Source organism: Bos javanicus, chromosome X, assembly GCF_032452875.1.
Source record: "Bos javanicus breed banteng chromosome X, ARS-OSU_banteng_1.0, whole genome shotgun sequence".
NCBI classification, from domain to species: domain Eukaryota; kingdom Metazoa; phylum Chordata; class Mammalia; order Artiodactyla; family Bovidae; genus Bos; species Bos javanicus.
In genome coordinates, this window is record NC_083897.1 from 43,446,579 (window position 1) to 43,518,667 (window position 72,089).

At 37.7% G+C, this 72,089-nt stretch overlaps 2 protein-coding genes across 5 annotated transcripts; one reads left to right on the forward strand and one right to left on the reverse strand.

Moving 5' to 3' along the window:
* Positions 1–1,596: 1,596 nt before the first annotated feature.
* On the reverse strand, positions 1,597–3,641 carry NAP1L3 (nucleosome assembly protein 1 like 3). Its single transcript, XM_061408754.1, is given in 4 exon segments — positions 1,597–2,303; positions 2,513–2,783; positions 2,786–2,825; positions 2,827–3,641. Coding segments are annotated over 4 exon segments (1,494 nt in total). The 5' UTR covers positions 3,303–3,641.
* Positions 3,038–53,252, forward strand: FAM133A (family with sequence similarity 133 member A). 4 transcript variants are annotated; one of them, XM_061409111.1, is made up of 4 exons: positions 3,038–3,124; positions 4,663–4,732; positions 29,904–29,990; positions 50,281–53,252. In XM_061409111.1, exon 4 carries the CDS (start codon positions 50,384–50,386, stop codon positions 51,134–51,136), a length of 753 nt encoding a protein of 250 aa, XP_061265095.1. In that variant the 5' UTR covers positions 3,038–3,124; positions 4,663–4,732; positions 29,904–29,990; positions 50,281–50,383; the 3' UTR covers positions 51,137–53,252. The 4 variants fall into 4 exon arrangements, with proteins under 4 accessions (XP_061265095.1, XP_061265092.1, XP_061265094.1 ...); XM_061409108.1 differs by lacking the exon at positions 3,038–3,124 and adding an exon at positions 3,773–4,259; XM_061409110.1 differs by lacking the exon at positions 3,038–3,124 and adding an exon at positions 3,773–4,034.
* The last annotated feature ends 18,837 nt before the right edge of the window (positions 53,253–72,089 follow it).

The window sequence follows — 72,089 nt, forward strand, 5'->3', positions numbered from 1 at the left end:
AATTCAAACCTAAATCTTAGGATCATGCATAATATTACTTAAAAGGAAAAATAAACCACACAAGGGAGGGAGACCTTCTCCCAAGTCACAGTGGAAGATGGGCTTGGGTCATTTCAGATCCTACTCTGGGAAGTGAAAACTTTTATTGATGTCCTTTCTGGGTGAGGCACTCCTGCCAATCTCCCCCCTTCCCCATCCCCACTTCTTCCCATTCTTTCCACTCCCTACCCTCCTCCCTTCCCTTCTCCCCTCTCATTTCCCATCCTTCTCTCTTCCACTCTGTTCTCCTTCCACCCTCTCCTCACCCTCCCTCTCCCTCCCCACTTTCTCTACTTCAACCCTCTTCCCCTTCTCTTCCTCTCCCCCTTATTTTAGTCCTTCTCCCCTGTCCCATTTTTCTACAATCATTTGAATGTATATCCTCTAAAAAAGACCTAAGATTTAGCAAATGCATCAAAATGTTAATTATAATCATATATTTAAAAATATCCCTTTTCCTAAGGATTCCCTACTTTTTCTATAGTAAGCAACACGTTTTTTATAATGAGGCAAATATTGTAGATTTTTATAGCATGATACACTTTATTTGACATTTCTTTATTTTAGGTTGCAGTAGAACATGAAAAATAAATATCAAATGATATAAAATGATCATTTTCAATGAAAGGCAAAGTAGAACATATTACAAAGAAAATGTGGTTAGTACCTTTAGTTCACAGTTATACAGGATAAGATTAGCAGATTAAAAAAAAAATACTATGTTATATTAACACCTCAGTAGTAAACAGTAGGAGAAGGCAATGGCACCCCACTCCAGTACTCTTGCCTGGAAAATCCCATGGATGGAGGAGCCTGGTAGGCTGCAGTCCATGGGGTCGCTAAGAGTAGGACATGATGGAGCAACTTCACTTTCACTTTTCACTTTCATGCATTGGAGAAGGAAATGACAACCCACTCCAGTGTTCTTGCCTGGAGAATCCCAGGGATGGGGCAGCCTGGTGGGCTCCCCTCTATGGGGTCGCACAGAGTCGGACACGACTGAAGCGACTTAGCAGCAGCAGTAAACAGTAACTTCATTATACTTAAATTTATAAATCACTATGTCACATTAACATGCTCAGTCATATCATACATGATTCGATGGACATTATTAAATATATGCTAATCTTTTTTCAAGCAGTCAAATTCCACAATGTGCTGTTCAAGAGTATAATATTGTATTTCTGTAGCAAATGAAGGAACAGCTAGTACAAAGCAGGTTTAAAGCCTTAGTCTTCCGGTCTGGAAAAAAAACACTTGCATTGATATTTCAGGAACTTTGTTTTATTTCAAGAAAATATTGTCTTAGTTAATAATTCTAATAGTTTTCACAGCTATATTGTAATAGGAACACAACAAAAAATTTCACAAAAATTAAAACTTTGTAGCACCAAACAACATGCTTTAGATAACTGACAGCAAGTTACATGTTTTGAAGAATATTACACAACAACAGGCTAGATAGAATAAACTGAGATTTAAGACAATTTAAGACAATATTTTAGGCTACCAAGAAAGTACAAAAACTCAAGACTATGAGGAATACTAGTGTTGAGATTACAGGGAAGGTTTTTTCAAGGCTATATAAACCTGTTTCACTTCTGCTTGAAATTTGAGATTCCTGAAAATTCTTTCATGCAGCCTCTTATATTTTTGTTATTTCCTGTTTCCATAATCTTTACCAAAATCATAGGCACCGTTGACTTCTCCTGTATAGTAATAGATTGATTTCAGGATGACGTTATCATGTAAAGTTTGACCAATTTCAAAATCTTCATCAAGGATTGCATCTTCTCGTGGTTCAAGCTTTCCGATAGTAGGAATCTCAGGAGGGCTAAAGATATTGAAGAATTCTGCATTAGGAACCACTCTTGGCTGGGTTTCAACTTGTCCAGTAGCTGCTGTGTGACTTTGGGTGGTTGTCACTGTGACATCCTTTCCTCTTCTCCAATCTATCTTACAGCCTTTGCCATCTTGGATTTCCCAGCCCCAAGAGAAGAAGGGATCATTGCTATCTGGCTTTGACTTTATTATATATCTCTTGGTTAGCACCTCAGTCTTGAAGTATGGATTGGGTAGAAAGCAAAATTCAAATGTGTAACTTACAGGCCTGCTGGGTTTTGAAAACGTCAGGCTAACATCGGACAGGAAGTTCAGAATGGGCTCATCATACTTCTGAATCATGGGCCCCAGCTTGTCAACATTCTTGAACACAGTCAGTCAGTAGTCGGGAATGCCTTTAGGATCTTCTCTTTTAGGCTTTCCTTTGCAAGCCCTTTTTTTTTTTTTAATTAATTTTATTTTATTTTTAAACTTTACATAATTGTATTAGTTTTGCCAAATATCAAAATGAATCCACCACAGGTATACATGTGTTCCCCATCCTGAACCCTCCTCCCTCCTCCCTCCCCATACCATCCCTCTGGGTCGTCCCAGTGCACTAGCCCCAAGCATCCAGTACCCTGCATTGAACCTGGACAAGCCCTTTTAAGAGCTCTTTCTTTAGGCGTGACCTCAGGAACTCTTTTTGGTGCCTCTTTTCCTGGAGTCCTCGTCTTAGCCTCTGCTGCTTTAGTCTGCCCTTTATCTTCTGCCTTTGTCTGGAGGGCTTCTTTTGGATCTTCTTTTACTTCAGGACTGGCCTCAAGAGCATCTTTGGATTCTGCATTTTCTTCAGTCTTTGCTTCGGAATTTTCTTTTGGTGTTACATATTCTTCACCCTTGACCTCAGTTTTGCTTCCAGGTCATCCTCTTCTTCCTCACCCTCTAAAGCAGGCATCTCACTAGTCTTCCTGCATTTCTTCATCGCCGCTGAATACCTCATCCTCCGAATTCCATTCACATTCTTCTTCCGTGGGCTCATATTCTGCGTTGATGATTTGAAATCGCCGGTTGTACAGAGGCCTATTGAGTTCGGCATATTTTCGTTCGAGATCGTGAATTGCCTCTAAGAATAGGGCGTCTACCTTGTCACATTCGTCTTGAATATTTCTGAGAGCCTGCACACGATTTCTAACTACCCGAGGCAGCTGATCCACGAAACTTCTACCTGACGGAGCCCGCCACACACTTCTGGAGGGCCCAGGTACACTTATACTTCTATAGAAGGGGCTGCGGCCACTGCTGCTTCTGCAACTACTGCTGCTGCTAGAACTGCTGCTGTCAGATTCGTCCCCAGAATCGCTAGACGAGATAGCTACCATCTCTCCATCCACCCCCTGGGCGGCAGGTTCTGAGACCCTGTTAGGATCCGCTTCTGCCATTCTGCAAGTCTGCAAACCTCTTAGGGTGGTCACTACCGCGTGCCCAGAGATGGGTAGAAAATGACTCACGGATGCTTGGGTGGTGGCGGCGGAAGCCGGGGCTGAGGAGGTGGCAGCGGTGAAGGCAGCAGGAGCGCTGGGCGGGGCGCGGCTGGGCCGAGGTGATTACACCAGAGGTGGCAGCGGCAGCGGAGGCCTGGGCGAAAGTGGTGGAGGCAAGGAAGGCCTCTCTGAGCTGCAGCTGCGGCTGAGGTGTGACGCAGCTGAATGTCGCATTGCGAGAGCCCGAGATCTCTTCGCTGCTTACATCTTGAGCCCCCTCCCCTCTCAGTCAGACCTCCAGTTCATTTAGTTCCCAGTGTGCCTTTAGCTCGCACCTCATTTGCTGGGCAAACTTGATTGACCTTGATTGACAATGCCTCAGCCCAATAAGTGCGCAAGCACACCACCGCCTCTAGGCTCCGCCTTCCTTTCCAGCCGCTCCTTGGTTGCTGAGGCAGACACCAGTGAAGACGTTTTTTTCCCCTTAAAGTTCTATCGATTTATAATTTCAAAAAAAAAAAAAAAAGCTTAGATATGAGGTAAAAATACTAGTCATGGTTCCTAACAAAGGAAGAGGAGTATCCTCCCATCCGCTTATCCTTAATTCCCGTTTGGTTTGTCAGGGGCCTCGTGACAAAAAGCTGTTTTTAAAAAATTGGAAGAAAATGCTCCAAATGGCATCATTGGATAGTATGATTATGGATTTTTTTTTTAAATTCTCTTTCTTTTATCTGAATGTCTTAAGAGCATGTAGTTTTACACTGGGGAAAAAGTGGGAGTCGTTTATTGGCGAAGGGGGGAGGGGCTAGAAAGCAGGCATATTGAATTCCACGTAGCAGCTTTAATAAGTGCTGTCTGTGATGTTTGGCAAGCCTGGTTTATATCCGTCTACAATGTTTGCGAACCCATGTTACCGTGAGTCAGTTACACCATTTTTACTGTATTTCTCTTTTTAAGCTGACATATAATAGACCCCATCCTTGCTGGTGATTTGCCACGTAGTCCTTCTCCATGCTTTTAACAACCTTGTAGTCGGGCATTCAAATGTTAGGTAGTATTATTTAAAAGCAGATGATTTGTTCTATACTTTCGTGCAGCAGCTTTTAATTTCACGAATAGCAGGATAGGAGGGGGAATCTGTGCTGATGAAACTGCATCCTCTGTCAGGGTGTACTTTACAATGTCATCTGCCACCAGTTTCCTTCTAACATTGTAAAATTCTAGCCATACTGAAGTATGATTTACAGGTCCAGTAATAGATGAATAAATTTTTGCAAAATGAAATTTAAAAACAGGTATATGTTATTCTTATTTACAGGATTCTTTTCTGCAACAGAACGACTCCCTTGGTACAACCAAAAAGACCAGTGTTTACTTTTCATTGAAAGGTAAGGAACATATTTAGCCCATTTTTATGAATGACAAGAATTACCTATCTATATTTGAATAAAAATTCACAAGATGTAGTCTTTTAATTGGAAGATATATTGTTAGTTCCATGGAAGCAGAAAAATCCACAGAGGTGATTTGGAATACTAATGTAGAAAATAACCTAATTAATCACATTCACTTTTCTATACTTGCTCATAGACTACAAGTAACAAATTAAAATATAAAATATGATGAATTATTCATTTCAAATGAGGAAAAGTATTAAAGTTAGATTAATCCTTATCTTTCCTTTTTATTACAGAATTTGTGCTTATTTAGTTGTATTTTTTTTAAATTAGGAAACACTTTTATTTCTATTTTGTAAATGAATTTACTTTTATTATTTATTCCTGATTGTCAAAGTATGTAAGCATTGTAAGGAAAAATACAGCATAGAGAATTTCAATGATAATACAAACACAATCTTAATCAAATGATAACCACTGTTAGAATTTTGATACATTTTCTTCCAGAATTTTCTTTGTAAATATATACAAATGTGTTTACATATGATGTTTTATCTATGTGACATCATATTGTGTTTTGTAATCTGCTCATTTATCAATTAATTGTGACTATACTTTCACAGTAAATGGTTGAACATCTCATTTTTAAATAGATGCATATTCCATGGAAATATTTCCCTTAATTTAACCAGATTCCTATTGTACTGCAGCTACTTATACTACCTCTCTACTTGTACACATATTTTTCCTGTTACAAAATAGTTATCTCGGAAACCTACGCTATGCACTTTTAAAAATTAGCCATATGATGAATTCCTAGAAATGAGAGTCCTGAAATAAACTGCCTGTTCATTTTACTCTTTGATACATAGTGCAAAACTTCTCTCCAGAAAAAATTATCACAATTTGCAATTACACCAACAATCCATCAGTTCATTTATTTAGTCATTCAACTATTATATTTCTGTGCCTGCCATTTGCTAGGCACATGTGGTAGAGGATGATGATATAATGCTGACTAAAACTTACTGTGTGCATATCCTTTCATTTTTATAATTTTAATTAAAATATATACTATGGAAACAATGATGTAAATCAATGAAGCTATGCTGTAAATATTGTTCTACAAATTATTATTTTCCCTTAAAATGATGGACATATTTTGTTAATGAAGGAACTTATATTTTATAGTACTTTAATGGTTTAATATACATGTTAAGTTTTGTACCAACAAGAATTAGTATTTTGAAGTGAGCAATGAGTTTGGGATTCAGACTTTTTAATGTATTTTTATTAGCTAGTTAATATTTTGAGTATCACTTATTTGATAATCTTTCTATCTCACACTTATTTGAAGTGCCACCTTCACTATATTAACTAAATCATTTGGTTCTATTTCTGAATTCTGTTTTCTGATCCATTCTCCATAAAGTTAGTTAAAGTGTTAGGTGCTCAGTCACGTCTGACTCTTTGTGACCCCATGGACTGTAGTGTGCCAGGGTCTCCTGTCCATGGAATTCTCCAGGCAAGAAATACTGGAGTGGGTAGCCATTACCTTCTCCAGAGGATCTTCCCCACCCAGGGATCAAACCTAGGTCTCCTGCACTGTAGGCAGATTCTTTACTATCTGAGCCACCAGGAAAGCCTGATCCAATCTCCATAATTTATCTGTAAATAACTAAGGAGGCAGTTTTTAAAATAACTTTATATTTTCTAGAAATAATATGGATTGAAGAAAGTCAGTATGTTGAATTCCAAAAAATAAATTTAAAATAACTCAAAACATGCTGATAGTCACCATTCACATTTTAATAAACATCTCTAAGTTAATTTCTTATTATTATGCATTTGTATTTCTTTGATTAGTGGTAAAATTGAATATCTTTTCATATGTTTATCGTCCACTTGGGAATTGCTTATTCATTTCCTTTGTTTTTATGCTGAATTGAGAAAAAACTAATCAGTGGTTGAAATCCTAATGGTGAAATAATTTTGGCCTTGATTTAAGACAACTGTGACTCTTTTAGAAAATACCTCTCTTCTAATTTATGATATTGGACAAATAAGGCTCAACCACAGCTGTCATTCTAAAATTACCTACTTAGAGCATTGTTTACATGCTTTTCAAGCATTAGTTTCTTAATCACTCATGCCAATACAGAAAAATTTGGAATGGAACAGGGAGAGTAAAAAGAGAAAAAATACTTGTGAAAAAAACCTCATACAAAGATAATATATTAATGAGCTATGCTGGTTTATGATTGGAAGTACCCCCACACACACCAAGCCATAGATTTTAGGTGCCTTTTTCTAACAATGGTCTATTTTTGATGTGCATGCACTACTTTAGGTATCTCAAGACACACTTACTTCTGTAGCTTATTTTCGTCTATTAGTTAATTTTATAATGGCAGGTCCCTAAAAGAAAATAAATATTGTATTCATATAATGAATTTAATGTATGTATAATACCATATTTTTTTCTATTTTAAGTATTAGTGCTAATATATAGTATGCTATTTTTCTTCATAAGGCTATCTGTAAATTCAATTCAGTTCAGTCCAGTCGCTCAGTCGTGTCCAACTCTTTGCGACCCCATGAATTGTAGCACGCCAGGCCTCCCTGTCCATCACCAACTCCCTGAGTTCACTCAAACTCATGTCCATTGAGTTGGTGAAACCATCCAGCCATCTAATCCTCTGTCATCCGCTTCTCCTCCTGGCCCCAATCCCTGCCAGCATCAGAGTCTTTTCCAATGAGTCAACTCTTCACATGAGGTGGCCAAAGTACTGGAGTTTCAGCTTCAGCATCAGTCCTTCCAAAGAAAACCCAGGACTGATCTCCTTTAGGATGGACTGATTGGATCTCCTTGCAGTCCAAAGGACTCTCAAGAGTCTTCTCCAACACCACAGTTCAAAAACATCAATTCTTTGGCACTCAGCTTTCTTCACAGTCCAACTCTCACATCCATAAAAGACCACTGGATAAACCGTAGCCTTGACTAGACGGACCTTTGTTGCCAAAGTAATAGCTCTGCTTTTCAATATGCTATCTAGGTTGGTCATAACTTTCCTTTGAAGGAGCAAGTGTCTTTTAATTTCATGGCGGCAGTCACCATCTGCAGTGATTTTGGAGCCCAGAAAAATAAAGTCTGACACTGTTTCCACTGTTTCCCCATCTATTTCCCATGAAGTGATGGGACCAGATGCCATGATCTTTGTTTTCTGAATGTTGAGCTTTAAGCCAATTTTTTCACTCTCCTCTTTCAGTTTCATCAAGAGGCTTTTTTAGTTCCTCTTCACTTTCTGCCATAAGCGTGGTGTCATCTGCATATATGAGGTTTTTGATATTTCTCCCGGCAATCTTGATTCCAGCTTGTGCTTCTTCCAGCCTAGCGTTTCTCATGATGTACTCTGCATATAAGTTAAATAAGCAGGGTGACAATATACAGCCTTAACGTACTCCTTTTCCTTTTTGGAACTAGTCTGTTATTCCATGTCCAGTTCTAACTGTTGCTTCCTGACCTGCATATAGGTTTCTCAAGAGGCAGATCAGGTGGTCTGGTATTCCCATCTCTTGAAGAATTTTCCAGTTTATTGTGATCCACACAGTCAAAGGCTTTGGCATAGTCAATAAAACAGAAATAGTTGTTACTTGTATAGTAATATGATCTCTGTTCCATTGTTATATGATATTCTTTTGCTGGGTTAAATGTTCATAGTTCTACATGAGATGGTTAACACAGAATCTACCTCAGGTTGAACATGACTCTTGGACATCTGTTTATACCTTCCCTGTTATGATAATATACACAATTCTACCACCACCCCTGCCATACAAACACAATACACAATAAAAACTGCTCTAGCATTATCTTTTGTTGTAGATGTTTAAGAAGCCAAACATTGCAAATTCATTTATTTTTGGACTTACTGGTTTTTTTTTTTTAGTTCTTCTAGACAGATTTTTTCTGAGTAAAAAAATTAGTTCTTTTTAAAACAATTTTACTGAAGTACAGTTGACCCTGCAACAACAGTTTTGAGCTGCATGGACCCATGCATATTTTTCAATAAATATCACAGTACTACACAAGCCACAGTTAGTTGAATCCCAGGATGCAAAGCTGTGGATACTATGGCACACACTAAAGCTATACACAAGATTTTTGACTGCACAGAGGATCAGCACCCCTATCCTCAGAGTTGTTCAAGGAACTATAAAAGATATACAGTCATACATAAAGTGTTCATTTGCTAATTTTTAAAATTTATTTATTTTAATTGGAGGCTAATTACTTTACTATATTGTAGTTGTTTTGTCATACATTGACATGAATCAACCATGGGTGTACATGTATTTCCATCATGTAGCCCCCTCCCGTATCCCTCCCCATCCCATCCCTCTGGGTCATCCCAGTGCACCAGCCCTGAGCACCATGTCTCCTGCATTGAACCTGGACTGGCGATCTGTTTCATATATGATAATATACATGTTTCAGTGCTATTCTCTCAAATCATCCCACCCTCACCTTCTCCCACAGAGTCCAAAACACTGTTCTATACATCTGTGTCTCTTTTGCTGTCTCACATCTAGGGTTATTGTTAGCATTTTTCTAAATTCCATATATATGCGTTAGTATACTGTATTGGTATTTTTCTTTCTGGCTTACTTCACTCTGTATAATAGGCTCCAGTTTCATGCACCTCATTAGAACTGATTCAAATGTATTATTTTTAATGGCTGAGTAATATTCCATTGTCTATATGTACCACAGCTTTTTTATCCATTCTTCTGCTGATGGATATCTAGGTTGCTTCCATGTCCTGGCTACTATAAATAGTGCTGCAATGAACATTGGGGTACATGTGTCTCTTTCAATTCTGGTTTGCTCGGTGTGTATGCCCAGCAGTGGGTTTGCTGGGTCATATGGCAGTTCTATTTCAAGTTTTTTAAGGAATCTCCACACTGTTCTCCATATTGGCTTTACTAGTGTGCGTTCCCACCAACAGTGTAAGAGGGTTCCCTTTTCTCCACACCCTCTCCAGCATTTATCACTTGTAGACTTTTGGATCGCAGCCATTCTGACTGGGGTAAGATGGTACCTCATTGTGGTTTTGATTGCTATTTCTCTAATAATGAATGATGTTGAGCATCTTTTCATGTGTTTACTAGCCATCTGTACGTCTTCTTTGGAGGAATGTCTGTTTATTTCTTTGGCCCATTTTTTAATTGGGTCGATTATTTTTCAGGAATTGAGGTGCAGGTGTTGCTTGTATATTTTTGAGATTAATTATTTGTCCTTTGCTTCATTTGCTATTATTTTCTCCCATTCTGAAGGCTGTTTTTTCACCTTGTTTATACTTTCCCTCGTTGTGAAAAAGTTTTTAAGTTTAATTAGGTCCCATGTGTTTATTTTTGCTTTTATTTCCACTACTCTGAGAGGTGGGTCATAGAGGATCCTGCTCTGATTTATGTCAGAGAGTGTTTTGCCTGTGTTTTCCTCTAGGAGTTTTATGGACTCTGATCTTACGTTTAGATCTTTAATCGATTTTGAGTTTGTTTTTGTGTATGGTGTTAGAGAATGTTCTAGTTTCATTCGTTCACAAGTGGTTGACCAGTTTTCCCAGCACCACTTGTTATGATATTGTCTTTTCTCCATTTTGAACATGATATATTTCTCCATCTATTTGTGTCCTCTATGGTTTCTTTCATCAGTGTTTTATAGTTTTCTGTATACAGGTATTTTGTTTCTTTAGGTAGATATATTCCTAAGTGTTTTATTCTTTTCATTGCAATGGTGAATGAAATTGTTTCCTTAATTTCTCTTTCTGTTTTCTCATTTTTAGTGTATAGGAATACAAAGGATTTCTGCATGTTAATTTTATATCCTGAAACTTTACTATATTCATTGATTAGCTCTAGTAATTTTCTGGTGAAGTCTTTAGGGTTTTATATGTAGAGGATCATGTCGTCTGCAAACAGTGAGGGTTATACTTCTTTTCAAATCTGTATTCCTTTTATTTCTTTTTCTGCTCTGATTGCTATGGCCACAACTTCCAAAACTATGTTGAATAGTAATGGTGAGAGTGAGAACCCTTGTCTTGTTCCTGACTTTAGGGGAAATGCTTTCAATTTTTCACCATTGAGGATAATGTTTGCTGTGGGATTGTCACATATAGCTTTTATTATGTTGAGGTATGTTCCTTCTTGAATTTAAACAATGAGCACATATTATTTTTATAACTAAAAAGAAAAAAAAATTGCAGTGACAATGAATAACATTGTTTAAATGAAATTTGCATTGTATTTTATTAGTCAAACAAGGTTTATACAAAGAGCTTGAGTACTGTCCCAATTATTGCTTTTGCAAAATAAGAAGTAGCTTTTGCTTGAGCCACACTCATATAGCCTGATCTGTATACATTTCTTTCATTCAAATCGTTTCCATTCCACTTATTTCAAAACTCATATCCTATTGACCTGTACAGCTGTTTTTTTAGTTTATTTTTTTATTGAAGAATAATTGCTTTACAGAATTTTGTTGTTTTCTGTCAAACTTCAACATGATTCAGCCATAGGTATACATATATCCCCTCCCTTTTGAACTTCCCTCCCATCTCCCTACCCATCCCACCCCTCTAGGTTGAAACAGAGCCCCTGTTTGAGTTTCATGAGCTATAGAACAAATTCCTGTTGGTTATCTATTTTATATATTGTAATGTAAGTTTCCATGTTACTCTTCTCATACATTTCACGCTCTCCTCTCTTCTCCCCATGTACAGCTATTTTTAATGCAGAAAAGGATTCTTGCTTCTAGAGGCTCAGGTTGCCTGGAAAGTGAAGACCATGAGTAGACTAACCATTCTTCTGAGCCATTTATTTTTAACTTTGTGGGGAAAACTTAGGCCAACCCTTACAAATAACTTTGGATTTTGTGACATCCTTTCCTTCCTGTGGCTTTCTGATGATTTGAAAGAATTTAAAGCCATAAAATATTGCTTGATCATAAAATTACTAGACAAAGTGCATTTTTTTTCTACAAGTGATGTATATATAGTTTAACTACAAATGATATGAATTTGCTTCTAAGTTTATAATATGCTTACTATGAGATTCTGTTTAATTCAGTAAAAAGACATATGCTTACTGTATTGAAATTTAAAACCACAGAACCAAAGTCATTATACAATAGTATAAACTGATAGGATGCACATTTTAGAGATATAGCTATGACAACTGATAAAGTATTCTATTTACTATTCCCTTCTGTACTCTCATGCATTCTGTGATTTCATTGTTTCAGACCACTGTTATTTTCCATCTGAGTCATTTACCTCATCCTTGTCATCTATCTCCCTACCTCAAGCTCTCTTCCTTCCCTTCTAGCCTATATTCTATTGTGAAGCTAACCCTTCTAAAATGCCGTTTTCATCATATTCTACCCTTCTTGAAACTCTGCAGTGAATCTTCATTGAAAGGCAGAGTGGTAAAGGGAAAAAAAGAAACAGCAGTTTTGAAGTCAGACAAACTTGGGTTTGAGTCTTGGTAAATAATTTTTTAGAATTAGATTAGAGTCAATCATACACATATTTACCAGTTGCTAGTATGGCCTTGGAATGTTACTTAATCTCACCAACCCACATTCTCTTTATCAATGAAAAGTGGAAAATAATACATAACTAATTCGTAACAGTGAATTAAAATGTTAGTTGCTCAGTCATGTTCAACTCTTTGGAACCCCATGGACGGTAGCTCGCCAGACTCCCCTGTCCATGGAATGCTCCAGGCAAGGATACTAGAGTGGAGATCCATTCCCTTCTCCAGGGAATCTTCCTGACCCAGGGATCGAGCCCAGGTCTCCTGTTTGGCAGGCGGATTCTTCACCATCTGAGCCATGAGGAAAGCCCAACTAATTCCTAATAATAATATGTCACTTAGGACTTTTCAGTTACAAGCAATATAAAACAACTCTGGCTGTTTGACTCAAAATTTAATTCATTGGAAAATAACGAGGTCTCACAGAATCTGTTGAAGACTGGTGAGTCAGGTCTGGAAACAGGCAGGAACTGAAGTATCTCTGGATACCTAGGAAGGCAAAAACACAGGACCTCATAACCAAAGTAGTCTAATCATGGTTTAGGATAATATAAACTGAAACTTCAGTCACTTTCAATTTAATTGTTTGCCCTTTCACTACAATAGGGTAAGGCTTCTAGTTATAGTCCCATTAGATTCTTCTCAAGAGAAAATCAGAGTATTAGGAGAATGAGGAAATGGATGCCCAGTATCCAACATGCAACAATTGCCAGCTATGTATGTATGTATGTATGTAAACCACCAGTCACATATTAAGTGCTCAGTAAATGGCTATTTTAAAAGAATTATGTCTGGAAAACTAAATTAGACCTTCATGGCTGTTCAATTTCTGACCTTAATCAACTTTTTAAACTTAATTTTCTCCCCAATCCTCTACATAAACCTTGAATTCTCATTTCTTTCCTTCTCACTTAGTCCATTTTTACTGCCTGAAATATTCTCAACCTCTCTATGTTTTAAATAAAAAGAAACATTTTATCTCTTTAAAGACCCAGTTTAGCTCTTTTTCTGATCCCAGAATCACTGATTTTGTTTCCTCATTTCTCTTAATCATGCATTGCTTCTTGACATCTTTTCTGAATGGTAGTCTTGTATCGCTAAATCTTCACGTGCACAGCTGGATTATACATGCCTTCATAAGAGAGATTATGTATCATATATTTATTTGCTTCCTTGATGACAGTGAACCAAGTGCCTTACACATAGTAGGTGCTCATAAACTTAGGATAAATGAATGCAAGAATGTGAATTATTAATTTAAATTGAAACATCCATTTAATGATCACCTTCTCTATACTTAGCACTGTGATGATTGTTTTGAGAATGTAGGGGGAAAAAAAAAAACATTGAAAGTTGCCTTTGTAGGTCACAGTTTAATTTACTAGCAAAAAAATAAAAGCATGAATTATCAAAAGTGCAATTATATTAATAAGTAAAACATATCATAATGAGATGTTATATATTGGTACTAAGGGTATGAGAAGATACAAAAAGCAGTAATAACATAGTTATGGAAAATTTGAGAAGGAAGTCTTATTGAGGTAGAGAAGTGGAGTTAGCAGAAAGTTTTTGTTATTCAGTTGCTCAGTCATGTCCGACTCTGCGACTCCATAGGCTGTAGTACACCAGGCTTCCCTGTCCTTCACCATGTCTTGGAGCTTGCTCAGACTCCTGTCCATTGAGTCAGTGATGCCATCCAACCATCCCAACCTCTGTCATCCCCTTCTCCTCCTGCCTTCAATCTTTCCCAGGATCAGAATATTTTCCAATGATTGACTCCACATCAGGTGGCCAAAGTATTGGAGTTTCAGCCTCAGCATCAGTCCTTCCAATGAATATTCAGGACTGATTTCCTTTAGGATGGATTGGTTGGATCTCCTTGCTGTCCAAGGGACTCTCAAGAGTCTTCTCTGGCACCACAGTTCAAAAGCATCAATTCTTCAGCACTTAGCCCTCTTTATGGTCCAACTCAAGCATCCATACATGACTATTGGACTACTGGAAAAACTATACCTTTGACTATACGGATCTTTGTCAGCAAAGTGATGTATTAGATTTTTCATATGCTGTCTAGGTTTGTCATAGCTTTTCTCCCAAGGAGCAAGCATCTTTTAATTTCATTGCTGTAGTCATCATCTACAGTGATTTTGGAGCCCAAGAAAATAAAGTCTGTCACTATTTTCATTGTTTCCCCATACTGGCCATGAAGTGGTGGGACTAGATACCATGATCTTAGCTTTTTGAATGTTGAATTTTAAGCCAGCTTTTTTATTCTCATATTTCACTTTCATCAAGAGGCTCTTTAGTTGCTCTCTGCTTTCTGCCATAAGGGTGGTGTCGTCTGCATAACAGGTTTTTGATGTTTCTCCCTGCATTCTTGATTCTAGCTTGTGCTTCATCCAGCTCAATATTTTGCATGATGTACACTTCATATAAATTAAATAAGCAGGGTGATAATACACAACCTTGACATATTCTTTCCCAATTTTGAACAGCCCATTGTTCCATGTCCAGTTCTAACTGTTGCTTCTTGACCTGCATGTAGGTTTCTCAGGAGGCAGGTATGGTGGTCTGGTATTCCCATCTCTTTAAGAGTTTTCCAGTTTGTTGTGATTCACACAATCAAAAGCTTTAGTGTAGTCAGTGAAGCAGAAGTAGATGTTTTTTCTGGAGTTTTCTTGCATTTTCTATGATCCAGTGGATGTTGGCAATTTTATCTCTTGTTCTTCTGCCTTTTCTAGATCCAGCTTGAACATCTGGAGTTCAGTTTGTGTACTGTTGAAGCCTTACTTTGAGAATTTTGAGCATTACTTTTCTAGTGTGTGAAATGAGTGCATTTTTGCATTAGTTTGTACATTGTTCAGCATTGCCTTTCTTCCTAGCAGGAAGTAGTCAGAAACATAACTGGATATATGAAACCAGAACTGGGAAAAGTATTAGCAATTGGGGCTGGAGATACAGGCTTGTGATTCATTTTTTTGTAAGTAGTGTTAGTGTAAATGGAGAAATTATGAAAATTAGTACATAGAGTTAAGCCTAACAAAAGTCATGTAGGTTCCATAAAGGAAATCCACCAAGTTCTTCCATTTAAAACATCCCTGTGTTTTTTAAAACAGATTTTTTTGAATTTAGTATGAAAAAGTGAAAAAGTGGAAATGTTAGTCATTCAGTCATGTCTGACTCTTTGCGACCCCATGAACTGTAGCCTGCCAGGCTCCTCTGTCCATGGAATTCTCTAGGCAAAAATACTTTCACTTTTTCATACTACATTTCAATACATACTATAAAATTTATTCTTTTCAGTGTATAATTCAATGATTTTAGTAGATTAATAGAATTGTGCAACAATCATCACAATTCAGTTTTAAAATTTTTCCATCATCCAGAAATTCTGTGAAACCCATTAGCAGTAAATCTCTTCTCCCATCCTCAGGCTTAAGCAAATACTCTTCTGTTTTCTTTCTGTGTAAATTTGCCTTTTCTGTACATTTAATATAAATGGAATACTATAATACATGGTCCATTGTGCCTAGCTTCTTACACTGAGCATACTTTTAAGGTGTATTCATGTTGTAGCATGTATCAACTTGTTCCTTTTAAGTGATGAATAGTATTCCATTGTGTAAATGTAGCACATTTTTTTCATTCATTTACTGCTGCTGCTGCTGCCAAGTCGCTTCGGTCATGTCTGACTCTGTGCAACCCCATGGACTGCAGCCTACCAGGCTTCTCCGTCCATGGGATTCTCCAGGCAAGAACACTGGAGTGGGTTGCCATTTCCTTCTCCAATGCATGAAAGTGGAAAGTGAAAGTGAAGTCACTCAGTCGTGTCTGACTCTTAGCGACCCCATGGACCACAGCCTACCAGGCTCCTCCATCCATGGGATTTTCCAGGCAACAGTACTGGAGTGGGGTGCCATTGCCTTCTCCCATTCATTTACTTGGTGCTGGACATTTACATTTTTTCCATTTATTTTCTTTTTATGGGTAATGCTTCTATGAATAGTGACAACATGCCTCTGTGTGGACATATATTTTTATTTATTCTCATTAGAGGCCATAAAGTAAAATGGCTATTATGTGGGAAAATTTTGTTTGACTTATTAAAAAACTGTCAAAATGTTTTCCAAAGTGTCTGTACCATGTTATATTCCCACCAACAGTGCATAGTTGGTCTGCTTTCTCTACATCCTCAAACCTTGATACCGTTTGTCTTTTTTATTTTAGCCATTCTAGTAGATATGTTGGAGAAGGTGATGGCACCCTATTCCAGTACTCTTGCCTGGAAAATCCCATGGACGGAGGAGCCTAGTAGGCTGCAGGCCATGGGGTCGCAAAGAGTCAGACACGACTGAGCGACTTCACTTTAACTTTTCACTTTCATGCATTGGAGAAAGAAATGACAACCTATTCCAGTGTTCTTGCCTGGAGAATCCCAGGGATGGGGGAGGCTGGTGAGCTGCCGTCTATGGGGTTGCATAGAGTCAAATACGACTGAAGCAACTTAGCAAGCAGCAGTAGTAGCAGCAGTGGATATGTAGCAGTTTCTAATTGGTATTTTGATTTACATTTCCCTAATGATTGATGATGCAAAGAGTCAGACACGACTTGGCGAGTAAATTAACTTAATGATTAATGATGTTGCATATCTTTTCATATCCTTTTAATCCATTCATATCTTCTTTCACAAAATGTTGAATCAAATTATTTGCCTATTTTTAATTTGTTTTTTCTTCCTAATAATTATTGAGTCATAAGTGTTATTCAAATACTCTGTATACAAGCTTATTTTATTATTTTTTTAATATGCCTTTCTCTTTTAATCCCCTACCTCCTCAAATTCTCAAAAAAAAAAAAAAATACCCAGAAATTAAACATACAGAAGCTCAAAGAACCAAACAACCCAGCCTGAATAGCGGACTCCTTCCCACAGAGGCCAAAGTTCTGGGTGCTGGGGTCTCCATTCAGAGCCTAGTAGTTAAAGCTGGTGCAGAATAAGGTGCTCCAAAAGCTACCAGTAACCCTGACCAGAGGGACTTTCTGCACAGGAGCATCCCTTCCAGGGCTAGTCCATGTAAAAAGTGGTGTTTGTTGGTCTTGTGAAAGAGCTCCTTCCTGTGGGAATCCAGAAACTAGCTGTATGAGCCCTGTAGGAGGCCAAGCCTAAGGCCCCCCACCCCCTACCACTATAGACAAGGCACTCAGGCAGCAGAAAGTAGCCCCTGGACCAGCCGTGGCTGTGTATCTACAAGCTGTTTATTAGATCTGTGATTTGCAAATACTTTCTACTAGTCTGTCGCTTTTAAGTTTATTTTCTTATTGGTGACTTTTGAGGAGCAGAAGTTGATAAATTCAAATTGATCAAGTTTGTCTTCTATGGGTCACACCCTCAGTATTGTATCTCTGCCCTGCTCAAGGTCATGAAAATTTTATTTTTTTTCCTCTATAAGTTACTTATTTTAGCTCTTAAATTTGGGTCTGTGATCCATTTTGAGTTAAGTTTTTATATATGGCTTGGCATGAAGCAAGGGTCTAATTTCTTTCCCTATTTTTTTTTTCTTTGAATGCACTACCTGGCTTGCAGGATCTTAGTTCCCCAGCCAGAGAAAGCACCAAGTCCTAACCGCTGCTGCTGCTGTTGCTGCTAAGTTGCTTCAGTCATGTCCGACTCTGTGTGACCCCATAGATGGCAGCCCACCAGGCTCCCCCATCCCTGGGATTCTCCAGGCAAGAATACTGGAGTGGGTTGTCATTTCCTTCTCCAATGCATGAAAGTGAAAAGTGGAAGTGAAGTCACTTACTCGTGTCTGACCCTCAGCAACCCCATGGACTGCAGCCTTCCAGGCTCTTCCATCCATGGGATTTTCCAGGCAAGAATACTGGAGTGGGGTGCCATTGCCTTCTCCACCTAACCACTGGAACATCAGGAAATCGCCCCTCTATTTTTATTCAAATATGGATATCCAGTTGTCCTACTCTGTTTGTTGAAAAGACTACACTGTCCCCCATTGAATTGTCTTGGTACCTTTGTGGGAAATCAGCTGACTGTAAATTTTAGAATTTATTTCTGAACTTTGAATTCTGTTCCACTTATCCATGTACCTATCTTTGGGTCAATACCATATTGTCTGATTAACTGTGGCTTTTATCTTAAGTTTTGAAATTAGCAAGTCTGAGTCCTCCAATTTTGTTCCACATTTTCAGGTTTGTTTTGGCTATTCTGGTCCCTTGTGTTTCCAGTTGAAATTTACAATCAGCTTGTCAATGTCAGTTTCTGCAAGGAAGCCAGTTGGGACGTTCATAGGGGTTGTATTTAGTCTATCCATCAATTTAGGATGAATTACTATCTTGGTAATATTGAATCTTCCTATCTAAGGGCATGAAATATCTATTTATTTAAATATTCTTTAATTTTTCTCAGCAGTGTTTTGTGGTTTTTAGTGTATAAGTCCTGGAAGAATCTCTGTGCTGAATGAACTGAGGGGTGGAAGGTATGGGAGCAGCTCCAGGTCCTAATGCCACAGATTCCCATTCTTTGTACCCCAAGGTCAGAGATGTTTGGAATAAACACTCCTCAGATGGGTATATAGTTTTGGTCAGTTTTCAGAGTGCTGAAATGGTTATTTTGTTAATTTTGTCCAGGTTTATAATGCTTTAGGGAAAGATTTCCTGACCATTTAGCCATACCTGGAAGTTCCAACATGTGTGTGTGTTTTATGAGAATTTGTGTTCCAAATACTTCTAACTCCAAAATCCCAGTGATAGAATATCTACTGAGCAATGCTAATTCGTTAAAAAAATATATCAAACTGCCACTTGTCTTGTAAAGACAAAACATTTAACTTACTGGTAACTTTTTGTGTAGCATTGACTATGTGTTAGAGTTGTGATGAAAGTGACTAAAATTGACTGCATAATTTAGTTCAAATAAGCAGATCTATCAAGCACTTCTTATGTGTTTGGTACACATAATACACAGGATTTGATAGATGAATAAATCATTAGTGTTACCCTAAAGAAATTTTCCATGTTGTGTCAGAGTCTTTAAGTATACTTCACGTCTACAAGTCTTCAGAGTCTGAAGTATAAGTAGACAGCCAAGTGTAAATCCCTTTGGAGCCCCAAACTCATATAATTAACTGCCTATTCAAAATCTCTATTTGGATGTCTAATGGGCATCTCAAAATTAACATGCACAAAAATGAATTTGCTCACCCACCTTTTAAAACTAATCTTCTTTAGTGACCCCATCTCAATAAGTGGTACTTCTCTCTGCCAAGTTTCAGATACTTAATAGTTATCCTTGATTTGTTTTTGTCCTCCCTTACCCCCTATCCAATCAGTCAACAAGTCCTATTGCTTCTACCTCCAAAATAGTATCTCATATATATCTGCTCAATTGTCTCCTACTCTAATGTCAACATCCTAGTCCAAACCATGTCCATTTACTGCCACCACCCCCTCCAAGCTATCATACCTGGACTACTGCCTAGTGTATCACCCTGCATTCCTTCCTAGACAGCTAATATCAATTCTTCACATGTGGGGCAAAGTAATGCCAGGCAAGTGTAATCTCCTCAGTTCTGTCTCATCTCAACAAAATTTGAAGTGACACTCATTAAAGCCCTCGGTGTGTCACAGCTCTTGAACAGACTGTGTTGTAGCTCTCAGGTCTTGAACAGCCCGTGTTATAGCTCTTAGACAGATCAGTGTTACAGCTCCATGTTACAGCTCAGTTTTATTTAGAAAATAGCAGGAAAATACATCCTCGAGGCGTGAAGGCATGCAGATCCAAACACGCGAAGAGAAAAGACAGCCCTGGCCCCTTGGCTCCTCTTTTTATGTTTTTTCCTCCTCCCGCCCTGCCCCCCCACCCCCACCCTCCCCGCACCGCCCCGGCCTGCCCTATGTAAATTGGGCTAGCCAAGAGTGCTGTTTGTTCTACGTGAGGTCCTCATTCACATCCTTGGACCTTCCTTTGACCTTCCTTTGTTCTATTTTCACAGGCTTTTCCCTTCCTTGTCTTTTAGCCACTGCCATTTTGGACTCTTGTTTCCTATTCTAACTACCTAACAGTAATCTTTGAAAAATGGAAATCTGATCATGTCACTTCCCTGCATAAAATTTTCAGTGGTTACTCAATTGATATACAATGTGGTGCCCAGTTAAGTATATTATTCAAGAGCTATGGCAATTTAGCCCCAACCTAGTCCAACTAACCTAGATCTCCCACCTAGATTAACATTCCTTCTGTTTGAAGAGGAAAAGGTAAAATTTTACATAACCTCCTTCTCTTCTGCCTCTGTAACTCAGCTTGCCCCTTGCAAGGTCTAGATCACATAGGTCACGTAGTCTCAGAAAGTGGAGACTTGCAATACTAGGAACTGAAGTTTATCTCACTCACCCTTGTCCTGCTCTTTCCAGTCACCCAGCCCCTGCAAACCTGCTTAACCATACCTCTCCAGGTCAGGCATCATTCTCCCCATCTTGACCACTGTTCCCATGCACACAAAACCCCTTAGTTTAAGCCAGCCTATTACCAGCTAGTGTTGCCCACTACAGTCTGTCTATAAAAACTCTGTAATCACTTTGTTTGGGGCTCAGAGCTTGGAGTGTTAACTCCACTGGGCCCACTGGAGTAATAAACCTGAGATCTGCAACTTTCCGAGTATGCTGCTTAGTTTCTCAAGAACTGGTTCCTTCAACATGTTTACAGTCTTACCTTTTTTTTTTAATTTTATTTTTAAACTTTATAATATTGTATTAGTTTTGCCAAATATCGAGATGGATCCGACACAGGTATTCTATTTTCAACATAGTGGAGAAATAGAAAACATATTTTTCTAAAATACAAATATGAGCAGGTCTCTTTTCTCCTTTATTCAGAAATCTTCCCATAAGTTTTATGCCAAAGTTCATCTCTAATATTGCCTATAAGGTTCTTCAAGATCAGTTCAGTTCAGTCGATCAGTCGTATCTGACTATTTGTGACCCCATGAACCGCAGCACGCCAGGCCTCCCTGTTCATCACCAACTCCTGGAGTTCATCCAAACCCATGTCCATCGAGTCGGTGATGCCATCTAACCATCTCCTCTGTCATCCCCTTCACCTCCTGCACTAAATCTTTCCCAGCATCAGGGTTTTTTCAAATGAGTCAACTCTTCACATCAGGTGGCCAAAGTATTGGAGTTTCAGCTTCAACATTAGTCCTTCCAATGAACACCCAGGACTGATCTCCTTTAGGATGGACTGGTTGGATCTCCTTGCAGTCTAAGGGACTTTCAAGAGTCTTCTCCAACACCACAGTTCAAAAACATCAATTTTTCGCTGCTCAGCTTTCTTTATAGTCCAACTCTCACATACATGACCACTGGAAAAACCATAGCCTTGACTAGATGGACCTTTGTTGGCAAAGTAATGTCTCTGCTTTTTAATATGCTGTCCAAGTTGGTCATAAGTTTCCTTCCAAGGAGTAAGCGTCTTTTAATTTCATGGCTGCAGTCACCATCTGCAGTGATTTTGGAGTCCAGAAAAATAAAGTCTGACACTGTTTCCACTGTTTCCCCATCTATTTGCCATGAAGTGATGGGACCAGATGCCATGATCTTCGTTTTCTGAATGTTGAGCTTTAAGCCAACTTTTTCACTCTCCTCTTTCACTTTCATCAAGAGGCTCTTTAGTTCCTCTTCACTTTCTGCCATAAGGGTGGTGTCATCTGCATATCTGAGGTTATTGATATTTCTCCCAGAAGTCTTGATTACAGCTTGTGCTTCCTCCAGCCCAGTGTTTCTCATGATTCACACTGCATAGAAGTTAAATAAGGAGGGTGACAATGTACAGCCTTGATGTACTCCTTTTCCTATTTGGAACCCGTCTGTTGTTCCATGTCCAGTTCTAACTGTTGCTTCCTGACCTGCATACAGGTTTCTCAAGAGGCAGGTCAGGTGCTCTGGTATTCCCATCTCTTTCAGAATTTTCCAGTTTATTGTGATCCACACAGTCAAAGGCTTTGGCATAGTCAGTAAAGGAGAAATAGATGTTTTTCTGGAACTCTCTTGCTTTTTTGATGATCCAGCAGATGTTGGCAATTTGATCACTGGTTCCTCTGCCTTTTCTAAAACCAGCTTGAACATCTGGAAGTTCACTGTTCATGTATTGCTGAAGTCTGGCTTGGAGAATTTTAAGCATTAGTTTACTAGTGTGTGAGATGAGTGCAATTGTGCCGTGGTTTGAGCATTCTTTGGCATTCCCTTTCTTTGGGATTGCAATGAAAACTGACCTTTTCCAGTCCTGTGGCCCCTGCTGAGTTTTCCAAATTTGCTGGGAGCATATTGAGTGCAGCACTTTCACAGCATCATCTTTCAGGATTTGAAATAGCTCAACTGGTATTCCATCACCTCCACTAGCTTCATGATCATGCTCCTGCCCATTTCCTCAGCATCATCGCATGGCACCATCACTGTTAATCATTACTTTCCAGTCATATTGGCCTATTGTTTCTTAAAAGAACCAAGCTCATTTGTGCCTCAGTACCTTCATATATTTTTTCCTTCTGCCTTGAATTAATAATCCTCATCCTCTTTATCTGATTAATGACTATTCTTCTTTCAGGTCTTATTTTAATTCCCACTTTCAGAGAGAGAGATCTTCCTGATCCCATTGACTAAGTACTAGTTATGTGCTGTTATAAAACCCTTTCTATTTTCTTTATAGCACTCTAACAGTTATAAATATATAGTTTTGCTGTGCTTCATCACTCAGTCATGTCCAACTCTTTGTCACCTCATGGACTGCAGCCTGCCAGGCTCCTCTATCCTAGGTGGTTCTCCAGGCAAGAATACTGGAGTGGGTTTCCATGCCCTCCTCCTAGGGATCTTTCTAACCCAGGGATCAAATCCAGGTCTCTTGCATTGCAGGTGGATTCTTTACCAGTTGAGCCACCAGGAAAGCCCTTGTACATAGGTGTGTGTGTGTGTGTGTGTGTGTGTGTGTATACGTATGTGTATGTGTAGTTAGTTTGTTATAACTACTTGTTATATGTAACTATATAATTATATAGTTATTTGTAGGTTATTTATTTAAAATGAACATTCCTAAAATCTGTGAGGGACCATGGCTATATTATAATGTCACCAGCATTTTTTAGCACAGTGCTGGGTGCATAGTAAACACTCAATAAATATTGGCTGAAGTAACTAGTGAACATGCCATAGTAACATAGGGATAAAGAACTTGTTTCCCACTAGGAGGATCTGGAAAGTTGGAGGTTAAAGCAAAAGTATTCTAGGCAAAGGAAACAAAATGTTTGTACAAAGAATTAGGAAATATATTTGAGAAGTAGTAAGGTATTTTCTGTTGCTGAAGCATAGGCATTTCAGTGACACATGGAAGAAAAAGAGAAAATAAGAGGAAGAGTTAAGGAGAGATGAGTTTGGAGAAGCAGGTCAGGATCAGGGTCATTCTGCCAAACTAAGGAATTCAAGTTCAATTAAATAAATTTTAGGGAGTGACCACATCAGATTTTCTTTAAAGAAAGGTAACTAGAATTGGGCAGGGTAGAAGAGGGACAGGACAGAAAAAAAAGAGTAAAGAATAATATGTATGCAAGTGGGGTATATGTGATGCACAATATTTGCATAGCAGTCTGTATTTTTTATAGCACCCTCCTAAAACTTTACCATTGTGTGCTTGTTTGTGTATGTGCATGAGGAAGAGAGAGAGAGATGTCATTCAGATATACCTGAATTTCAAAATTTGTCACAGGGCCTCCATTTATGTCCTCATGATATCATGATAATTCTTAATACTAACAACTCTAAAAATATTAAATTATTTCAGCCTGTAACATTTAACTGTTTGAAGTATGTTCACTTATAAGACTATATTTGATTTTCACCCAAAGCCATACAATAGAGACAACTTTTTTTTTTTTTTTTTAGAGACAACTTTTTTTATTTACCAATGTGAAGACTGGATTCACAGAGGCTAAAAGACTAGCCTACAGTTATATAACTAGTAAAGCTAAGATTTAGCATTGCAACCCTTTTCTAAGTCCAAGATCCTTCTCAATTTAGTACACATCCTTTCATTTTACTACTAATTTTACTGTTCTGCCTTTTACAACTCATGCTTTTAAAATAAAAGTTTCATACTGAGTTTTCATAACTTTGAAATAACAACAAGGTTAGCTTCCCTCAAGTTGCTCTTTTGAAACATTTTCACAATCTATAAGGCCTGAACAAAGAATTTCGTAGATAAATGATCATAGATTACAATCTTAACAAAAAAATATGTGTTAATTATTAGCTTGTAAAAAAATACATTTAAAAAATATTTAATTAAAAAAAAAAAAACATCTGTGGGTAAGAATGAGCACTCATAGAAGAACTGCATTGTATTGGCAGAACAGGAATCATCCCATTTTCTTAGAAAGTGAAGATAAGATTAAAAAAAAAAGATTAAAGATGCTAAAAGATGGAAATACTAGTATAACTGAACATTTTTTGAGAAAGATGGTATGGCATACTTATCATTTATAGTAATTTCATTTGGAATGTGTTTTTTTAGAGAACATTGTTTTTTATTTTTTAATATAAATTTATTTATTTTAATTGGAGGTTAATTACTTTACAATATTGTATTGGTTTTGCCATACATCGACATTAAGACTTTATTTTTTAGAGAAGTTTTAGGTTTACAATAAAATTGAGAGAAAGGTACAGAGATTTCCTTGCACTCTGCCCTCCACATGCTCATGTGTGTGTGTGCTCAGTCACTCAGTTGTGTCTGACTTTTTGCAACCCCAAGGGCTGTAGCTGCCAGGCTCCTATGTCCATGGAATTTTCTAGGCAAGAATACTGGAGTGGGTTGCCATTTCCTTCTCCAAGGGTATCTTCCCATCCCAGGAAAAGACCCAGGTTGTATGTTCTTCGTTTGTTTTTACCAAAAATGAACCTACACTGATACATTATAATCACCCAAAGTCTACCTTAGGGTAGACTCTTGGCATTGCAGATACTATGGGTTTGGACACAGGCATGGTGATGTATATGGGCTTCCCTAGTGGCTCAATTGTAAAATAATCTTCTTGCCAATGTAGGAGGTGTGGGTTCAATCCCTGGGTCAGGAAGATTCCCTGGAGAAGGAAATAGCAACCCACTCCAGTATCCTTGCCTGGGAAATCCCATGGAGAGAGAAACCTGGCAGGCTATAGTCCATGGGATTGCAAAATAGTTGGATATGACAGTGACTAACAACAGAACAACAGTGGTGACATGTATATACCATTATAGTATCATACATAGTATTTTCACTGCTCTACATATCCTCTGTGCTCTGCCTATTCATCTCCTTCTCCCACAGCCCCATCCCTGGAAACCACTGATTTTTTTTTTAATTGTCTAAATAGTTTTGCCTTTTTCAGTATAATGGTGTCAAAAATTCAAGGTGAAGTTGAGAAAAATTAGAAGCCACAGTAAGATAAGCCACCTGCAAAAGTAACCCAAAGGACTGCTTCTAGTAGATAATTTAATTTGGACACCTAAAAGTTTTGGTTGAGTTCCGGGGAGGCATGAATAGAATGTGAACATAAATTGAAAAGGTAAAATCTAATCAATTAATGGAAGACTGAATTATCAGAAAGAAAAAAAAATGCATTAGGGAAAATCAGAGAACTAGCTGCATGTTTCCAGCAATGTCTAGGAAAGAGAGTGCCCTGATTATCAGATTGGAATACTTTAGTTGCCCACCTAATGGTGGATATTGGTTCAGTTCAGTTCAGTTCAGTCGCTCAATCGTGTCCGACTCTTTGTGACCCCATGAACTGCAGCACACCAGGTCTCCCTGTCCATCACCAACTCCCGGAGGCCACCAAAACCCATGTCCATAAACTCAGTGATGCCATCCAACCATCTCATCCTCTGTCATTCCTTCTCCTCCTGCCCTCAATCTTTCCCAGCATCAGGGTCTTCTCAAATGAGTCAGCTCTTCACATCAGGTGGCCAAAGTATTGGAGTTTCAGCTTCAACATCAGTCCTTCCAACGAACACCCAGGACTGATCTCCTTTAGTATGGACTGGGTGGATCTCCTTGCAGTCCAAGGGACTCTCAGGAGTCTTCTCCAACACCAAAGTCCAAAAGCACCAATTCTTCGGTGCTCAGCTTTCTTTATAGTCCAGCTCTCACATCCATACATGACTACTGGAAAAACTAGCCTTGACTAGACAGACCTTTGTTGACAAAGTAATGTCTCTGCTTTTTTATATGGTTTCTAGGTTGGTCATAACTTTCCTTCCCAGGAGTAAGCATCTTTTAATTTCATGGCTGCAGTCACCATCTACAGTGATTTTGGAGCCCAGAAAAATAAAATCAGCCACTATTTCCAATGTTTCCCCATCTATTTGCCATGAAATGATGGGACTGGATGCCATGACCTTAGTTTTCTGAATGTTGAGCTTTAAGCCAACTTTTTACTCTCCTCTTTCACTTTCATCAAGAGGCTCTTTAGTTCTTCTTCACTTTCTGCCATAAGGGTGGTGTCATCTGCATATCTGAGGTTAGTGATATTTCTCCCGGCAATCTTGATTACAGCTTGTGCTTCCTTCAGCCCAGTGTTTTTCAGGATGTATTCTGCATATAAGTTAAATAAGAAGGGTGACAATATACCGCCTTGACCTACTCCTTTTCCTATTTGGAACTAGTCTGTTGTTCCATGTCTAGGTAGATCAAATTAAATCTTGAGGCAGTAATCATTAAGAATATCTACTGAGTCATTTTTTAATGATTTTCAGGTTCATATGTACTTTGAATTTTGTACTTTGTACATGTTTTATCTAATGGATTCAGGATTCTGGTTATCAAACTGAGCAACCCTGTGTTTACAACGTTTCCAGTTATAAACTAATGCATGAGCATCTGATTTATACATTGATATCATGGACTTTAGTTAGTGTGAATTAGCCTCCCTCATCCAGGTACAACTGGCACACTGATAAAATAGTATAAAGTTTTACATAAATTGAAGCAAATATTATGACTGTATGGAAAAGCATGTGGGTAACATCATTTATCTATTTGCAATCAACAAAGGAACTAAGTTGTTATACAAAATACACTTATGTTTCTCTTATTTTTATTGTTGAAATTTCCTCATGGAATGGTTTTTGGACTTTTTACCATAATAACCTGAGGAAATTATTAAAATTACACGTTTGTGGGACTTAGAGACTCTGATAACACTTAGCCTGGGATGAAGCCTAGGACTCTGCATTAAAAAAAAAAAAAAACAGCCTATATGATTCTGAGCTTGAGCATTAGTGGACTTTATCTTGAATTGCACTGTTTTCCAAAAAAAAAAATTTGCTATATTTAAATAAGCCTGGGGTTCTTAAAGCGATTTTTCACAGCTGGGCAAAATTCATGATTTCTGTTGGGTTTCTGTTATAATGACATCATAATCAGTTTCAGACCTCTAGTCAGAACTGTGTATTCAAATCACAGCAAGGATTGAGGAAGTGGATGGAAGGTTTGTTAGGATAACAGACGGGCAGCGCCAAGGGAAGACAAAATGGCTGCCATCTTCACTGTACTGTGTGCCCCAAAGTGAGGAAAAGAAAGTAGAATCCTTTGAAGTCTTCCCTGTTCAAGAGCAGAAGCAAATAGGTAAGTGTTGATGCCAAGGCACAGCCTAGGCAGTATAACCCCCTTCCAAATTCTTATCATCTCCACATCTCCAAGTGAGACAATCTTAAGTAGAAGCAATGTGCTTCCTATGAAAATGCAACTTTTAAGTCCCTAACTTTTTCTGATGAGAAGAGCTGACTCACTGGAAAATACCTTGATGTTGGGAAAGATTGAGGGCAGGAAGAGAAGGGGATGATAGAGGATGAGATGATTGGATGGCATCACTGCCTCAATGGACATGAGTTTGAGCAAACTCCAGGAGATGGTGGGAAACCTGGTGTGCTGCAGTTCATGGGGTTGCAAAGAGTTGGACACAACTTTGTGACTGAACAACAACAACAGCAACTTTCACTCAGAGCCAGATTGCTGCCCCTAAATACCTCTTGCATACAAATTTTCCATCTTACTCTGGAAATGAGGAAGTATTTAATTGATGATGTGCAATTGGAGGAGGGTTCAAGAGATGGGAGTGAGGGGAAAGTAAGAGTAAGAAATTGGTTGGCAGAAAGTGGTATAGGTTAGGATGACAAACAAGAAGTAGCAGAACTAGAGTTTGAATCCATCAGACTCCAAAGTCGATATACCTCTTTATTAAATTTTTCTAACATTAATGTACTTAATAATTACCTGAGGGTCATGTTAAAAATACGTTCATGACCCCAGAAGTTATGATTTAGTAGGACTTATATGGAGTCCAGAAACCTATATTATTATCAAGTATCACAGATATTAATAATTCTGATGCAGATAATCAGTGGACATATTTTGAGAAAAGTTTCCTAGAGGAATAGTTCTCAAACCGTTTGGTTTAAGGATCCCCTTACACTATTAGAAATTACTGAGAACCCCAAGGAGCATTTGTTTATGTGGTAAAGAATATCTGATAAATAATAGCTATTGATACATATGGTATTAAAAACTAAACAGAAATTTTAAAATATTAATCCATTTGAAAATGCCAATAATAAGACCATTAAATTTTAACTAGATAACATTGTGTGAAAAATAATTATATCTTCAAAATTAAAAACATCTAATGAACAGAGTTGTATTAGTTTAACATTTTTCAAATCTCTTTTATGCTGACTTAGTAATTCTCATATATATGTCTACATTCAATTTTTTGTGATGCAATGTTTTGGTTGAAGTATATGAAAAAAAAAAAAAAAAAACTCAAGCCTCACACAACATATTTGCAGACAACGTGAAAAGATCCTGGAGACTCCCATGGATACAGGCATCACACTAACTTAGCGTCTTAAAATAATAGCTATTATTGCTATCAGAAATGGTTATGTTCTTCAGTCTGTATTGGTCATCAAAGTTTAGGGACACTAAAGAAGGTAGAAAAATTAATTTGTTCCTTAGACTGTTTGGAGTTGTTAAATTATTTCATAAAATGTATCCCAATATTTCTCTTTTATTAATTTGCTTTATACTTTTCAAAGCACTATAGAAATATAAAATAGGAGTCCAGGTGTTTGGGCAGAATTTTGTTTAAAGAAATTGGGATTAAGAACAAAGATTTCCTTCAGGGTAGAGGAATATCAATAGGCAATGAGGAAGGAATACATTAGGTGAACATAGGAATACATAGGTAGGAAAAGTATAAAAGCAGCAAATAATCTGGAGTTGTTTATAGTGGATATTTGCAATTGAATAAATAACTATAATGGTGAGAAAGTGCTAATCATAACCTTTTAATGAGAGTTATTACTTTGCCTGAATAAAAGAACCCTTTCTTCTGGTCAGCACACCTCTTCAAATTTGGTTACTTTTTGTTGTTGTTGTTACTTTAAGTTTTAGTTCTATAACCTAAAACTTGCTGCCAAATTATGCAAAGACTTTAACAAATATTATCTCATTTCTTATCTTTGGTCAAAGTGGAAGCACCTGAAAAGGAGATTGGAAAAAGGCAGCTGGGAAAGTGAGAGAAAAATTGAATGTTTGTAGTCTTGGAAGCCATTTGAGGTAAGTGTTTCAAGGAGGAGGGAGGGAGTAATCCAATGTGTCAGTTGATGCTGATTGATGAAGTTAAGATAGAAAATGAAAATTGTTCCCATGGAGTGGTTGAGGTGAAAAAGCCTCAAGGTGGTTTTCATTGGTTTAAGTGATACAATAGCATGTTTCTATACTAATGTGTTTTTCAAGAGCTTCAGTAGTGAACACAGTACATACAAATCTTTTCCTTATAGAACCTATAATCCAGTAATTCAAGCTGATGAAAGGCAAGTTTTCTTCCTTTTCAGCATGCTGTACACATATAGCATGCCCAGGTAGCTCGGTGGTACCACTGCCTGCCAATGCAGGAGCCGCAGGAAACTCGGGTTTGATCCCTGGGTTGGGAAGATTCCCTGGAGGAGGCAATGGCAACCCACTCCAGTATTCCTGCCTGGAAAATCTCATGGACAGAGGAGCTTAGTGGGCTACAGTCCATGGAGTCGCAAAGAGCCAGACATGACTGAGCACTCTCAGGCAGATACACGTTTTAGATGTTTCTCTAATTTTTAGGATATCAAATTTATTTTCAAGATGAGAAATTTCATGCTAAAACAATTTGGAGTAGATCAGCCAAATAGATTACAAAATTTTGATAGGCCTGCTTATCAGAAGAGTTAAAGGATTACATAAGTAATCTGTGTTCTCACATTCAGTGCTGTTCAGCAATTTGGGGTTAGAATTGACTTGTTCAATAGAGAAAAACAGTTATCTAGAGTTACTGAGTCTGAAGTAAATCAAGAAAATGTACTGAGATCTTCAAGTTCTTGATTCAGACAATGATATAGGCAGATTATTTCAGTGTCTGTCAAAGGGTGAAAAAGATTCAGGGGAGTCTAGGTAAAAACAGCTGACTTCCTAGTGTGGAAATTTCCGATATTCTTGACTACTGCATGATAACTGTTGCTGGCAATGATATGACAAATAGGTAAAAATAACTGATATGACATGTTAAATATCAGGTTAGCAAATTCTTTGACTCAGAATATCTGTGAAAGTAGTGGATAGAGAGCATGCTAATCTGGGCCGTACTACAGTCTTTACTCTTTAGGAATCTGCAATCCAGTGAGGGAAAAGGAAATTACAAGTGACATTCTACATATACATGGCAGGAACATAAATAGCTATGCAAAGGGACAGAGACAGGTAATAAGTAATCTGGACTGTGCACTTCTCTGGTGACTCAGCTGGTAATGAATCTGCCTGCAATGCAGGAGACCAGGGTTCGATCCCTGGGTTGGGAAGATCCCCTGGAGAAAGGAACAGCTACCCACTCCAGTATTCTGGCCTGGAGAATTCATATAGTTCATGGGATCTCAAAGAGTGACATGACTGAGCGACTTTCACACACAATCTGGACTGTAAAGGGAAGAAACTCTTAGTAATTTATAGATTATCCAGGCTGATTTGAATAGTTTCCATTTGCTTTTTGCTGATTATAATTAACACTGTTCCTTAAGCATCCCCATACTTGCAGATGTGAAGAGAGATGGGAAAACTTAAATCAGTCCATTTTAGGAACTCTGTTAACCAGGTTGGGTAAAGAAAGAAATGAAAATAGTGAGTGAAATGGTGTTTTTGAGTTTTCTATACATTTCTAGTTTCCCAAGTTACTTCATTATCATTAAAGTTAATTGTATCCACCACATGGTTATGCATAAAAACACATTGACTAGTTTAAGCTATTCTCCAACATCCAAGAAAGATTTATGCTTCATGTATCTGAAAATTCTAGATTAATATGGCAATTAATAGAACATCTGCTACAGGTTGTCCCAATTTGTAGAAACTGATATTATCAACCAATTTAAATTTTGTTAACATTAGACACTTTCCTGCTCTTTCAAGGGAGCATTTGTCCTATGACCTTCTGAACTTAAGGGATAGATGTATAGCTACAAATAATCATCATATTTTCATTAGAGTCCTCAGCTAGAATTTGCAGCCATTTTTCATCATATTAATATAACATTCTTTAATAATTCAGGCTTTAAATCAGGCTTCCAGGGGTCCAATATTGGCTCTACTACTATCAGACATTGGAAAAATTATTTAACCTTCCTGAGACTGACTTTGCTCATCTGTCAGATGGGAAAATAATAGCATCTACTTCATGAAGTAGTGAGAATTCAATGAGATAATCCATGTAGACCACTTGGAACAACACCCATTCGTGGTGAATACTGAATAATTGTAATCATTATTACATGATTGGTGGAAGTAGTCATAGGAATATCAAGTCTACATTTATATAGACTTTAATACTTTTCAGACTATGGCCAAAAAATATTTCATTTGAACCTGGGAACAGGTGACAGGATTGAAAACTGAGACACAGAGAGGTTATGTAATTTGTCTGAGAGCACTCAGTAAGTTAATAGGGAAACTGGTCCTTCACCTCTATAATGATACTGAATTCTAATGATGATTGCTGCATCAGTGAAGTTAAACAGCCTGCCTAGTGAATTTTCCTAAAATACTTTATATGCCTTCATCAAGCCAACTCTTCCTTAGTGTTTTTCTTGGAATTGAAAACTAAGTTTTCTCCCCCTTGAGATGAATACCGAGTTATTTATTTCACATGGTTTTACAAATCAGGCAAGTCCAGCATACTAAACTTATTATTAATACAAGTTTTCACACTTTCCAATGCTTTTCAGTATTCCTCATTATTGTTTCAAATAAGCATCTATAAGTTAGTTATTATAACAAGTCTGTATGATCTGGCCTTTGAATTTTTAGGAAATTTGCATATGTAGTCATTTGTGAGATGAGAGGTGACTCATGTAAATGCACCTAGCTGTGCTACTTTTAGTTTATAGCCAGTATATTCATATGTACACATTGCATCAAATTATCTATTCTGTTTTTAGAAATATACTTTAAAAAATTCATGTAACAGTGGCAGAGTACAGAAGGTAGTAATTGAAGCATTGATAGCTGAAAAAACAACTAAAGCTATTTAAAGCTGTGCATAAATAAATGTGTTTTGAACTGTGTTCCCTGGTGAAATAATAGCTTCCTTGGTTTGCTTCCTATGCTTAGGACTTATCTTTCATATGTTGTTGGAAGAGCTGACAAGTGTATCCTGGCACAACTAGATCCAGGGAAAAGTTGACAGATTTTAAACTACAACTGAGTTTGGATTCACAGTGCATTGCCTCAATAAGCATCTCATGATTCTCTTATATAAAATATATCACTTTTAACAGAAAATGTAAATAAAATTATAAGGAATAAATGAAAGGTACAAGTCTATCTCACTTTGAACTTCTAATATATGAGTTATATTCCATTTGCATGACTGGTCAGATGTGAGTGAAATTGATTATATATGTTCAGTGCTGAAAAACACAGACAAGCTTTGTGACTTGAAGTATCTTGTCAAGGGTTTACATAAAACTTATTTATTAAATAGAAATTGGGACAATGGGGAGAAAAGATGTGGCAAACCTTACTTGAGGAGTATTTTTAATAGAAGTAATATCACACAGATGGAAAGGAACTAGTATTCAGTTAGCACTGGTTCATGTAAGGTGATCCCTTGTGTAGAGGAACTTGAATTTTCAGTGGTCCTAGGATGTTTTGGTTGCGTATGTATAACCATGAGTTACCACATCTAAACACACACAACAGGGCAAAATCTGTTGTCAAAGAAGACTCAAGAAAGTCATTAGTGAGCATCCAAAACTTATCAAGTGCACTGACAAAATAAGTACTTTTTGGGCAAATGCTTAGTTGAATTTGGGGTGTGTGTGTGTGTGTATATATTATATGTACATTATATATATTATTATATATTATATATAATATATAATGGCCTTATATAATTTTATTATATAATAATTATATAATACTATATACTATATATAATAAATAATATATTATAAATATATATTATTAATATATATAGTATATATATTTATAATATATTTTATATATATATATATAATGGTTTTCTACAGAGTGTCTGTTATTTTGTTCATGGCTTCTTGACTAGGGCAAAATGTTAAAGGGGCAAAGTTGTTCTTCTGAGGGCCTTTGCTCTTTTCTTTAACTATACTCAGAATTTTCAAACATTTTCAGAAATATATGCAGGAGAGTGCCATTCCTACTAGTTGAGAAATAACCATGATCAGTCTTGTCACCTAGATGCCACATTATAGTAATCACAGTGTTTTGTGTTCCATCTCCAAATAATTTATATTTGTCATCCAAGTGCCAGGTACTTAGTTCAAGCTTAGTATGTGACTGATAAATTAAAATAATTTCCTATGTCCTAGCTCTGTCTGCTGAAAGAGTCCAGAAGCAGCAATATTCCAATGGGGGCTAATGCAGAGGATATACAAGATGATCCTAGAGTGTCTTGTAGAATCAGAAAGTAAGGAAGTATTTAGGAGACAAAATGATAAGAGTGTGTCAAAAGGATACAGAAGCCAAGTAAAAGAGCCCCTGAAGGCCAATGCTGAAATAATTTCAACAACAAAATAAGTAAAGTAGTATTGAAATATTGCCCAAAGTATAAACTTAATACTCATGATTTATACTGATACAGTGATCAAATTTCCCATACAAAAGAACTTCAAATATTTTATGTAGCTATTTCCCATCAAGGAGGTAGAGCATAAATCTACATTACTTAAGTGTGGATTGCACATAGTGACATCCTTTCAAAGAGTGCAGTATGGAAACAGAGTATGATCTTGCAGTGGAAAAAGCTGGCAAACATTCACTACCTCAGTCTTGTGATCAACATTAACATCAATGATAAGTCACCTTCACGTGTACCCTCAATGTAATGCAGTGAGAATGGTTTTTGACTTGTGTTCTTTCTTCCAAGAACTTGCAGTCTAATTCTAAACATGAGAAAAACCTCAGACAAACCCAAATTGAAGAGTGTCCTGAAAAATCAACATCTGATCAATACTCCTCTCAACGAAGAAAATTCTGACTAACTGCCAGGCTAGAAGAGCCTGGGAGACATGATTACTAAATGTTATATGGTATACTGGATGGATTCCTGGAACAGAAAAAGGATATTAACTTAAAAACTAAGGAAATTTGAATAAAGAATAGACTTTAGTTAATATGAATGTGTCAGTATTGGTTCATTAGTTGTGGCAAATGTACATAGTAATGTAAGATATTATCAATAAGAAAACTAGATGCAAAAGATTCTTTACTTGCAACTTTATTATAAATCTAAAGATATTCTAAAACAGAAAGTTTGTTTTAAAAAACATTTTACTTCATCATCATAAAAGCTAAATAATAACAATGATTTGTTTTTCTGAATATAAAATCCAAAATATATTACTATATTAAGATAAGTAAGATGGCGAAGTACTCATTTCTTTAAAATAAACAATTAGCTAAAATTTATACTTAAAACTTTATCCTCTCATAGCCTTTCTTTTCCATTTTATGTCTTGTATCTGCAATATTTTATTGCTGCTCTAAACTTCCTGGTATGATCGTTAAGATATTAGAGACTGATCCCTTGCCATTTGACAATTCTGTAGACAGAAAAAGAGGCAGTATTTCAGATTCTACACCTTTTCCCTGGAATGACAAAAGTGCCATGACACAGCTATGCCAGAGGGAATTCACCTGAAGTGAAGGCTTTTAACATAGCACAGCTTTGTATCATGTTGATTCCAGTCAAAATAAGGGATAGTTTCTCCCTCAGAACAGTCATGTTGCCAACTAGAATAGAATGTGTTGTTGCTTGAGTTTTACTTAGAAGAAAGATATCATTTTATATATACTTGCTAAAACTAGTATTTTCAGGAAATTGTCAAATATCATTAAACGTCCCCGTGAATTCCATAAAACTGACAATACACTATATTATCAGTCAGTATGAAATAGCAGAATATAATGATAATTAAAGGTATTGGTAGTATATATGTATGTATATATGTGCATATCTCATGTCAGTCAGTTCAATTATCAGTTGTGTCTGACTCTTTGCAACCCCATGGACTGCAGCACACCAGGCCTCCCTGTCCATCACCAGCACCTGGAGTTTGCTCAAACGCATGTCCGTTGAGTCAGTGATACAATCCAACTATCTCATCCTCTGTCATCCCCTTCTCCTGCTGTCCTCAATCTTTCCCAGCATCAGGGTCTTTTCAAAGGAGTCAGTTCTTCACGTCAGGTGGCCAAAGTATTGGAGTTTCAGCTTCAAGATCAGTCCTTCCAATGAATGTTCAGGACTGATTTCCTTTAGGATGGACTGGTTGGATCTCCTTGCAGTCCAAGGGACTCACAAGAATCTTCTCCAACACCACAGTTCAAAAGCATCAATTCTTCAGCGCTCAGCTTTCTTTATAGTCCAACTCTCACATCTGTACATGACTACTGGAAAAACTATAGCTTTGACTAGACAGACCTTTGTTGGCAAAGTAGTGTCTCTGCTTTTTAATATGCTATCTAGGTTGCTCATAAGTTTCCTTCCAAGGAGTAAGCGTCTTTTAATTTCATGGCTGCAGTCACCATCTGCAGTGATTTTGGAGGCCCCAAAAATAAAGTCTGCCACTGTTTTCACTGTTTCCCCATCTATTTGCCATGAAGTAATGGGACCAGATGCCATGATCTTAGTTTTCTGAATGTTGAGCTTTAAGCCAACTTTTTCACTCTCCTCTTTCACTTTCCTCAAGAGGCTCTTTAGTTCTTCTTTGCTTTCTTTCATAAGTTTGGTGTCATCTGCATGTCTGAGGTTATTGATATTTCTCCTGCCAATCTTGATTCCAGCTTGTGCTTCATCCAGTCCAGCATTTCTCATGATGTACTCCTCATATACGTTAAATACGCAGAGTGACAATATATAGCCTTGACATCTCCTTTCAGGATTTGGAAGCAGTCTGTTGTTCCATGTCCAGTTCTCACTGTTGCTTCTTGACCTGCATACAGATTTCTCAGGAGGCAGGTCAGGTGGTCTGGTGTTCCCATCTCTTTAAGAATTTTCCTCAGTTTGTTGTGATCTACAAAATCAAAGGCTTTGGCATTGTCAATAAAGGATAAGTAGATGTTTTTCTGGAACTCTCTTGCTTTTTTGATGATCCAGCGATGTTGGCAACTTGATCTCTGGTTCCTCTGCCTTTTCTAAATCCATCTTGAACATCTGTAAGCTCACAGTTCATGTACTGTTGAAGCCTGGCTTGGATACATTTGAGCATCACTTTGCTAGCATATGTGCATATGATTATCATTATTTTATAATATAGTAGACTCATTGTAATCTTAAAGCCTTTAAGTAGGTTTACGATGCATTTATTTCAGTAGCATGATATTTAAACTTACATTAACTAGTGGTAATAAAGAACATTAATTTTCTTTGATAGAGGCTGCATCTAAATTTCCAGAGCTTTGCAGAAGAGTTGGGTGTTTTAAAGTCTCAGTTCAGTTCAGTTCAGTGGCTCAGTCGTGTCTGACTCTTTTCGACCCCATGAATCACAGCATGCCAGGCCTCCCTGTCCCATCACCAAATCCCGGAGTTCACTCAAACTCACGTCCATTGAGTCGGTGATGCCATGCAGCCATCTCATCCTCTGTCGTCCCTTCTCCTCCTGCCCTCAATCCCTCCCAGCATCAGAGTCTTTTCCAATGAGGAAACTATTCGCATGAGGTGGCCAAAGTACTGGAGTTTCAGCTTTAGCATCATTCCTTCCAAAGAACACCCGGGGCTGATCTCCTTTAGAATGGACTGGTTGGATATCCTTGCAGTCCAAGGGACTCTCAAGAGTCTTCTCCAACACCATAATTCAAAATCACCAATTCTACAGCACTCAGCTTTCTTCAGAGTCCAACTCTCACATCCATACATGACCACTGGAAAAATCATAGCCTTGACTAGACGAACCTTTGTTGGCAAAGTAATGTCTCTGCTTTTCAATATGCTATCTAGGTTGTTCCTTCCAAGGAGTAAGCATCTTTTATTTTATTTTTTTAAATATAAATTTATTTATTTTAATTGGAGATTAATTAGTTTGCAATATTGTATTGGATTTGCCATACATCAACATGAATCCTCCACAGGTATACACGCGTTACCCATCCTGAACCCCCTCCCTCCTCCCTACCCGTGCCATGGCTGCAGTCACCATCTGCAGTGATTTTGGAGCCCCAAGAAATAAAGTCTGACACTGTTCCCACTGTTTCCCCATCTATTTCCCATGAAGTGATGGGACCAGATGCCATGGTCTTCGTTTTCTGAATGTTGAGCTTTAAGCTAACCTTTTCACTCTCCTCTTTCACTTTCATCAAGAGGCTTTTTAGTTCCTCTTCACTTTATGCCATAAGGGTGGTGTCATCTGCATATCTGAGGTTATTGATATTTCTCCCTGCAATCTTGATTCCAGCTTGTGCTTCTTCCAGCCCAGCATTTCTCATGAAGTACTCTGCATATAAGTTAAATAAGCAGGGTGACAATATACAGCCTTGATGTATTCCTTTTCCTATTTGGAACCAGTCTGTTGTTCCATGTCCAGTTCTAACTGTTGCTTCCTGACCTGCATATAGGTTTCTCAAGAGGCAGGTCAGGTGGCTGGTATTCCCATCTCTTTCAGAATTTTCCACAGTTTATTGTGATCCACACAGTCAAAGGCTTTGGCAGGGTCAATAAAGCAGAAATAGATGTTTTTCTGGAACTCTCTTGCTTTTTTCAATGATCCAGCGGATGTTGGAAATTTGATCTCTGGTTCCTCTGCCTTTTCTGAAACCAGCTGAAGATCTGGAAGTTCACGGTTCATGTACTGCTGAAGCTTGGCTTGGAGATATTTGAGCATTACTTTCCTAGTGTGTGAGATGAGTGCAATTGTGCGGTAGTTTGATCATTCTTTGGCATTGCCATTCTTTGAGATTGAAATGAAAACTGACCTTTTCCATTCCTGTGGCCTCTACAGAGTTTTCCAAATTTGCTGGCATATTGAGTGTAGCACTTTCACAGCATCATCTTTCAGGAGCTTTGTTAGTAGTGATGCTTTCTAAGGCCCACTTGACTTCACATTCCAGGATGTCTGGCTCTAGGTGAGTGATCATACCATCATGATTATCTTGGTCATGAAGATCTTTTTTATACAGTTCTTCTGTGTATTATTGCCACCTCTTCTTAATATCTTCTGCTTCTCTTAGGTCCATACCATTTCTGTCCTTTGTCGAGCCCATCTTTGCATGAAATGTTCCCTTGATATCTTTAATTTTCTTTAAGAGATCTCTAGTCTTTTCCATTCTTTTGTTTTCCTCTATTTCTTTGCACTGATTGCTGAGGAAGGCTTTCTTATCTCTTCTTGCTATTCTTTGGAAATCTGCATTCAGATGCTTGTATCTTTCCTTTTCCCCTTTGCTTTTCACTTGTCTTCGTTTCAAAGCTATTTGTAAGGCCTTTTCAGGAAGCCATTTTGCTTTTTTGCATTACTTTTCCATGGGTATGGTCTTGATCCCTGTCTCCTGTACAATGTCATGAACCTCAGTCCACAGTTCGTCAGGCACTCTATCAGATCTAGTCCCTTACATTTATTTCTCACTTCCACTGTAAAATCATAAGGGATTTGATTTAGGTCATACCTGAATGGTCTAATGGTTTTTGCTACATTCTTCAATTTAAGTCTGAATTTGGCAATAAGGAGTTCATGATCTGAGCCACAGTCAACCCCTGGTCTTGTTTTTGTTGACTGTATAGAGCTTCCCCATCCTTGGCTGCAAAGAATATAATCAGTCTGATTTAGGTGTTGACCATCTGGTGATGTCCATGTGTAGAGTCTTCTCTTGTGTCATTGGAAGAGGGTGTTTGCTATGACCAGTGAATTCTCTTGGCAATACTCTATTAGCCTTTGCCCTGCTTCATTCTGTATTCCAAGGCCAAATTTGCCTGTTACTCCAGGTGTTTCTTGACTTCCTACTTTTGCATTCCAGTCCCCTATAATGAAAAGGACATCTTTTTTGGGTGTTAGTTCTCAAAGGTCTTGTATGTCTTCATAGAACTGTTCCACTTCAGCTTCTTCAGCATTACTGGCTGGGGCATAGACTTGGATTACTGTGATATTGAATGGTTTGCCTTGGATATGAACAGAGATCATTTTGTCGTTTTTGCGATTGCATCCAAGTACTGCATTTTGGACTCTTTTGTTGACCATGATGGCTACTCCATTTCTTCTGAGGGATTCCTGCCAACAGTAGTAGATATAATGGTCATCTTAGTTAAATTCACCCATTCCAGTCCATTTTAGTTCACTGATTCCTAGAATGTTGACGTTCACTCTTGCCATCTCTTGTTTGACCACTTCCAATTTGCCTTGATTCATGGACCTAACATTCCAGGTTCCTATCCAATATTGCTCTTTACAGCATCGGACCTTGCTTCTATCACCAGTCACTTCCACAGCTGGGTATTGTTTTTGCTTTGGCTCCATCCCTTCATTCTTTCTGGAGTTATTTCTCCACTGATCTCCAGTAGCATATTGGGCACCTACTGACCTGGGGAGTTCCTCTTCAGTATCCCATCATTTTGCTTTTTCATAATGTTCATGGGGTTCTCAAGGCAAGGATACTGAAGTGGTTTGCCATTCCCTTCTCCAGTGGACCACATTCTGTCAGACCTCTCCACCATGACCTGCCTGTCTTGGGTTGCCCCACAGGGCATGGCTTCGTTTCATTGAGTTAGACAAGTCTGTGGTCCTAGTGTGATCAGAGTGACTAGTTTTCTGTGATTATGTTTTCCGTGTGTCTTGCCTCTGATGCCCTCTTGCAACACCTCCCATCCTACTTGGATTTCTCTTACTTTGGACGTGGGGTATCTCTTCACGGCTGTTCCAGCAAAGCGCAGCTACTGCTCCTTACCTTAGATGAGGGGTATCAGTTCACCACTGCCCCTCCTGACCTTGAATGTGGCATAGCTCCTCTAGGCCCTCCTGTTCCCATTCAGCCATGGCTCCTTGGATGTGGGGTTGTGCCGAGGACCAGCCCCGGCTGATCCAGGGTATTCGAAGGGGAGACGGCGTCGGCGACCTATTCAAATGGTAATTAGAGATATAAAGAGTAATAGAATGAGGATAGCTCAGTAGGAAAATTCAGTGGAGAAAAGAGGCTGAGTGGCTTGGTTTACACGGAAAATCAATATAACCCATGACACCAGGTTAGCTCTGACCACGGAGGCCACAGGCGCCCTCTCGAATAGCGGAAGGTGCCCCACCTTAGACACCTTCTCGAGTGGGTCTTAGAAGCCCAGGCAAATAAGTGGTCGCAGAGGATATCCATGCTCCAGATGGAGACTTCAGCCGGAAGTTAAAGGAAAGAATGACATGGGGAGACCAAGCATTGGTGAGCAAGGCCCGTAGCTTTATTTTTAACAGGGGCTTTTATACCCTAAGTTACACATAGAGGATAATAGGGGATGCAAAGTCAGCAGTCTTTGATTCTTATCAAAAACCAGGGTTTCTTTCCTGCAAATTTATCGTATACAAATGGTTTAGGTGATTTACATCATCTTCTGGCCAGAAGGCCTACTAACATTTTATGACTCTTGACAAGAACTTATCAACAAAGACTTATTTTCTCTAAGAGTAATTATTTTAAGGTTTGGCGCCATCTTCCAAAGATAAAATTGCATTCCTATAGGGCGGATGTGTAATGGGTTTACAACAAAGAAAATAATTTATTACCTTAAGGGTCTAAAGTTACTAACACCAAGGCCACTACTTATTTTTTCTACATACCAACTATATTAATTAATACACATTCAAGGATACAATTCAGGGGATGTGAAAACTTGGCAACAAACATTGACTCATCAATGAAATCCTTTACTAGTCTTATTCTGACAGTTTCTAACTCTCTGAGAGGCTCTAAGCTATTTGAATATCTTAAGCTTCCCATGCCTCTGGAGGCTGGGAGACTGTAAACAATCGTATGCATAGCTGCAGGAGTCCGGGTAAACTTGTCAGGCGAGTTAGAGAGCCATCTGAGGGGTTTGGATTTAAACACTCCTAATTTCCCAGGAACTTTATTAATTGGAGCTGTAAGTTAACTCTTTGACAGAGAGAGCGAGATGGTGGTGGGGGACAGCCCCCAGTAAAGTCAGAGGTGAGAGCACAAAGCAATAAAGTAGGCAGACTCTGGTTTTTTGGGGGGAAAATGCTCGAGAATATCCAGGCGGACTCCTGAGGCTCGATCCCGCCTTTGCGTATGCCGAGCCTCCTTCCTCATGACCTTTGTCACGAGCGGAATGCCTCACCGGCTCCCGGCAGGGTTGTTCCTCCCAACTGCCACACCTGGCCTTGGGCATGGGGCAGCCCCTCCTGCCTGCCACCCCTGGCCTTGGGCAGGGGATAGCTCCTCACGGCCGCCGCCCCTTACCTGGGACGTGGGGTAGCTCCTCTCAGCTGCCACCCCTGACCTTGGACGTGGGGTAGCTCCTCTTGGCCACCACCCCTGACGTCGGACGTGGGGTAAAGTCTCAGAGCTATTGCCAACTATTTGCAAAGATTTTTCAGCTGAAGTTCCTATGTCTGTGAGAGAGAGTATGTTGCCTACAGTTTGATATATCATTAAAAATTGAATGAAATGATTTGTAAAATAGAGTAGCTCTTTAAAATAACTAGCCTTAATGATAGTGACAATTGAAATTAAGACTGTGAAACATTAAAATATGCTTTTAATTAATTTGAATTCATATTGACTTTCACCTGAGCATGTTCAATGAAAAATGGTCACTTTTAACATGGAGAAGTGGATATGATATCTGGTTTACAACAGTGTAGTAATGTGAATATATGCATTGCATTTGGCTTTTCCTTTTCACCTTAGGGCCTTAGCATCTGATATTCCTTGTGATTGGAACATACAGTCAACTTTGGCTCTTTTATTACTCCTTTACTCTGTAGTCACCTTCATCTGCTGCTGCTGCTGCTGCTAAGTTGCTTCAGTTGTGTCTGACTCTGTGTGACCCCACAGAGGGCAGCCCACCTGGCTCCCCTGTCCCTGGGATTCTCCAGGCAAGAACACTGTAGTGGGTTCCCATTTCCTTCTCCAACGCATGAAAGTGAAAAGTGAAAGTGAATTTGCTCAGTCGTGTCCGACTCTTAGAGACTCCATGGACTGTAGCCTACCAGGCTCCTCTGTCCATGGGATTTTCCAGGCAAGAGTACTGGAGTGGGGTGCCATTGCCTTCTCCACACCTTCATCTGGCTAGCTCTAATTTATCCATCAGGTCTCAGACTACATGTTAATTGTATGTTAGTATCTCAGAGTTGACCTTCTATTCTAAGTTAGTTCACCTATTATTCATAGTGTCCTGTGCTTTTCCTTTATCATTCTAATCATGATTATAATTAATACTCACTTGTTTGATATTTGTATAATGACTTTTACCTTTACTAGATCATAATCTCCATGGGATATAGCATAGTATCTGGTGCATAATAGATGATCAAATGGGAGTTGCTATAAAAATGAATGAACGGATAATTGTTATAATACTTAGATAATGAGAAAGGCTGTTACAGTTTGTATCCATTATTTATACAAAATCAGCATACTTTGTACAAATGAATAGAGATAAAGAAAATAAAGTTTCTCTTCTAAAATAGAAACAGAAAGTAAGCCACAGTACTTTTAAGACAGAGTACTTGAGCAGGAGACTTTGTTGCTGTTATTTTTTTTTTTCTCAGTATTATCTTCTGAGAAAAGAGCACACAGATTCTGCAAGTCTGAAGGCCTCCCACAACCCTTGTCTGGTATTATTCCAAATTGTAACTATTGTTCTCAAAACTCCTATGCTATCTCAACCTGTCAATCGTAGCAGATGATCTTGGCATGTATGATTGAGTGAAAATGAAGGCTTTATGTGAGAAATGCTTCAAATTTCCCCCTTTCATCTTCCCTGTCACTAACAAAAGAAAAAAAAAAAAACTATACCCATACTCTTTATTCTTTTCCTCTGCTCTTTCAAGAAGGGAGATCCTCCAACTATGCCTTTGATTCCCCTCTGTTTCTTCTATGGTTTTGCCACAAAGAATTATTGCCTCTCTTTCCTGTCTTCTTTAAAGTCTTTCTATTTAAACATCATCGGCCTCTAAATATGTTTAAGTTTCTTCTGTGATAAAAACAAACATGAGGAAAAAATCATTTTTTGAAAATTCTTCATCTCTCTTTGGGCTTCACTGGTGGCTCAGCTGGTAAACAATCTGCCTGCAATGCAGGAAACACAGGTTCAATCTCTGAGTCAGGAAGACCCCCTGGAAAAGGGAATGGCTACCCACTCAAGTATTCTTGCCTGGAGAATTCCATGGACAGAGGAGCCTGGCAGGCTGCACTCCATGGGGTTGCAAAGAGTCAGAAATGACAGACCAACTAACACATACCCTATGTCTGTAATTTCTCACCTCCAGTTTACTCTTTAACCCTCTGTCAACTGGTCTCTGCCCTAACTAATTGAAATTGTGTTAGCAAAAGTTACCAATAATTTCTTCACAGTCAAATATAATGGGCATTTTCAGATTTTATCTTATTTGACCTATTTGACTTAGTATAGTTGTCCATAACATCATTTTTTTCTGGATTTTTTTAAAGTTAAACTTAATACCTGCTCATTGTAAAAAGTATAAATAGTATAGGAAAACTTACAAAAGGAAATAATGCCTTCTCATATGCAGAGATAACCAGTAGTTACATTGGTGAACTTTCTGTATGTGTGTACTATAATTCATACAACCTGTTTGTTCTTGATGAGCATTTAGGTTTTTTCCTCAAATTTTAATGTTTAGAAATCCCTCAAGCGAAATTTATGAACCTTTAAGGATGATTGCCCTCACCTTGAAATGTTACTCTCCCCACTGTCTTTCTGTAACCCTACTTTATTTTCTGATACTGCTGTAGCTCTTACCACTCTGGCTAATTTTCTGATGTCTTCTTTGTAAGTTTTACTTTCTCTGCCAGCCCCTTGTGTGTTTTTCATTTGGAACCAGTGCTCAAACCTTTTTTTCATATGAAATATTCCCTCAAGGTTATTTAATTTTCTCTCATGACTTTAGCCATCACGCGGTGACTGCCAATCCTGTATCTCTAACTCAGGTCACATTCCAGAGTTTTATCACCCATACATCCAATTTCCTACATGTAGGTTCATTCACATGTTTCAAGCTTTATAAATCTAACATTGAACCTAGAACTTTACTCAAAGTCTATGTAATTTCCTATATTATCCAGTCATTGGCCTTTTATCTTGTCTCACAAGCCAGAAAAAGCAGAGGAACCAGAGATCAAATTGGTAACATCTGTTGGATCGTAGAAAAAGCAAGGGCATTCCAGAAAAAAACATCTAAGTCTACTTCATTGACTATGCTACAGCCTTTAACTGTGTGGATCACAACAAACTGTGGAAAACTTTTTAAAGAGATTGGAATACTAGACCACCCTACCTGCCTCCTGAGAAACCTGTATGCAGGTAAAGAAGCAACAACTAGAACCAGACATGGAACAACAGGCTGGTTCAAAATTGGGAAAGGATTATTTCAAGGCTGGATTGAAAAGGATTCAATAAATAAAGGATTATTTAAGCAGGTGTATTGTTACCTGCTTAAGTATTATGCAGTGTATATAATGCAAAATGCCAGGCTGGATGAGTCACAAGCTGGATTCATGATTGCCAGGAGAAATATCAACCACCTCAAGTATTCAGATGATACCACTCTAATGGCAGAAAGCTAAGAGGAACTGAAGAGCCTCTTGATGAGGGTGAAAGAGGAGAGTGAAAAAGCTGGCTTAAAACTCAACATTCAGAAAACTAAGATCATGGCATCCAGTCTCATCACTTCATGGCAAATAGATTTGGAAAAATTGTAAATAATGATAGATTTTATTTTCTTGGACTCAAAAATCACTGTGGATAGTGACTGCAGCCATGAAATTAAAGACATTTTGCTCCTTGGAAGGAAAGCTATGACAAACCTAAACAGCATGTTAAAAACCAGAGACATCACTTTGATGACAAAAGTCCATATAGTCAAAGCTATGTTTCTTCCTGTTGTAATGTTACAGATGTGAGAGTTGGACCATAAAGAAGGCTGACCACCGAGGAAGTGATGCTTTTGAAATGCTGAGAGTCCCTTGGATTACAAAGAGATCATACCAGTCAATTCTAAAAGAAATCAACGCTGACTATTCATGGGAAGGACTGATGCTGAAGCTGAAGCTCCAATACTTTGGCCACCTGATGTGAAGAGGCAACTCATTGGAAAAGACTGGTGCTGGGAAAGATTGAGGGCAGGAGGAGAAGGGAGAGACAGAGGATGATGATTAAATAGCATCACCAACTCAATGGATGTGAGTTTGAGCAAACACCGGGAGATATTGAAGGATAGGGAAGCTTGCAATCCTGCAGTCCATCGTGTTGCGAAGGGTCGGACACTGAGTGACTGAACTACAACAAGGCAGAACCTTTCCCTAGATTCCTTTCTCTTCCTCATGCTTTGTATCTAATTGCTCGTTAATTGCAGTAGAATCTCCTTAGTATGTCTCATATTTCCCCCTTTTTCACTCATAATACCACTATTTTTATTTCAGACTCTTTCCTTATCTGTATGAATACCTGAATTAACCTCATTGTCTTCAGGTTTACCTACCTCCAGTTCATCTTTCGTGCTGTAAGAAATTGTCTTTTAAATACTCAAACGTGATCGTATCACTCTCCTGCTTAAAATAGTCACTATCTCCCCATTAGCTTCATTATAAGTTCCATAGAATAAATTAAAACCTCAGCATCTCATTCAAACATTTGTGAATTGGTCTTTGCCTGTCTTTCTAGATGATATTAAGACTAAGTTTCAAGGAAATGTAATTAGAATGGATTATGCTATTTCAAGTGTGCAGTAGTGGAAACAACCACCAATTGAATGTGAACTAAAATCCTTAAAGGCATTTGATGATCAAGTATGTGAAACAATGATATTTGACAGACCTTTGGGTTCCAGTAAGAGGGAAAATGACAAAAATACTTAAGAGAACTGAAGAGGAGGGAGAGTAAGTTAACAGAACAAATCAAATCCAGAAACTATTACCAAGAGTAACTGTAAAAATCTGTGGCATTGAGCTTATGGTGGGTAGGTATATTAGGTCGACTTAAAGGGTCAAGTCAGGATGGAGACTGACATAAAAATCCGTGACATATCTTATCTTTCCCTTCAGACTTTGTGTTGGCTTCCTAACAAATATAGAACAAAATCTAAGATGTTAAAATGATCTAAGAAGGCCTCTATGATCAGGCTATTTACTTCCTATGCAGCCTCACCTCCTGCTACTGCCCTCTTTCGCTTTAGGCTCCATTAACACTAAATACGGTGATCTTTCAAGTCTCTTTGTTTTTTTCACGTATTTTTTTTTTTCAGGTAAATCCAAATTTTATTTTTTATTTTTTTCCAAGTTTACACTTTATTTATTTTTAATATAAATTTATTTATTTTAATTGAGGGCTAATTACTTTCAATATTGTATTGGTTTTGCCATACATCAACATGAATCTGCCACGGGTGTACACGTGTTCCCCATCCTGAACTCCCCTCCCACCTCCCTCCCCGTACCATCCCTATGGGTCATCCCAGTGCACTGGCCCCAAACATCCTGTATCCTGCATCGAACCTGAACTGGTGATTCGTTTCTTATATATTATACATGTTTCAATGCCATTCTCCCAAATCATCCCACCCTCTCCCTCTCCCAGAGTGCAAAAGACTGATCTATACATCAGTGTCTCTTCTGCTGTCTCGCATACAGGGTTATCATTACCATCTTTCTAAATTCCATATATATGCATTAGTATACTGTATTGGTGTTTTTCTTTCTGGCTTACTTCACTCTGTATAATAGGCTCCAGTTTCATCCACCTCATTAGAACTGAGTCAAATGTATTCTTTTTAAAAGCCAAGTAATACTCCATTGTGTATATGTACCCACAGTTTTGTTATCCATCCGTCTGCTGATGGATATCTAGTTTAGATATCCATCATGTCCTGGCTATTATAAACAGTGCTACGATGAACGTTGGGGTACACATGTCTCTTTCAATTCTGGTTTCCTCCGTGTGTATGCCCAGCAGTGGGATTGCTGGATCATAAGGCAGTTCTATTTCCAGTTTTTTAAGGAATCTCCACACTGTTCTCCATAGTGGCTGTACTACTTTGCATTCCCACCAACAGTGTAAGAGGGTTCCCTTTTCTCCACACCCTCTCCAGCATTTATTGCTTGTAGACTTTTGGATCGCAGCCATTTTGACTGGCGTGAAATGGTACCTCATTGTGGTTTTGATTTGCATGTCTCTGATAATGAGTGATGTTGAGCATCCTTCCATGTGTTTGTTAGCTATCTGTATGTCTTCTTTGGATAAATGTCTGTTTAGTTCTTTGGCCCATTTTTTGATTGGGTCGTTTATTTTTCTGGAATTGAGCTGCAGGAGTTGCTTGTATATTTTTAAGATTAATTATTTGTCCTTTGCTTCATTTGCTATTATTTTCTCCCATTCTGAAGGCTGTCTTTTCACCTTGCTTAGAGTTCCCTTTGTTGTGCAGAAGCCATGTATTGTTTCTTCTGCCTAGAATGTCTTTCAGTTCCTTATTTCCTCAGTGAACTCCTATTTATTCTTCAGAACCTTGTACTGGCATCACCAACTTCAGGAGCCTTCTCTGAATGCACCTCTCTCACAGAGTTACCCATCCATCAATCCACTCATTTGTTTGTTTATTATTGAGCAAATATTTATTGAGTACTTAGTGTGGACCAGATGCCATGTAAGGTACTGGGAACATCATGCCTAGAAGACAGGCCAAATGTGACTTTTACCCTTCTTGGCCTTATATTTAGAAATGAATACACATATGCATATGCACGTGAACACACACATGCATTCACACACACACAAATACACATTCAAATAGATAAAGAAAATAATCATCAGTTTTCTAAGTGCTATGAATATAAGAGGCAAGAAACTGTTATACAGAATAATGAGTGTAAGGGATAGATACAGAAGCAACATAGTAAAAGGTTGAACCATGTGAAATTGCTAGTATTTGACTATTTTTGTTTATTATAATTGGTGATTTTATATAGTTCAACCTAATAGTTGCCTTTCTGAGGAACTGACTTTAAACTTAGATCTGAAGATAAGGTAAACTGGCTAAGGTGGCTAAGCTTGAAGCTTAGCATGTTCCAGAAACCAAGAGAAAACTGGAAAAGATAGAATTGAGAAAACTGTTGAAATGTAAGAGCTATAAGCAGGACAGATTGTATTGGATCTTTATAGGAATTTGGATTGATTTTCATTAAAATATAAAGCCACTAGACTATTTTAAAATCCTTCTGATTTCAGTGTGGGACTGAGAGGGAAGAGAATAAGGGCAAAAAATAGGGCTATCAAGAAGTTGATGTCAAGAGGCAATATAATGTGTTAAGTGTACAGGGTTTGGCTTCATGCTGCCTTGATTTAAATCCTGGTTTTACCATTTGCCATTTATTATTTCACTTTATGCAAGTTACTCAAACTCTCTAAGCTTCAGTTTCTTCATTTGTATAATAGGATAATGACGGGATCAACTTCATAGGATGTTGATCTATGACTAACCTCTAGACTAGTCTAGAGACTGAATAAGATAATCCACTGCACAACACTGAGCAGTCCCCAGCATCTAAGAGAGATTAATAATCCAAATGACAGGTGACAGTACCTGCACTATTTTGATGACAGCCTATTTGAAGAGAAGTGAACAAACATGAAACCTTTTGTTGTGGGGGTTTAAGCAGCAAGTTTTATTAATGAATTGGATATGTGAATTGAGGGAGAAGGATTTTTCAGGCATCACTCCTAGGTTTCTGTCAAAGAGTGGAATGGATTGTGCTGCACTCTACTAAAATGGGGACGGTGTGCCTGGTACAGAATTTGGCCACAGAAATTTCTCTCTCATTATACCATATAAGGCAGAATGAAAGAAAGAAAAAAGGAAGGTAAGTACCATACAATATAAAAAGAAATAGTTATTTAAAATTTAGATAACAGTCAGAACTTTACATGAGATATGAAAAACACTTCATGTTATATTTATACCACAATGTCTAAAACATGTAAAACTTTTGTGTATATATTATTTTTTCTCAAAGTCTAAGATTTTGTAAATCTTTCTACCATACTATGTGATAAACAGTGAACAATTAAACTTATGTGCTTACTTTGTCTTATATTAAGGGCATTTTGTAATCATTCCATCTGTTTCTCTCACAGAATGAAACCTGCTTGGTATACCAGCAGATGAAGAATTTAAGGAGGGTGTCTGTCTTTATTCTCTTTAGAAACTGAGAGTCTGCTCTGGGAACCATAAGGCACCATGGGGAAGCGGGACAATCGGGTGGCCTATATGAATCCTATAGCAATGGCCAGATGGAGGGGCCTATCTCAATCTGCAGGCCCAACAATACAAGATTATCTGAATCGACCAAGGCCCACCTGGGAAGAAGTGAAGAAACAATTAGAAAATAAAAAGAAAGGCTCCAAGGCATTAGCTGAATTTGAAGAAAAAATGAATGAGAACTGGAAGAAGGAACTAGAAAAAAGCAGAGAGAAATTATTAAGTGGAAATGAGAGTTTATCCAAAAAAAGAGACAGAAAGAAAAAGAAAAAGAAGAAATCTTGTCGGTCTTCATCTTCTTCTTCATTAAGCACTGATTCTTCGAGCAGTTCCCCAGATTCTGAAGATGAGGAAAAGAAAGAAGGAAAAAAGAGAAAGAAAAAGAAGAACCATTCATACAAATCATCAGAAAGCTCTCCATGTGATTCTGAATCAGAGAGCAAGGAATCTGTAAAAAAGAAAAAGAAGTCAAAGGATGAAACAGAGAAAGAAAAGTGTATTAGAAATCTCAGCAAAAAAAGAAAGAAAACTTGTCCTGAGGATAAACCTTTATCATTGGAGTCCTCATCAGAATCAGATTATGAAGAAGAGATGCAAACAAAAAAGAAGAGAAGACGTGAAGAGCAAGAAAAAGGAACAGAAAAAGCAAAAAAGAAGAAGAAGAAGAAACAGCACAAAAAACATAGTAAGAAGAAGAAAAAGAAATCAGATTCAAGTCACAAATCAGTATAGTATCAAGAAAAAAATAGGAAGATTTACCTGTTGAAAAAATCAAGAAAGGTCTATAGGAAAATTCAACTGTGAGTGTTAGAGCATATTTACCAAAATGCATGAGTTTCCCTGTGTTAGTAGAATTATTCCTGGACTTTGTTGCCAGTCAAATGCCACTGTGCCAGAAAGGGCCTTAATTGTTGCCTGCAGCTTAAATGTAGGGTTTTGTTTTGTTTACATGTTTTTCCCTCCACTGGCTAATTTCTCTGAGAGCTAAAATCGTGTTGTCATACTAGTGGTTAAAATGTTTAGAATTAAATTAAATGTTTTAGTGATAAATAATTCTGACCAAACAATGTATCTAATGTCAAAAGTATCTAATTTGGATACATCTTTAAAATATATTCAGAAATATCCAGGCAACAATAGTTGACCTTTTTGAAGCATGGACTTAACATTAATGTCTCAAAATATTTACATTTGAAGATTAAAATTTAGGTTTTTTTCCTCCTTAATAAACTTTTGTTTACATGGGGAAAGGGCTGTGGGGGGAAAAGAGTTTGCTATCACTTTGGCGAGCTGAATAGTGTGCCTTTGATACTTACACATCCTATTTTTGCTAGTGCAGCAGCCATTCTTTTTACTTTGTAATGTATGCTGTTTCACATGAACAAGAAAGACAGCAATTTACAGTATATGTAAAACCCCAGTTTTATAAAACTTATCTCCACTTCCACAGTAGTGAATAATATTTAGTGTTAGAGTGTTACATGATTTGAATTAACTTTGATACCCTTTGGAGGAGAATCATTTTAAATAGACCCTGGTATTTTTTTTTTTATTAATAAATCTTTTTCCTGAAATGTTTTGCGTGTTTCATACTATTAAGTTTTGATTATCTAGGGACATTCTATATAAACAATAATCCTTTTTTTAATATGATTTACACTTAGGGTACAAGTTTCAAGCTTTTAATTTATTAATCTTACTATATTAATTTCATTACTGTGTTTGACTGCATACTTTCCAAAATATTTAGCATGTAAAAAGAAGGTTATAAAAAATATTTAATGCCTTCATATTGAAGCTGGTTTACTGTAAGCAAGTTGAGTGCCAGACCTCTAGTACACTGTATGTCTTGTTACATAAAACTACTGCCAAAATCTTAGTATGCTGTTTAAAAATTTGTTGTCTTAAGCATTAATATTGAATTAAAATAAGAGTTAAATTAGGAGATTATAGTCTGTTTCATATTTTACTAAGATTTGGAGTTTGTTGCCTCATGTTTGTTGCTGATTCATGTTTACCACTATGCTGAAATAAGTTGAAATTTATTTTTGCTTTACATATTTTATATAAGAGCAATATGAATTATAAATTGATGCCTAAAAACACCCATTACAGAAGATGTGCTAATTGTAATGTCATATGTACAAAGTATTTTGGCATGAGGAGAGAATAGATAGCTATTTTTTTAAGTAGCTGATTTTATGTCAGCTCCCTTGAGTCACAAGTAAAATTATTATAAAGATAGAAAACATCTGGTACATAAATAACATATTGACTCCCCAAATTTTTGCAGTGCATACACCAGATTCTCTCAGTAACATTCTTGGAACATTATAAATGTAATGCCTTGTTAGGTCACACTGAAGCTTCATAACTGTAGCTGTTTCCTAAAATATAGCTATATCTATATGCCAATAAAAATATTATATTTAAGGGAAATTTTTATCCATATAGAGTTTTCCAAAATTATTTTTTATTAAAATATTAAAAAGCATGTATTATTTGTAGAATGTGGCAAAGACATTAACAACTATCAAATATCTATGGGCTCGCATTCACTTCCCAGCCCCTTGTAGTTAGGCAATGCCATTTATTACTTCTAGCAGAAGGATTACAGAGAGATTGTAAACAAAAGTGATGTGTCGTTTCAGTACTGGTGCAGTAAAAAGTCTTGTGTGACCCTCCAGCTCTCTTTACCTGCCATGTGGACCTGAAAGCAGTGTGCTCCAAATAGTGTACCTACAAGATGGATGCAACCTGTATCTATGTTTGTAAGGGACCTGCCCTGAAGAGCTGATGGACTTGGGGTGAATGTTTTGAGTGTGAGAAATAAACTGTTATGCGTCAAGCCACTGGGATTTCGGGTCTTCCTTTTCATTACTGCAGCAATCAACTATCGTATTCTGAATAGTAACATACAACTCTAGAATGTCTGTTTCATTATTTACATAAAATAACTCACTTATTTCTATCACATCTTCATGTAGTCAGCAGAATGATTCAAAAGTAAATCAGTTATCCTATAACAGAAGGAAATGTTATTTTATTTGCATTGGTTTTTATGTAATGACTGAAGAAGAGGGTGGCCTAGGATATTTCACACTTATCAGCAATAATAACTGCCTAGGAAGTAAAACTACTTCATTATTCCTCTTATCATGGCCAAAACAATCTTCTAGTAAAGGTTTTCGGAAGACAGTTTTAAAGCACTCATAGGAATCAATGAAGAATAGGGATGCTATTTTTTACATATAAGTATAGACGATGGTTAAAAAAAAGTGATAAGGAAATATGTAGAAGACAATAGACTAAATAGATTTAGGTGAACATTTAATATGTTGCCTACAGACTAAAAGCTGAATAAGTTATCCCTTATGTGAAAAGCACTACAATTGTTACTAGTAAATAGCTTTAGACAAAATATTTAAGTAAATTTGTGGGATGGGAAGCAGTGGGAAAGTCAATAAGAAAGTAGACAAGAGATGGGGGGAAACCAATACAATCTAGATTAAGAATGTAATTGCAAGCAGAAAAAGAAAAAAATTAAAAGATCTCAGACTGAAGATAAAGATTATATTGGAGATAAGGAGAATGAATAGAATTGGGGGTTCTGGTTTTGTATCTTGTGATACTTTATTTGGCTATTACAAATTTATTTTGAGAAAGATTCACCTTTGACATTGTAGTTCTGTGGTCATTTTCTGTTTGACCATATTTATTTTACCGAAAAAAAGAAGTATTTAATTTGTGATGTAGGTTTGAATCTATTTCATGACTAATGAAAATTGTAGTCAAACATTCAAGGATACCTATGTACTTCAGAGCTGAACTAGTTTTCTTAACCCTACTTGAGCTGCAAATAAGACGTGTTCTTTCTTCATGACTCTATCACTTTTGATTCTTATGACACATACATCAATCTATCTTTTTCTTGTTGTTGTTCAGTTACTAAGTCATGACTGACTTTTTGCAAGTTTATGGACTACAGCATCCCAGGCTCCTCTGTCCTCCACGATCTCCTGGAATTGATTAAAATTTATGTACATTGAGTCAATGATGCTATTTAGCCATCTCATCCTCTGTTCCCCCCTTCTCCTTTTACCTTCAATCATTCCCAATATTGGAGCCTTTTCCAATGAGTCAGCTTTTTGCATGACGTGGCCAGAGTATTGGAGCTTCAGCTTCAGCCTCAATCCTTCCAATAAATATTCAGGGTTGATTTCCTTTAGAGTTGGTTGATTTGATCTCCTTGCAGTCCAAGGGACTCTCAAGAATCTTCTCCAGCACCACAATTCAAAAGTATCAATTCTTCAGCACTCAGCCTTCTTTATGGTCCAACTCTCACATCTGTATATGACTACTGGAAAAACCATACCTTTGATTATGTATAATCTTTCCTGGTAACTTAGTTGGCAAAAAATTCACCTGAAATGCAGAAGACCCTGGTTTGATTCCTGGGTTGGAAAGATCAGCTGGAGAATAGATAGGCTACCCAGTCCTTGGGCTTCCCTGTGGCTCAGCTGGTAAAGAATCCGCCTGCAATGTGGGAGACCTGGGTCCTATACCTGGGTTGGGAAGATCCTCTGGAGAAGAGAAAGGCTACCCACTCCAGTATTCTAGCCTGGAGAATTCCATGGACTGAATTTCACACTTATTTCACACTTTATATTTCCTTATCACTTTTTTTAACCGTCTATACTTATACATAAAAAATAGAATCCCTATTCTTCACTGATTCCTATGAGTGCTTTAAAACTGCCTTCCAAAAACCTTTACTAGAAGATTGTTTTGGCCATAATCAGAGGAATAATGAAGTAGTTTTACTTCCTAAACAGTTATTATTGCTGATAAGTGTGAAATATCCTGTATTTCACACTTATAGTCCATGGGGTCACAAAGAGTTGGACACGATTAAGTGACTTTCACTTTTACTTTGATTATACAGACCTTTGTCAGCGAAGTGATGTCTCTGCATTTTAATATACTATCTAGGTTTGTCATAGCCTTCCTTCCCAACAGCAAGTCTTTTAATTTCATGGCTGCAGTCACTGTCTGCAGTGATTTTGGAGCCCAAGAAAATAAAATCTGTCATTGCTTCCAATTTTTCCCCTTCTATTTGCTGTGAAGTGGTGGGACCAGATATCATGATCTTAGTTTTTTTAATGTTGGTTTCCAGCCAGCTTTTTCACTCTCCTCTTTCACTCTCATCAAGAGTCTCTTCAGTTCCTCTTTGTTTTCTGCCATAAGGGTGGTATCCTCTGCATATCTGAAGTTATTAATATTTCTCCCGGAAATCTTGATTCCAGCTTGTGCTTCATCCAGCCCAGCATTTCACATGATGTACTCTGCAAATAAGTTAAATAAGCAGGGTGACAATATACAGCCTTGTCTTACTCCCTTCCCAATTTTGAACCAGTCAGTTGTTCCATGTCTGGTTCTAACTGTTGCTTCTTTACTTGCATACAGGTTTCTCAGGAGACAGGTAAGGTGGTCTGGTATTCCCCTCTCTTTAAGAATTTTCTAGTTTGTTGTGATCCACACAGTCAAAGGTTTAGTATAGTCAGTGAAGCAGAAGGAAGTATTTTTCTGGATTTCCCTTTATTTCTTCATTATGCAACAAATGTTGGTAATTTAATGTCTGGTGCCTCTGTCTCTTTAAAACCCAGCTTCTACATCTGGAATTTCTGGCTTCACATACTGCTGAAGCCTAGGTTGAAAGATTTTGAGCATAACCTTACTAGAATGTTAAATTAGTGCAATTGTATGGTAGTTGGAACATTTTTTGGCATTACCCTTCTTTGGGATTGGAATGAAAACTGATCTTTTCCAGCCTTATGACCCCTGCTGAGTTTTCCAAATTTGCAGACATATAGAGTACAGCAGTTTAACATCATCTTTTATGATTTGAAATAGATCAGTTGGAATTCCATTATTTCCACTAGCTTTGTTTGTAGTAATGCTTCCTAAGGCCCACTTGACTACACACTCTAAATCTCTGGCTCTCAGTGAGTGATCATACCATTGTGGTTATCCAGATCATTAAGACCTTTTTTGTATAGTACTTCTGTGTGTTCTTGCCAACTCTTAATCTCTTCTTCTTTTAGGTCCTTGCATGAAATGTTCTCTTGATATCTTCAATTTTCTTGAAGAGATCTCTAGTCTTTCCCAAATCTTTTGTTTTCCTCTGTTTCTTTGCATTGTTCATTTAAGTTGGCCTTCTTGTCTCTCTTTGCTATTCTATGGAACTCTGCATTCAATTGGGTATATCTTTCCCTGTCTCCCTTGCCTTTTGCTTTTTTTCTTTCTTTCGCTAGTTGTAGAGCCTCCTCAGACAACCACTTTGCCTTCTTGCATTTGTTTTTCTTTGGGATTTGTTGTTGTTGTTCACTGCCTCCTATACAATGTTACAAACCTCTGTCCATAGTTCTGATCCTATGAATCTAGTCATCATCTCCACTCTATAATCATACAGGATTTGATTTAAGTCATACCTGAATGACCTCATGGTTTTCTCTATGTTCTTCAATTTAAGCCTGAATTTTGCAATAAGGAGCTCATGATATGAGCCACAATAAGCTCCTGGTCTTATTTTTACTGATTATATAGAGTTTCTTCATTGACTACAAAGAGCATAATCAAGCTGATTTCGATATTGAGTGTTGTCATCTCCTGTGTTGTTGGAAGCAGGTGCTTGCTATGACCAGCGTGTTCTCTTGACAAAACCCTGTTAGCCTTTGCTCTGCTTCATTTTGTACTGTAGAACCAAACTTGCCTGTTTTCCAGGTATCTCTTGACTTCTTACTTTTTCATTCCAATCCCCTGTGATAAAAGGGAAATCTTTTTTTGGTGTTAGTTCTATAAAATGTTGTATTACATATTTTGCATATCTGCAGGCTCAGGTTGTTAAGAGGGTTGGTTCTTGGATAAGTACTAGTTTAAAATTCTCACCCTGCCATTTCTTGGTATGTGACCCTAAGTAAGTTAGTTCACCTGTTATGTGTGTTTCCTCAGATACAAAATCAGAAAAACAACAATATCTATCTCCGTGACTGTTATGAGAATTAGATAAAATAACATTTAAAGCATTTAATACAGTTTTTGGGACATAGCAAATACTCAATGAATGTTACTTCTTCTTTCCTCCTCTTCCTAACATCATCATCACCATTATTTTATTATTATATAATCATTTTATTTCTTCATTGTAGTCTCCTGAAAAGTAGAGGCTGTTTCATCTTTTATCTATTGCAATGATGGTACACAGTATTTTGCATATGATAGGTGCCTCATAACTTTCATTAAATCGAATTAGCTGGTAAAGCCCTTGGACAAATGAGAGTCTGAATAAATGCAGTGTACCATTGCTATGTATCTGTTCCCCGACTCAGTTTGTAAATGGCTTATTGAGATAATTCATGTGTCATAAAATCCATATTAAAAATGTGTAATTCAGTGTTTTGTTTAGTATACTCACAGATATATACAAACATAACCACAATCCATTAGGACATTTTAATCACTTCAAAAAAGAAATCCTATCCTCCCCATTACCCTCGAGACTCCACATACTTTCTGTTTCTATAGATGTCATATAAATGAAATTATACAATATGTGGCTTTTATCACTTAGCATAATATTTTCAAGGTTTATAAAATGAAAGAGAATCTAATGCATCTTACCAAATTTTTACTAGAACAAAGGGAAACACCACTTTCCATACATAGATATACTGGGCATAATTAATCAGACTTGCACATCCTTATTTTTCTTTATTTTTTGATTCTTTTCCATTATGGTTTATCATAAGATATTGAAAATAGTTCTCTGTCCTATACAGTAGCACCTTGTTATTTATCCATTCTTTACATAAAAGTTTACATCTGCTAACCCCAATCTCCCACTCCATCTATCCCCCAACCCTCTCTTCCTTGGCAACCACCAGTCTGTTCTCTATGTCCATGATTCTATTTCTGTTTCAGAGATGGGTTCATTTGTGTCATATTTTAGGTTACACATGTAAATAATATCATATGATATGTGCCTTTCTCTTTATGACTTACTTCACTTAGTATGAGAATCTCTAGGTCCATCCATATTGCTGCAAATGGCAATATTTTATTTTTTATGGCTGAATAATATTCCTTAGTATATGCTTACCACATCTTTATCCATTCATCTATTGATGGACATTTAGATTGTTTTCATGTACTGACTATTGTGAATAGTGCTAACTTACACTTCTTTTTTTATATATAAATTTATTTTAATTGAAGGTTAATTAATTTACAATATTGTATTGGTTTTGCCATACACTGACATGAATCCACCACGGGTGTACATGTGTTCCCCATACTGAACCCCCTCACCCACTTCCCTCCCCATCCCATCCCACTGGGTCATCCCAGTGCACCAGCCCCAAGCATCCTGTATCATGCATCAAACCTGGACTGGTGAGATCGTGAGATGGTTGGATGGCATCATGGACTTAATGGACATGAGTTTGAGTAAACTCCAGGAGTTGGTGATGGACAGGGAGACCTGGTGTGCTGCAGTTCATGGCATTGCAAAGAGTCGGACATGACTGAGCAACTGAACTGAACTGATTCTTTACTTTCTACTTGAGTATAACATCTATTTATGAATATGACAGTCTTTACCCTGAAGGAGCTCAAAGTCTAGTTTTAATAGACATATAGGTAAAGAGATTGATTTTACATAGCAAGGTAAAGTATTCCAACAGTTAACTAGAGGCTGATGTTCCCTAGCTTTAAAATTTTAGCCATAATATCTTCTCCTAAGCCTTAAACTATATATCAAAACCTCTGTTGGATAACTTTATTATCATATTCACAGGCACTTCTAACCTGAGATGCCTCAGGTGAACTTGTTTTATCCCTACACAATTTTTGGAGTTCTCAACCTTATGAGTGTTTCTGGAAAGTCAGTAATTTCCTTTTCCTCACTATAAAATAAGCCTCTAAAGATAATTTACTTTTGAATGTTTTTGCCTGTATTATTTCCTATACAGTGAGAATTGTTATAATAGGAATAATTATACACACAAATATCACATAGAGTCATGGAGAGGTACAAAAAGGTTAGCATATTAATAAAGATCTTGAAACAATGTCATGTATAGTGAGGGATGTGCTGTGCATATTCTCTAAGTCTTGTCCAACTTTTTGTGACCCCATGGACTGTAGCCCACAAGGCCCCTCTGTCCATAGGGTTCTCCAGCCAAGAATAATGGAGTGAGTTGTTATGCCCTCTTTCATGGAATCTTCCCAACCCTGGGAAAGAACCCAGGTCTCCCACTTTGCAGGCGGATTCTTTATTGTCTGAGAAGCCCAAGAATGCTGGAGGAGGTAGCCTATCCCTTCTCCAGGGGATCTTTCCAACCCAGGAATCGAACTGGATCTCCTACATTGCAGGCAGATTCTTTAGCAATTAAGCTACCATGGAAGACCACTAGTAAGGGATACATACATATTTTCTAAATATTAAGATAATAAGATATATTTAATATAGCATGTGACCAAATCATTTAGGAGTGCATCATTTTGTTTCTATGCATTTGATCTCTTTTGATATTACTAATTTTAAGTTTTGTTATCAAAAGTTAGCCTGTGTTATTTCTGCACAGTTGACTTTATTTACATTTTATTGGTAACAATATAAATTTTTATGTACAAAGAGAAACATTTTGAAAAAAAGGTATAATCTCAGTGGGTTACAGGCTTCAAAGTATGCTTGCTAATTCTCTTATTTATTTGATTTAATTTCTTCCATGTTATTTAATTTTTTATTTGTATTATCTGTTGTAGATTGATAAGTTGAACATATCATGCTACAATTTTGTCTCCCTCAATTTCTCTTTGTTTCTAGTATTTTCTAACTACTTAACATATTACTGAGTTTTATTTTTAACTCACTCTGAGGTGCTGCATGATTTAATGGGTGGATCTTGTCCACTTACATTCTTCGTGATAATTATTGTACTTTATTACCAGGTTAGATCAGAGTTTGTTTACTTATTTATTAATTTGCAAAGGATATCCAATTGCTATTGTGGTACCAAGATCTTTGTTTCCTTGCTGACTGACAGCTGGGGCAGGACTTTGCTTATAAATGACACCTGTGCTATTTCTCAAGCTTCCCATATTTTCCCCTTCTGCAGCAGGGAGTTGAGCCCCTTTCATTCTTTAAATCTGCCATTCCCTTATGTCACATCTCTGACTTCAAATGAAAATGGAAAATTGTTGCATTTAAGGGCTCATGTACTGACATTGGGTCTACTTAGATGATCTAGCTTCTCGGGTGGCTCAGCGGTAAAGAATCTGCCTGCAACGCAGGAGTCATAGGAGACTCAGATTAAATCCTGGCTTGGGAAGATCCCCTGGAGGAGGACATGGCAACCCACTCCAGTATTCTTGCCTGAAGAATCCTACATGTAGAGGAGCCTGTCAGCCCACATACAGTCCATAGGGTCGCAAAGACTGAAGTGACTTAGCACACAGGCACTTAGATAATCAAAGATAATCTCTATATTTTAATGTAGTGACATTAATTACGTCTGTAAATTCCTTTTTGTCACATAATGTAACATATTAATAAATTCTTGGTATTAGAATTGTGGACCATTTGGGAGATATTCTGTCTACCATAGTACCTCTGGCCCACTGAGATCCATGTCCCTTCCAATTGAAAACTATATTTACTTCACCCAAAGGTCCTCAAAGTTCTCATCCTATTATAGCATCAATTCCAAATCCAAAGCTCACATACAAATCTCAGCAACTCAGTAATTCCAGTCTCATCATCTAAACCAGATGTGGATGAGGCTGTGACTATAACCCATTAAGTTCAACTCCTAGGGCATAGTTTTGTTACATGAGGGGACCTGTGAAACTGAAAAAACAAGTTTCTGCTCCCAACATACACTTGTGGCATCGGCATATGATAGCAGATTATAGATATTACATTTCCAAAAGGGTATATTGGATTGTAAAAAAGAATCACCAGTCCAAATGAGTTTTGAAATCCAGCTGTTCGAGCTCCCTTATTGTTCAATACCTGGAAGTAATTTTCTGTAGCTTTCAGATTTGCCCTCTAAGTTTTTCTCTCTTGTCTCTTGGCTCTGCCCTCTGAGTCATCTTTTCTTTTTCATGAAAAGTAACACATGTTTGCAGCTGAGTAGTTTTATCAGCCTGGTTACCACCAGTAGCATTTTGAAGGTTCAGCAGCCTTCTTCCATTCTGTACTCTGTCTGTCCTTTTCAATCTAAGTTGGCAGTGTTTCTGCTGATATGAAATTTTAAGAACTTTATGGGTCTCCTGTGGATGTCACAAAAATTCAGCTCATTAAACAGAAGTTAGGCCTACACATCTTTCTGAGAAGATCCCTTCTCCATTTTTGGCTTCTGCTGAGATGTCTAAAAGATAATACTCTTAAAATTCCTAGACTCTCCCTAATTTCTTCCAGGGAATCTGAATCATGCCCTCAATGTTTTCAAAGAATATTTTGTCTGACTGAATATTCTGACATTTTGGCATCTGAGTATGCTAAGAATTTCCTGAATCATTAAGTCTTGATTCCTTTTTCTTTCACAGTACTTCCTTTAATTTGTCTCTTTTCTTGCATTCTACCATAAGCATCAAGAGAAAACCATCTTCAACACTTTCCTTGGAAATCACATCTAATTTTCCAGACTTTCATTTACAAATTCTGCTTTCCATATCACTGCAGGACAATTCCACTGAACTGTCAACCAATGCATGACATGGATCCATTGTCCTCCAGTTTCTAAGAACATGTTTCTTTCTTTTTTTTTTTTTTTAGCCTTCACCAGTAGTATTCTCCAGCCCATATTTCATGGTGATGTGGACTTTCTCCAAATTGTTTAGAATTTCTTTGAAATTTCCTCCCTTCCTTCTGAGCCTTTACAAGCAGCATCCATATATCTACTGAGAGGGTGTTTGAGCAATATAGACTTTTTTCCTATCACATTCTTCAAAATTCTTCAAACCACCAATCTCAAATTCTTCAAACCACCACTCTCAGTTTCTCAGATTTCAAACCTGTTTGCCTATTTTTCCTGTATTTTTTAATATAACTACCTCACTTCTGATACCTAGACATGCATTCTTTTCCCACTGCTGCCTTAACAAATTACCACAAATCTTAAAACAGCACTCATTTATTATTCCACAGTTCTGTAGGTTAGAAATAAAGGCACAACATCATTCAGCTGGGTCCTCTGTACAAGTTCTCACAAAACCTAAGTCAAGGTGTCAGCAGAGCTGTATTCCTTACTGAAGAGTCTGAGGGAGAATCTGCTTTAAATTCAGGTGTTGGCCGAGTACATTTCCTTGAATCTGGACCTCTCGAGTTCCCATTTCCTTTCTGACTGTCAGCTGAGGTCGATCTTTTCTTCTAGAAGCTGCTTGCATACTTTCTCATGCTATCCATGTGTCTCCCTCTAGCAGTGGTACATTGAGACCTCACTTACTTTAAATTTCTCTGACTTCCCTTTCTTCTAATTTCAACATAAGTCATGACCTTAATTGCATCTGCACTGTGCCTTTTCCCCTGTAACATACCATATTTACAGGTTCCAGGGATTAGTGCATGGGCATCTTTGGTGGCCATTCTAACTACTTCAATTTTTTAAGTAAATTAACAGGAAGAAAAATACTTTTATATTTACCTCTGGTAGTTGCTTTTTACAGTTTTCCCAGAGGTCTTAATTGAAGTCAGTGGAAAAGAGAGACTATAGTTGACTCACTGAATCTTGACTGGCAGCAGAATTCCTAATCTTTGATTTTTAATTAATTAATTAAAAAGCAAGTGTTAAAAAAAAAAAAAAGCAAGTGTTTACTGAGTAACTTCTATGCACTTAGCACTGTGAGATACCAGACAAAAAAAAAAAAAAAAAGATAGGTTATTGTTCCTGATCTTAAGAAGCTGGTAGTCTTTGTAATGAAGAATAAAATCTCATTAAATTCTGATATTCGAGAAGTCTAAGCTATATTCCTTCTTAAAAGAACTGTTTCTCTTCAAGTTTTTGACTCTGTCCTCCTCTAGCTAGAATCCATTAATAGAATTTCATCAGAAAAAGAACAAGGCGGCTCTTGAAATATCAGCATATTCATGAATAGCTGCTTTAATTTTCTGATTGACCTTAAAAGGCTGTGCCAGTTGCAAAAGAAAAAAAAAGTCAGCTATTTGAAAGCTGCTGCTATAGAAACAGCCTTATTTCAGCACTTCCAAAAGGTTATTTGGATAAGTTTGATGGTGAATTTTGGGGAGAGAATGAGAGCTAAAAAAGAAGCATGTACACATACAAAAGGGGTTTTACATGTATATATTATGAGATGGAAAGAAAATAGAGAAGCTGAGTGAACATGTGAGGAATTCTTCCAAGACTGAGGTAATAGCTTTAGTTGCAAAGTCAGTGCTGTTAAGGAGACAGTGCTAGTTACTTGGTTGACAGTTCACAGAAGGAATTACCCATTCTATTCTCAACATCATCAGAGGAAACTTCTACTGTTTGTCACAAGCACTTCAGGAAGATTTATCTGGTATAGAGTTCTTAGGAAATGATCTCCTTGACATAAAAAAGTAGCACCAGTACATTGATTAAGAGCCCAGTTTCTTAAGAGAGATGGTCTAGAACTGAATCCTGGTTCCATGCAGTCTGTGAATACTTTTGCAGTTACAAAGTACCTCTGTATCCCAATTTGTAGAATGGGAACATTAATAATTGCACCTGGCTCAGGTTATTGTGACAATCAGATGAGGTTTTTTTTAATATAAATTTATTTATTTTAATTGCAGGCCAATTACTTTACAATATTGTATTGGTTTTGCCATACATCAACATGAATCCACCACGGGTGTACACGTGTTCCCCATCCTGAACCTTCCACCTCCCTCCCCATACCATCCCTCTGGGTTATCCCAGTGCACCAGCCCCGAGCATCCTGTATCATGCATCAAACCTGGACTGGTGGTTCGTTTCACATATAAGAGACACAGATGAATTTTTAAATGCAAAAACTTAGACTAGTACCTAACGCAAAGTAAATACTTTGCTAGTTGCTATACATGGACATCATCAGATGGTCAACACTGAAATCAGATTGATTATATTCTTTGCAGCCAAAGATGGAAAAGCTCTATATAGTCAGAAAAAAACAAGACCAGGAGCTGACTGTAGCCCAGATCATGAACTCCTTATTGGCAAACTCAGACTTAAATTGAAGAAAGTAGGGAAAACCACTAGACCATTCAGGTATGACCTCAATCAAATCCCTTATGATTATACAGTGGAAGTGAGAAATAGATTTAAGGGCCTAGATCTGATATATAGAGTGCCTGATGAACTATGGACTGGGGTTCATGACATTGTACAGGAGACAGGGATCAAGACCATCCCCACGGAAAATAAATGTAAAAAAGCAAAATGGCTGTCTGGGGAGGCCTTACAAATAGCTGTGAAAAGAAGAGAAGCAAAAAGCAAAGGAGAAAAGGAAAGGTATAAGCATCTGAATGCAGAGTTCCAAAGAAAAGCAAGAAGAGATAAGAAAGCCTTCCTCAGTGATCAATGCAAAGAAATAGAGGACAACAACAGAATGGGAAAGACTAGAGATCTCTTCAAGAAAATTAGAGATACCAAGGGAATACTTCATGCAAAGATGGGCTCAATAAAGGACAGAAATGGTATGGACTTAACAGAAGCAGAGGATATTAAGAAAAGATGGAAAGAACACACAGAAGAACTGTACAAAAAGACCTTCATGACCCAGATAATCATGATGGTGTGATCACTGACCTAGAGCTAGACATCCTGGAATGTGAAGTCAAGTGGGCCTTAGAAAGCATCACTACGAACAAAGCTAGTGGAGGTGATGGAATTCCAGTTGAGCTATTTCAAATCCTGAAAGATGATGCTGTGAAAGTGCTGCACTCAATATGCCAGCAAATTTGGAAAACTCGGCAGTGGCCACAGGACTGGAAAAGGTCAGTTGTCGTTCCAATCCCAAAGAAAGGGAATGCCAAAGAATGCTCAAACTACCGCACAATTGCACTCATCTCACACGCTAGTGAAGTAATGCTCAAAATTCTCCAAGGCAGGCTTCAGCAATATGTGAACCCTGAACTTCCTGATGTTCAAGCTGGTTTTAGAAAAGGCAGAGGAACCAAAGATCAAATTGCCAACATCCGCTGGATCATGGAAAAAGCAAGAGAGTTCCAGAAAAACATCTATTTCTGCTTTATTGACTATGCCAAAGCCTTTGACTGTGTGGATCACAATAAACTGTGGAAAATGCTGAAAGAGATGGGAATAGCAGACCACCTGATCTGCCTCATGAGAAATTTGTATGCAGGTCAGGAAGCAACAGTTAGAACTGGACATGGAACAACAGACTGGTTCCAAATAGGAAAAGGAGTACGTCAAGGCTGTATATTGTCACCCTGCTTATTTAACTTCTATGCAGAGTACATCATGAGAAACGCTGGACTGGAAGAAGCACAAGCTGGAATCAAGATTGCCGGGAGAAATATCAATAACCTCAGATATGCAGATGACACCACCCTTATTGGCAGAAAGTGAAGAGGAACTAAAAAGCCTCTTGATGAAAGTGAAAGTGGGAGTGAAAAATTTGGCTTAAAGAGCAACATTCAGAAAATGAAGATCATGGCATTCGGTCCCATCACTTCATGGGAAATAGATGGGGAAACAGTGGAAACAGTGTCAGACTTTATTTTGGGGGGCTCCAAAATCACTGTAGATGGTGACTGCAGCCATGAAATTAAAAGACACTTACTCCTTGGAAGGAAAATTATGACCAACCTAGATAGCATATTGAAAAGCAGAGACATTACTTGCCAAAAAAGGTCCATCTAGTCAAGGCTATGGTTTTTCCTATGGTCATGTATGGATGTGAGAGATGGACTGTGAAGAAGGCTGAGTGCTGAAGAATTGATGCTTTTGAACTGTGGTGTTGGAGAAGACTCTTGAGAGTCCCTTGGACTGCTAGGAGAGCCAATCACTCCATTCTGAAGGAGATCAGCCCTGGGATTTCTTTGGAAGGAATGATGCTAAAGCTGAAACTCCAGTACTTTGGTCACCTCATGCGAAGAGTTGACTCATTGGAAAAGACTCTGATGCTGGGAGGGATTGGGGGCAGAAGGAGAAGGGGATCACCGAGGATGAGATGGCTGGACGGCATCACTGACTCGATGGACGTGAGTCTGGGTGAACTCTGGGAGTTGGTGATGGACAGGAAGGCCTGGCATGCTGCGATTCATGGGGTTGCAAAGAGTCGGACATGGCTGAGCGACTGAACTGAACTGAACTGGTTGTTACTGGAGTCAGTAACAATATTATTTGGCACTTTGAAGCCAATACGCAACTAGCAGCAGATATCCTCCACCTCAGTCATGACCGTTTGGAGCTTTGCAGGTAACTTGAAGGCAAAGACACTTGGCAAACATAACATTAAAATATTTAATGAATTCACAGTGTGTTCAATGCCATAGCTATGAGGTCAAGTCCTATTTCAAGTATGACTGATAGTGAAGGAGATAAAAAGAAGGAAAAACATACATTTTCACCAAGGTTCACAAGAAAGTGAACTTTATGGAAGTAGTGGTTTTCTTTTGTTTCACTCCCTCCCCCAACATAGTGTCAGTCATCTATATGACTTTGCAGTAAACAAACATCAAAGGCAACTTACTTATATAAGTTAAAATAATTAATTACTACCTTTCTCCCATCATCATAAAACATATCGCCTCCTATTTTATTCAAAAACTTCGTGTCATTTGATATTCCAGATAGGCCATGACCAGACTTCTAGGGATCCCAAGCCAGCTATTGAAAAGCCTATTGAGTTGGCCAAAACGTTTGTTAGTATTTTTCCATAAAATATTGGCAAAGCCTGGGTGAACATTTGGGCCAATCCAATAGATGCATCCACTTTTCCTAATATGTAGCCATTTTTTAACAGGCAGAGGTCAATGGTGTTTTAATTAAATGTGAATTAAAGGGAAAAATAAAAGTCTTTAAGCAGATAACTGCCCATTCAAGGCAATCAGTCCTTAAATTATTTCCTTCATTTTTCTAATGAAGGTTTGTTTGTTTTTTTTTTTTTTCCTTTCAAATTTTAGCATGGATCAGAATCTTCTAGAAGGCATGTTAAAGCAATTGTTGGCCTTCAATCACATTTTTGATTCAGTTGTTCTGAGATGGGAGCCCAATGATTTACATTAAGTTTTTTTTTTTTTTAAGTTGAAGTATAGTTGATTTCCCCCTGCCCCTTGGAGAAGGAAATGGCAACCCACTCCAGTATTCTTTTTTTCTTTTTTTATTATTTTTATTAATTTTTTTTTACTTTACAATATTGTATTGGTTTTGCCATACATCAACATGAATCTGCCACAGGTGTACACGTGTTCCCAATCCTGAACCCCCTTCCCACCTCCCTCCCCATACCAACCCTCTGGGTCATCCCAGTGCACCAGCCCCAAGCTTCCTTGCCTGGAGAATTCCATGGACAGAAGAGCCTGGCAGGCTACATTCCATGGGGTTGCAAATAGGCAGACATGACTGAGCAACTTACACTTGTTTCAGATATACAGCAAAGTGATTCAGTTATATATGTACATATTCTTTTTCAGATTCCTCCCTGTTCTAGGTCATTACAAGATAAATATAGTTTCCTGTACTATACATTAGGTCCTTGTTGTTTATTTTATACATAGTAGTGTGCATATTTTAATCCTAAACTCCTAATTTATTCCTCCCCCACACATTTCCTCTTTGGTAATGATAAGTTTGTTTTCACAGTCTGTGAGTACATTTCTGTTCTGTAAATATAGTAAGTTTCCTACTTACGAACCTTCAAGTTGCAGACTTTGAAAGATGCAAACATGGGTTCCATCAGCGTCAGTCTCCATCAACATCAGGCACGGGTGAAATTGCAGCTTGCAATTTGTCTCCTATTGCTCTTCAATTCTATCATGTTCTACCTCCTCTTCCCCCTCCAGTCAGTAACTCTTCTAGCCTGTTAACTTGAGGCCAGCCCCTGTATGCCAGCTGTTGTAATGTACTACTATAATTTTCATGGCACTGTAAGATTCAAACTTTATTTTTGTGACCATTTTTATGTGTTATTTGTGTGAAAGTATTTTAAGCCTATTACAGTACAGTACAGTACAGTACAGTATAGTCAATTGTATTAGTTGGGTACCTAGATTCCCTTTCTTGGACTTACGAACAAGTGGATTTATGAATGTGCTCTTGGAATGGAACTCATTTGTATGTAGGGGACTTACTGTAAGTTCATTTGTATCATTTTTTTAGATGTCATATATATAATATCATATGATATTGTCTTTCTTTGTCTGACATATCCCCTTAATATGATAATCTCCAGGTCTATCCAGTTGCTGCAAATGGCATTATTTCATTTTTTATGACTGACTATTATAATTCCATTGCTTCTGTATGTACCATATCTTCTTTATACATTTATATATCAGTGAATATTTATGTTGCTTCCATGACTTAGCTATTGTAAGCAGCTACACAATGAACATTTGGGGTGCATGTGCCTTTGTGAATTACATTTTTTCTCTGGCTGTATGCCCAGGAGTAGGATTGCTGGATCATATGGTAGCTCTATTTTTAGTTTTTTAAGAGTTTATTTCTTGATTTCTGAAATGAGGATGAAGAACTAGAAGGCATTATCTAAAAGCATACCTTTCCTTTTGGGTAAGATATTCCATGTGTTTACTTATCCTCCTACTGTATTGTGCTTTGCTTCTGAATCTAACCTTTTGTATGTAAACATACCTCAGATCTACACCTGGAGAAGGTAGAAGTGGGACATTCTGAATGATTTTTTCCTCCCATATCCCTTTACTCAAATATTGCTTTCATCTTGATGAACAATAGGAGACTTAGTGGATTATCAAATTCTGTTCCCTGAATCTTCCCTCATGGAATAATTCTCCTCAAACCATTTCCTCTTAGCATCAATCTGTAGGTTTTTCTTTTCTTCTTTTCTTGCTTTTAACACTGTTTACACACACACACACACACACACACACACACACACAATAAACCTTTTGCTCTGTTGGACTCAAGCTTTTACTTCATTTGTTTTACATACCCAGTTGCAAAGACAATTATTTTGCTCACTATGCCATATAAATACAAACCTTCCTATTTTAGTTATTTATCAGTTTTCTGCTTAGCTTACCAACTAATTTCATATTTTTCTGATTGATACATTAGAATGCAACCACCTGGAGTGTTGAGACCCCATAACAAGCAGAGTTTCTTAACTCTGCATCAACATCAAATCCTGCATCAAACTTTAATCATTTGAAAGAGGTAAATCAGTTCTGCTCTTTTTGCAGCTATGTGAGCATGAAGAAAAATATGCTTTAAGAGCAGCAAGTTATGAAAGGTATTTGTTAAAATCAATTACCACCTGAAATTGATGTAGGTTTACAGTCATGATTTTTCTTTCTGGCCATTTATTATATCAGTTCTCTGAAAGAATGGAAGCAATACTATTTAAAAATTTTCAAAGAAAAAATATTCTAAAATTTCTCCTTAATTACCTAAATTTCAGAGTTTTATTTGTTTGTCTGTCTTATTTGTTTTGCCTTTGTAAAAGCACATGTATCTAAATTTAGTGTCGAGTTTCTGTGCAGTTTGAAATCATTTGGACAAGGGGGACACTATGAAGGAAGATTCTGATGAAATGAGAGGAGCAGTTGTCAAGGAGGGTTCACATAATTAGACAGTGGTATGGTGTGTGCCACATATGCAGGCATAAGGAGATATAGGAGGAAGAATAAAACATTTGCATTGATGCTGCCTTCGATTTATTCATGTCAAGCTGCTAACTCTAAGTTGGGAAGACATACACACAGATAAAATCAATTTAGAAACAGAAAATGGATGGCAGATGCATCTTAAAATAGCACATAGGGAACACATGAATATAGAATAAAGAAAAACTTTAGTTAAGGAAAGTATTCTGCAGCCTCTAGTGGTGACTGATGCCAGGTTTACAGAATCATTGAATCAAGCTCCTCTTTTTCTGAGACTGAGTTAAGGATATTACTGAAATATGTCATGGATACTTAAAACATTGCAGCAGATAATAGAGGGAGTGTGATAGGATATAGATGCAGAAACACTGTTTGATACGAAGACAGCTGACATCTTACCCCAAAATGCTGAAAACATGACTTGATGAATAATTCAGTATTACCCATATCTTTGAAAGATGTTGAAGAGTTTTGTTAAAATGCTTGAGCTAGATAGCAGTTCAGTTCAGTTCAGTCGCTCAGTCGTGTCTGACTATTTGCGACCCCATGAATTGCAGCACGCCAGGCCTCCCTGTCCATCACCAACTCCCGGAGTTCATTCAGACTCACGTCCATCGAGTCAGTGATGCCATCCAGCCATCTCATCCTCGGTCGTCCCTCTCCTCCTTCCCCCAATCCCTCCCAGCATCAGAGTCTTTTCCAATGAGTCAACTCTTCACATGAGGTGGCCAAAGTACTGGAGTTTCAGCTTTAGCATCATTCCTTCCAAAGAAATCCCAGGGCTGATCTCCTTCAGAATGGACTGGTTGGATCTCCTTGCAGTCCAAGGGACTCTCAACAGTCTTCTCCAACACCACAGTTCAAAAGCATCAATTCTTCAGCGCTCAGCTTTCTTCACAGTCCAACTCTCACATCCATACATGACCACAGGGAAAAACATAGCTTTGACTAGACGGACCTTTTTTGGCAAGTAATGTCTCTGCTTTTCAATATGCTATCTAGGTTGGTCATAACTTTTCTTCCAAAGAGTAAGCGTCTTTTAATTTCATGGCTGCAGTCACCATCTGCAGTGATTTTGGAGCCCCCCAAATAGTCTGACACTGTTTCCACTGTTTCCCCATCTGTTTCCCATGAAGTGATGGGACCGGATGCCATGATCTTCGTTTTCTGAATGTTGCTCTTTAAGCCAACTTTTTCACTCTCCACTTTCACTTTCATCAAGAGGCTTTTTAGTTCCTCTTCACTTTCTGCCATAAGGGTGGTGTCATCTGCATATCTGAGGTTATTGATATTTCTCCCGGCAATCTTGATTCCAGCTTGTGCTTCTTCCAGTCCAGTGTTTCTCATGATGTACTCTGCATATAAGTTAAATAAGCAGGGTGATAATATACAGCCTTGATGTACTCCTTTTTCTATTTGGAACCACTCTTTTGTTCCATACATACATACACATATACCTATCTTCTTTTTCAGATTGTCTTCCATTATAGGTTATTCCAAAATATTTAGTATAGTTCTCTGTGCTGTACAGTAGGCCTTTGTTGTTTATTTAATATATAGTAGTGTATACATAGCCCCGAACTCCTAATATCCCTCCTCCCCAATCTATCCTCTTTGGTAACCACAAGTTTGTATAACTATATCTGTGGGTCTATTTTTGTTTTGTAATAAGCTCGTTTGTATGATTTTTTTTATTTATCATTTAAGTGATATCGTATGATATTTGCCTTTCTCTGTTTGGCTTATTTATGATAATTTCTGGGTCCTTCCATCTTGCTGCAAATAGTATTATTTCATTCTTTTTTATGTTGAGTAATATTCTGTAATATG

Coding starts and splice junctions, on each gene's coding strand:
- FAM133A (XM_061409111.1), top strand. CDS start 50,384: ATGGGGAAGCGGGACAATCGGGTGGCCTATATGAATCCTATAGCAATG.